Raw genomic sequence first — 71,161 nt, 5'->3', positions numbered from 1 at the left:
GTTTTGGCTCTTCCCCTTGTTGGTCCTCGTTCCTGGCCATCTCGCCTCCCTGCACCTGCTCTGTTGGTTTCCTATTGCAGCTGGGTCAGCGCTGGCATCGATGTGGGCGAGCGTGAATGTGGGTCGATAGGGTGGTGAGGTATTGCAGCACGTGAGCTGTGAATGCCGGTAACCCAGGTCTCTCTCCCTCCTGTGTAGTCTAGGCTTTGCACAGGTAAAAGGTGTGTAACTAACCTGTGGTATTAATCCTGCTGTCGGTGAATAGGAACAGATATTGGTGAACTTGGATATCCGTTCCCTGTGCACCTCTTAGGCACGCATTCTTGAGCGGAAATGCCGGCCAACTCCAAGAGGTAAAAGTCCAGTTGTCTAATGATTTTCCTGTGGATGCTAAATTTTATAGGAAGTTCCTTATTGTTTCTGAACTAACTGCTTCTCAGTTTTCCCATTGTGCATTATTGGATGTGATATTAAACCCTCCCATTAAATTCCCTCCATTTCCCTCCTTATCAGTGTGCAAACTTCCCAGCGAGAGGTCAGGGCTAGTCTTGATATGCCATAAGCTTCTGTAGAGTCTTTGTAACTTCCAGTAAAATGAAAGAAAGCATTTGTTTTGGGCTGGTTTGGTTCCTCTTCTGAGTCTGTTTCTGGTGCTTTTGTAGAAAAGTCCAATGCTTCAACTTCATAGATGTTTAGCTCCTTAACAGTTCAACTAGAAAACTTAAAATAATGTAATGTTTCATGTTCTGCAAGAAGGGACATGAGAAAGGGCTTGGATGCTCAAAAGGCACCCTGTTTCTCTAACTCTACTAGTCAGGCTATTCCCAAGCCAAATTGGTCTAACAAAGTTTCTATATTCATTCCTTGTCTGGTAAACAGTCAGGCAACATTCAAAGAACCACCATTACCAGCTATTTGCACTGTAGACATATATCTATAGACGTGTGTCAGCATACCTCTTATCTCACAGCTTCATACACAGTAGGCACAAAATACTAGCACTGTGTAGCTGACGCTACAGCTCCCATAGCGGTGTGCCTGTGCGCTGTGGGACCTAGGAAGGGCTCTGTTTTGAAAGGATGTGAACTTTTAGTGGGGAGATTGAAATTACTGAGGTGTGATGGTGGATCAGTACCCCTTTTCTGTAATTCATTCTGACTATAAATTCACTCAGTCATCTTTGCTGTGTAGCAGGAGCTTTCCTTAACCAAACTTTAGCTGAATACTTATGATCGCCTCTCTTGGCACTTCTGTCTTCCTTGTTCCTGGCACACTCAGCAGTGTGATTTCATGATTATCTGCTGCCCCTGCTAGATTCTGACTTTTAATGATTACAGTTAGCATAAAATTTATCAGGATCGCATAGCTGTGTGCTTCGTAATGCAGGACCAAAAAATGAGGCTAAAAATCTGATTTTCTGATAGCCCTGACTACTTTCTACTGGTACTGTTGGCTCCAGAAGAGTGGTTTGTGCCAAAATGACAGTTGCTAAAGTGTCCACAATCCTTTGCTAAAATGGAAAATTTGGATTATTTTTCACGGAAATCCTCGCCTTCTTGAAATTGGTTAGAACTTTTTCATTGACTTCAGTAGGACTAGGGTTTCAGTTTTGATATCTGGAAGTCTTCTGTCCAAATAGTCATAGTATCCTTTAATGTCTAATGAAGTTTATGACACTCTAGGAATTAGTTCAAGGAAAAGATACTGTAACTCAAGTACTAGCTGTCCTAGATCCACTTAAGCTGTTGAAATAGAAACTGTAACAGGCAGATTGTGTCCTATAAGGCATTGTTCTTGATATGTTTTTTCCCCAAATGTAGAAATTTTAGTATGCTGTTACAAGACTACCAAATTTCATAATTGTATGTCTTGAGGAAAAAAATTATTGAATAGAAAACTTTTGAAAATACTTACTTACTCAGTATTCTGTTTTGCTTCTGAAATAATGCAGTATTATGGTAGGACACCGTAGTTAAATTATGTTATCTGACAAGCCCCAAATCCATGAACTGCCCAAAATAAAAAGCTGAAGTGATGAGAAGGTAATGATAACTTAAAATTATCCTAACAATAATGATCTAAATATTGTTACTGCAGGGAAGTAAATTTACTTCCTTTTTATGTATTTTAAGCTTGAATGTACAGTTCAGCCTCCATTGATATTGATGACAAGATAAGAGCAAGCTATTTTAGATACTAACAACTTTCCTCAAATAATTTTGGGAGGCTCGGTAAAGCATAAGCAGCATGTAAGAAGAGGAAAAGAATCCTGCTTCTAATCTTTTTCTTCTTTACTGTTTCCAGTGTAGGTAATAGTATTACCTGGAAAGTAAATGCAGTTGATGGAAGGATCTACTCTCTCTGAATGTATGGGGTAACAGGCATGCACACTGTTCAGGACTCTTAATTATTATTGCATTCAAGGTGGTGTAAAATGTCAGATTACTGTAATATGTAATACTTAATGTCTGTAGTTAGATTTCTGAAAAACTTCCCATTGATTTGAAGGAGTTTGAGAGAACGTTCGGCAGACCTTGTTTGGTTCCTCTTTCAGGGTGTATTTTTCTAGTCTTGAGAAGCTCACCTGACACATAACACCAATTAACTGTACTGGCTGAGAGATGATGTGAAAGGTAGAGGTGAAGGCAGCAGTGTACTTGGTTAATTGTTGTAATGTTTCAACTGCTGCTTATACTTTTCCTGAACAAGGTCAGTTGGTTGAATCTGAGGCAGGTATTTCATTGCTGCTCACACAATTCTCATTGACAGCTGTGACACTGACTGGTGTTTGGACAAATTTACTTGGCTGTTTGACATAGCTCTGAATGGTGACAAGGACACCGAAACTGTCTGTGTGCACGATACACTTATCTTTCACCCATGCTGAATTTTCCAAGCCCTGTGTATTATGCTGAGATACCTGACACTGATCATTCTTTGGCTTACTCGTTGCCAAGTTTAAGGTGAGCACCATGAAGAAATGTGATCTCTGTATGGATGATGTTTAGGATTTAAAGTATTGTTTGGGCTTAATCCTGTAAATAACTTTCTGAAATAATTTGATGAGATAAAACAGATCTGCTGTAAATTTTAGCATTATCTAAATGTACTTTAAGTGGTATTTCCAGCAAGTCACTATTTCCATTCAACTGACCCTTGTGATTCCTACAGCTAAGACTTAAAGTTGAAACAAAATGCTTCTGGAAACAAAATCAGGTGGGCAAAACTTTGCATTGTAAATGGTTTATTGTATAGCCTGAGGAACCATGGCAAGCTAGAGTAACAATTGCATCATAACAGTGACTGATTACCTGTGTGGAAGTCTGTGTTTGTCTGTGGTTTTATTGGTAGTGCAGGTACTTTGTCCTTTTTAGATAAAAAAAAATCGCCTTAAGCTGTCATCTCATCTTTGTACAGTTGAAAACAGCAGTCAACAAGCAAAATGTCTGGAGTTATAAACTAGATAAACCTTCATTTCTACTGCTGCTGTCAAATTTTTGATTGCTTTCCTGAATTACGGTAGTTAACTACTGTTAACTACAGATATACTAAGCCTGTTTATATCGCCTGGATTTTCTTCACCAGTTTTAAAGATCTTATCTTACTACTTGTTTGTTGGTGTTATATGATGAAGTGTGATGATTTCCAGTCTCTAGTCCCAAGCACTGTGCCTCTGTATGATTTTTTGGATCTGTTCAATCTGTTTATAAAACATGCCAAAAACTTTGAATACAGGAATACCGTATATTTTCAAAAGAACAGTCTGCCAGTCTGGCAGAAGTATCTCAGAGTAGTACCTTTTAAACATATGCTATTGACAAGTTCTTTATGTGACTTGACAAATGTTTTCTTCTCTGGGGCAGAGAGGTAATTTTTATGGCCAGAGAAATTTCTTTGTTCAGGGTAGGATGTCTTGTTGGGTGTTGTGTTCCCCCCCGTAGTCATCTGTTCTGTAGCTTTTCTCCATGCACCTGTGTGTGGATCTTGGCAGTAGTCATCATTCCCCAGCAGAACCCAGAACTTTCTTCATTTTCAGTTCTTCATTTATTAGAATTTAAAACTGTTTCCCACCTCACTTTCATGTGTTTAACCGTATCTGTTTCTCAGAAACTTATGAAGGCAAATCTTTTGGTATGAGCTTAACAGTTAGGCTTTATCAGGTAGGGGTATGTTTAATTTCCTTTTCCAGTTTCCAGGAAGCTAGGAGATGGCAGGATGCAAATTTGGGTCTTGCCGGGAAAATCCTTTGTATGCACTTTCACAGATCGGAGTAAAATTAAAGCTTGTGGTAACACTAATGCAGGATCTGACCTATACCCTCCTATTTAACATTTTTACACTTACACAAATGATTTTTTTTTTTTACAATAACTATTTGGTAATCTAATCTTATAAGTTTCAGCTAGGGCAGTTGGTATGTGACCAAAAGCTTGATTTGATCATATAAGCTTTACGCCTCATAGTAGGTTTATATCTTCTGACTGACTCAAGATTTGGAGCCATTTTAAAGTAATATGATATAATACCATTACTATATCACAAGATTTTTTCCCCCTAAAGTTGACATTTCAAGACCAGTATCTATTGTGGCAAAAACAGTTTATTCATGTGCATGTTTCCAATTCATTAAATAAGTACAAGAAATCATAACTGTAGAGTCTCATTTCCTGTTTTAAATCTGGAACATTTACTTCCCCGTAGTATTTGTATACTAGTTATAAGTAACTGTGTATGAAATAGGTTTCATCTTGTGTACAGGCTCTTCTGCACGGGACTGCTTGAGTATGCATGTAAGTACTTAGGCATCTAATATTAATGGGTGGCCCAAATAGTGCTGTGTGCAGTATAGCCTGTGCTGACGTATTATCTAATGTCACTATTCAGCATGTGGGAACCAGTGGTAGTGATTTAATTTCTGCAGGTGAAAGGGGAAGGAGGAAAGACCATCACTGTTATGTAGTGATGGTGTCGTACAATATTGTATTGATAGGATTCCAAATCAAGACACCTGAGCATGTCACATGCCTCTCTTCTTGTGAAACCCAGTAGTAGCCTTTTCGGTGTTCTTTATTGCCTGTAATCACCTGGAATTACTTCTCACTTTGATCCCTTTTCAGAGGCAGGATATGGAGAGATTTGGAAAAGGCAGCTTGACTCTATGGATTTCCCAGATCTGTAGAGAAGAGGTCAAGTCCTCCTGTTCTGATGCTATTTGGATGGAGGACTTCTGCATCTCTGTGCTGCTGTTTCCTCCAACCTCTATCACTGTAAAGCAAAGCAGGATTTAAGCCCATCTTTTCTGTTCACTGTCTTAAAAATGGTCATTTACCCTGAAGTGTCAGGTAACTTTTTTTTTTCTTGGAGTATTAGTGCAGCCAGACCTGTCTGCTGCTTCTAGGGTATGACCACACACATTCACCTTTACACAAACCCAAAAGGGAGAAGTTCCTCAGCTTCTTTTCTCTTTTCTGGAGGCCCAGGAGATGTATACTGTCCAAACACCAGTGTGAAGTCGTTTGCACGTGGCTAGCGCTACCAGTGTCATACCTCATTCCACTGAAATAGAGACTGCATGGGGTAAGTGGAAAGGATCTCTGAGCCTAAAATTGGAAGCAAGAGAAAAATTGACCCTTTTTTACTTTTGTTTGTGCTCTTGACAGCAATTCATAGGTCTTGTCCAATCTTTCCTTATAGGGAGACTGTTGCTGTTTGAGACATGCTTTGTGCAACAGACTCAGCCTGATTCTTCATTTTCCAAGAATACTGAGATCAGGAGTGCAGCAGTAGCAGTTCCTTTAGAACTTCTGGTGTAGTCTTGCTGTAGGGTGTAATTCTCTCTCTAATGACATAACTGAACCTGCAAAGGGCCACGTACTAAGGTACTTCCACCAACAAAAAATGGCATTGTTAGGATAGCTTATTTCATCTGGGGGGCCAGTGTGAGTAATACCAATGGAAGGGTTTTTTTGTTTTGTTTTGTTTTTTTCCTCACTGTAAGCTTTGTCTCGTGCCTGTACCAGCAAAGACTTGCCTCTCTGTAGTCTACAAGAATAAAGAGTGGAATGACATTTGCTTTTCTTGACAGATCTATTTACTTTTTGACTGAATAAGGAGGGTTGAAATGCTGATGTGGAATCCCTGGTTGATTTGGCATGGAAGGGCTCTCAACCTACTTGAAGGCCACTCTGGTTTGCAATATAAATACTAAAATATGCGACTGTAGCATTTTAAAGGTTTTTTTTTTTTTTTTTTTTTTTTTTTTTTTAACATCGGCTTTGGAAAAGGGTTTCAAGAAACTTTTTTATAAAAACCGTAGAGTCTCACCAGCTCACTCTGTATAAATGAAGGTGTCTTTTTCTGTTCATTATGAATTGTAGTCATTATGTATTTGCATCCTTATGACCTTGTTTTACTAATGAGTGCTTTTTAGCATAACAAGTATCTAGTATATAAAACATCTAACTGTTAGCAATTTCAGGTTCAGGAGAAACAGGTTCATAAGTAAAAATCAAAGGATTAAGATATAATTAGAGGAGCTGCTGTATACAAATTTATCCACTTAAATTAATACAGATGAAGCTCATCGATACGTGTTTACAGGACAGTCCATTCTGGCCAACTGAGCTGTGGAATAAGTGAATAGTTGTTGAGTGAGCAAGGTCGTGTTATGAAGGAGCATGCTGTGTTCACTCATGCTGTTTGTTTTGATGCTTGGCTATTTTGAAATAAGAATAAAGTTGTCTAGGAATGTGCTTTGGGTGGGTTAAGGGCTCTCAGCTCAAAATCTTCTGCTCTCTTTTTCATTTTCCAACTTTTTTCTTTCCTAAACCTTGAATTGGAGTTGCAACGTTGTCCTCAGTCTGCATGCAGATAGCTTGAAGCAAAAAATGTTGTTTGTATCCTGATAATTACTTTCTTTAATACCGCTGTATGTCAAGAATTATTCTAATGAATTCCGTAAACTTTAGTGTCAGACATTGGGAATACCCAAGAGGTATCTGATACATATTATAACTCCTCATGATTCACATACTCTGAAGGCTAATGGTTGCAAAATAGGCATTTTACTATCAATAAGTGTTACACTGGTTCTTTGAGGAAACAATGTATGGCTGTTCTAGAATTATAGTAGCACCTTTAGTAAAGCATCTTCACTTGTTTGTTTTGCTAACCACTAATATTAATTTGTTGGAAAGAGATATCCCTAATCTTTATTCTAGGGGAATTTATCTACAGCATAATCTGAATGACTCAAGATGAGACCTAAGAAGTTTTGAGATGCTCAGGTGCCGTAGTCATGTATATTATGTGAGAGCATTCATAGTTAAAAGAGAAAAAAATAGTCTGGGCTCTCAGAGAAAGTTTAAGCAGGTTCTAATAAAACAGGATTGATGGCTTATCTATTCATGGAAGAGAAATAATGATACCTTCTAGTCTACCAAAGAGAATTTTAAGATTAAATAATCTATATGAGATTTAGACCCTTTAAAGTGCTTCTAGTTGCTGCTGGTATTAATTGTCCTAGGATAGTTTTAGAGCAAAGAAATAATCTTCACCTTTACACAGTTTAGTGTTTTACTGAAGGTTGTGGACTCTTGATTTGTTTTTGAAGTATCCTTAGAATGTCGTCATACATAAAACACTTGAAAAGCTTTGTATAAAAACTCCATGATAGCAAAATCCTAGTACTCCCCCCCCCCCAAAAAAAAAATCTACCAACTTTCCAGTCACCCTTCATAACTTCTAAGTCTTCTAAGTCAGCAGAAAATGTGTAGTCATTTTTTTTTCAGTTGCCAGGCCTGACAAAGAACTGTTTCACAGTTAGATTAGGTTTAAAAAGTCCGTACCCTGAAATCCAGTTGATGGGATCTGTATGTATGCATCACCTAGAGTTTGCCATCTAGGAAGAAAATAAAACATCAAAACATTAAAATAAAACATCAGATCCTTGATATGTACTAGCTGTGTTCAGGGAAAAAGTAATAGCTTCTTAATAATAGTAAGAGGATGGGCACACTGAAAAGATGCTGAGGAAAGCTGCAGTGTGATTTCAGCATGAAGGAGCTGATGATTCTGTGTTTTTGTTCCATGATAAATGTGCCGTGGGTTGTCCTGTGCAGTGAAAGAGGGAAGGGCTATCTTGAACATACAGTTTAATTCCCGTTAACGTATAGGTGAGCAGCTACTGTGGATTACTGGGGTGTTGTGTAAGTTCGTATCCTGACTTGTTTTGTGGTAACTTGTTCTTGTGTCCATGCCTTAAGGGCTTATGACTTTAGAGTTGTTGGTTGGTGGAGCAGGTGGGGAGAGCCGTCAAGGGTGGGACAAATCAGAAATTCCACATTTACATTCTTAGTCATTTCTACAGTATTGAATAGCAAGTTTAAGTTTGCTTTAAACAAAGGCAAACAAACGCTAACAGTTTTCAAGTATGAAGAAGCTGTATCTGTGGATACAACTTTCACTCCTTTTCTTGCATCTTGAGGCTGACTTCTAGAAATCACTTTGCTTTCCTTAAAGGGAACACAGAAATAGCTTAGAAGCAGAACAATGGGCAAGGGGCATCGCTATTACATTCTTGTGCGGGGAATATGTGTTGTTTCACTTTGTGTGCCCTTCTTGGAACAACTACGTTCACCTGGTTTTTTTCCTGTTCATCTACCTGTTGGTTTCTTCTGCCTCTTCTTTCCCTCTCTTGCAACCATATTTGATAATGGATAAGGGACAATGAAGATATTAAGTTCCTCTAAATTTTGTGAAAATTGTCTGGGGAAAGGAGGACTCCACAAATTATTGTCTCCAGTAAGGAAAAGACAACAGGTGCAGTCTCACCTGTTACTTGCTTTTTTTGGCTTTCCAGATACCTGGTCAACATACTTGTAACTCTTGATCTGTGGCACATACTGCCTGTTATACAGTCTCCAACTGGCGAATATGGGAGGGATCTGCAAGATGGGTAGGGGTTTCATCGGTAGGTAAAGGGACCTGAGAACAAGGTGAAGAGAGGTGCATGGCAGGCTTTGGCTTTGCTGGTGCGGTCACTGGTCATCCCACTGCTTAGCCCCTTTTACCTGAATGAACAGGAAAGAGGTTTTTTTCATCTGTTTAAATTGGCAGGGCTTCCTGTGAGTTTGCATATGGCTTGTGGGTTTTGTCTTCTGTGGTTTTATTTCACTTTTTTTCTCCTTTGTGGCTTTCACCACTTAGAACAAAACTAGTAATTTATTGCAGAAATTTGAGGTTTGTTTGCTTATTTAAACAGCTATTAAAATTCTGATTGCAATATATTAGCTGCTGATAACAGCAGAGTTGAGATTTCAGCTAAGTGATTTCTAGGCTCTAGCATTCCTCAGTTTTCTTTTCTAGGTAATACGGTCAGTAGGATGTTGCCAATTCCCCAATGCTAGTCTGGACACATTAGGGGCAGAGTCCTGTGTTTAGGGGTTCTAGTCTAGGAACTAAAACTGCTGGCTGTATCCCAGACTTCTACATAATTTTAAGCAAGTCAATTAACCTCTTAGTGCCTCAGTTCTGCATCTCTAACAAGGGACCAGCTTTGGAAAAGAAAAATTACGATAATTTGAGAAGTTTTGTGTGTGTGTTTTAACCTCTGAGGTATTTCTGTGCTGATGGTGGGAGTACTAATACATGCTTAAGGTAGGCAGAGCAATGATGTTGTGGAGCCTGCTTTCAAGAATGAGTTGAATTAGTGTTATTTCAGTAGTTTTTGAGACACTGTGGGAGAGGATAAGAGGGATGTTTGTTGCAGGATGTCTCAATAGTGAAAAGTGTAACTTTATTTGTAAGAGCTGTTTGAAACTGCTCTGATACTTCTTGCTAGATATACTGGAGCATTAAATAATAGGTTTTCAGGTGGCTGATTTACCTGATTGTGCATGTTCACGCTTGCAGATACAGGGTAAGACATGTTAGGTTAAGATGAAACCTCAACAGGAGAGATTCTGTCAGCTGAAAACTATGATAATATCTCTGTGATCTTCATTTGTGGCAAATGCAAAATAGAACATGTTATGGTAACTCAGCTATGTCTGAATCTTGAAGCTGGTGATCCCAGTTTTATCTGGTTTAAACAAAAGAATATACTCAAACCCTTTGCCCAGTTTTAATTAAATTTGCTTAAAATAACAACTGTATTCTAATGTAGCTTTCTTCTATATACAAACAATAAATAATGAAGAGATAAAGAGAGGTTGGAATAAGATGTAGAATAATGTCTACAGACATCTGGTTTTATTCTTGCAGTATGCATCTTAAGGACTGCACAGTGTTCCTTTCTGGCAGTCTGCTTGTTTCTCTAGTGCTTGGAGATGTATTCAGTTTCTTTAGAATAACAATGAAATTTATATGGCCTTGAAGGCCAAGCGGTCCATGTGGGACACACAGAAAGAAGAATAGAGCTGGGGAAGGCATGGCAATGAAGGCATGTCCCTAAGAGTGTTTTTAAAAAAAATAATAAAAAAAAATTTAAGGGCACACGAAAATATGCAGTAAAGTGGAAGCTTAACTGGTAGCAACTGTTTTTACTTACTCATTCACCAATGTGAAACAATGGACCTCCAGAGTCCTCAGTTTGATCCCTTGCTCCACAGCTGAATTCTTGCATGATCTTGGGCAAATCATACAGTCTTTTCATATCTCTGTTGTGGAGTATAAAGAAAAAAACCTCTCGTATGACTGTTGTTTGAAGAAAATATTAAAAAGCCACTTAAGGTGCTCAGCTAGTCCGGAGATACGAATGCGTAACAGTATTGTATTAACTGTGCTTTCTGGCATTGATCTGTAACCTGAGCCAGTGTCGGTTTAAAATGGTGACTGTAAGCCAGTAAATTCACCTTGTAATTTTTGAACTGAATCAATAAGATTGTTTAACTCTCTATTGATGAAAAATTGATTGTTTTGGGAGCCAGTCTTTTTCAGACACTTTTCAATTACTTCAATTTTAAAAGGATATCCAGTTCATCCATAAGCTATTAATGAAGTTTATGACCCATGTTATTTCAGAAGTCTGTCTACATAGCCAGAAGAACTATAAAATGAATGAAACTGAGAGCTAATTTGGGTAATGGGTACGCTGCAATATTAATGCTTTTTTGTTTTTTTTTCTTAATAGCTATTGGTGAATATGAAGAGCTTAGAGCTGAAAATAAGAAGACGAAAGAGGAGGTTTGTGTTTAATGATTATTTCTTTAAAACCTAAAATGCTAAATATCCAAATACCTTATTGCTTACAAGAGTTTGTTTGTTTTTAAAAGCTCAGAGTTGTTCACATATGAGACCATCACTCATAATACATATAGATGCAAATGGTACTCAAGGAGCAATAAATGTAACTCCCAGCAGCTATTCTAGCTATCCTACTCTAAAAAGTTAGTGTAAATACGCATATATTTTTAAGTGATTGTAGCTGTAGCCAGTTTGCAGATGGTTACAATGTCAGCATAGACTAACTCAAGTGTTTAGATCTTCTTAGGAAGACTTGCTTCCCTTGGGTCTAAACCTTGTTTTATTGTAACTTGTTTTGCACTGTTAAACTTATTATTGTAAAAAAACAGACACCCCTCCCCCCACCCCTCTGAAAATTCTGAATGTAGGAATACAATTTCTAAAGGTATTTGAAGCCTCTCCCTCTCCCTCTCCCTCTCCCTCTCCCTCTCCCTCTCCCTCTCCCTCTCCCTCCTCTTTTAATAGGCACCTGGTCTTGTGAAGTAAGTGTAAAGCTTATGATCAGAGTGTCCAAGTTTCAATCCCACTGCTGCTAAACTGCTTAGCTGTAGTACTATCTCTTAATTATGAAGGGGTATTTGTTTACTTCATGAACTTAAATGTATGGAACAGAAGCCCTAAGTATGATTCCAGTTGCAGGTTTGTTGCTATGTTAATACATATGCATTGTAGTTGGGCAAAGCTGTACTGGGGAGCAGAGATGCATGGGAATCTGTACCTCAGGTAATGGACCCTTTTCAAGAAATGAGATAAAAGTATAGAGCTGCTTCTTGCTAGTAGGCAAAGGCAAATGACTGTTGCAGACATTTTGATGCAAGGACAATCTCGCGGCTGATCAGTGAGAGTAACTACTGAGAAATCTGGATGTAAGGCCAAAGCATTTGGCTATAGTAGAAGGACTAGAGAGATTAAAAGAGTTGGGGAATGTACTGTGCAAAGTTATGTGATCCCCTTTATTCTGTGCAACTTAGTTAAACTTCAGAAAGAAAAAGAAAAAAAGCAAAAGCTGAAGCTCCTTAAATAGCTGTCTAGTTCAAAGACAAAAATCCCCACTCATTTAGATTTATCAAATAAGCTAATTGAAAGTGTTTGAGAGGCTAAAGCCATCAGTGTTTATCCCAAACATTGCTCAGAAGAAAAAAGTGTGTGCGCTTGGAAAGATGTCTTATCTCAACTTGCAGAATGGTACTGTAGCATAAAACATGTTCTCAGTGTATCACAAATCCTTTTTTTGAAAACGCAAAAGGATTCTGTCCCACTTGAAAAGAAGCTTTGAATGTATGGGCATAAATTCATACATTACTGTAGGCTTAATTTCCGGATGTCCAGAGATACTGGGGTAAGAAATACTGACCGTTTTCTAGATTGTCCGGTATAATTATGATAAGCAGTCTTTGTAGTGGTGAAATTATGCGTGTTCAGTAATGCACCTCTTTTTCCCCCTGCAAGCCCCCCGGGGACTCTTGTTTGTTCAGCATACCTGCCTTCTGAGATGAAGCCTAAAAGAACAGAGCTCTGTGTTAAGGGAGATTTTATGGCAACATTGCGTTGCGTAAATCCCCATCAATGTGCAAAACGTTTTTAGCAGATATCTGCCAAAAGAAACTCTGGGCAGTAAAAGCCTCTTATCAGTTCTAGATACTGAGGAAGGTAGTGGGGGCAGTGCTATTCTGTACTGTAAACAAAGAAAATTCCCCTTTCTCCAGTATCAGTGGGCTAAAGATGCAGGGTATGTGTTAGTTTCCCAATCCCTATTAGCTGCCAAGGAATGTGGGTTTAGTTTTGCTTTTTGTGAAGTCATTTGTGAAGGACCACCTTTAGTCTTGCTGTTCTAAATGTTGCAATTCAAGACTCTAATGGAAAGACCTTGTCCTTGACTACTTTTTCATTATTAAAGAAAACTTGAAGCTTATCTTCATATTAAATTTTAGCAATGGTTATGCATGTTTCAGCTGAGCCGAGCATATTCTGCTTCACTCCCTTCTGTCCACTGACCTTGTCTTTTCTACAGTGCTTGTTTCTGCATTCTTGTCCTATGCTCTTGTTTTGCTGTCCTGCACCAGAGCCTCAGATATCCTAGGAAATCTGCCCTACTTTTACAGGAAGAAGGCTGTGGCAGTTCATTTCCTAGTGCTCAGAAAAAAAGGAGGTTCAAACTGGGTTAAATCAAGGGTCCATCTAGCCCAGTATCCTGCAGCCAGCAGCAGAGATGAGAGTGTAAGACCATATGTATTACATCCCTGGAATACTCTTCCAGTCTCCAACCTGTTTGTAGCCCAGGAACTTCCTGAACTGTATGTTGTTTCTGTATGTTTTACTTTCAATAAATTTCTTTTCCTTGAATTTGTCCAGTCTCCCCTTGAGTCTATGTTGATTGTTAGTTCACATCACATGTAAGGAGTTCAGCAGCTGGCCTGCCCTTGCATGGAAAATGAGTTCTCCCTCTTTGCCCTGAACCCAAGTCTTGCGAGCTTTGGTGTTTCTTCAGCAAAGCTTTATTTATGTTGGGGGGAATTGAGGAGGGTTGTCTTGAACTGAATTTTATTTAGAGCATAACATTCTTCAAAAGCTATTTGAATGAGAAATTTTGTTTCCAAAAATCAAGATGAAATGAGATATTCTGAGCTTATTTCTTACATTCTTGCTTTTTTCTTTTTTTGCTCCTCTCTTTCACAAGACTTGTTTTCTGTAATTCTGCATATCTGTAGTCACTTTTCTGCATGTTTCTTCTGAAGATCAATATGGTGTTTTTTAAAATAGTTGAATAACAATTGAGACTCCTCCAACAGTGGGCATGTGCTTAACTAATTTGCCCTACTGGGGGTGTAAGAACCTCCATCCTGCAAATTAGTGTGCTTATATAAGCATTTCTGTTTAATTGTTTAAGTGCTTGGACTCAAGTGGTTAAGTATGAGGTCCTAAGTGCATTTCTTCTACAAAAATAACCTACTGATATACAGTTCATAGTTATGTTTACTTATAGTGCTAATATTGAAGAACTCTTTCCTCGTATTACTGTAGGGCTTTGTAATCCTGAAAGCTCCTTAGCATCTGTGTACCTTTATACCTTAGTTAATGCTTTGCAGGATCAAACCTGGGTAGTGTTGGAGGAGGTGTGACACAGGGTACCTTTGCCTGTAGATCTTGAAGTTGCAAGTTAACTTCTGTTCCCATTTCCGCCACTGTCTGTCAGTATAAGCGTAAGCAAATTGTTTCCTCCGTATTAATTATGACAATATAATTGCATTGATAGGAGCAAGGTAAGAGATAACTAATTCTTTTTAAATGATTTGCAGACCATGTGTGGAAAGTACCACATTGGAGTTAAATGGAGTTCTGTATGTACATGCTTTTGATAAATTTACTGGAATTTTATTCTAAATCACTAGTACACTTATATGGTGCTGGAAGATGGGCTATGTCAAACAGGTTTTTTGTGGAAAAAAATGATCCTAGTTTATATTAGAAATATGGAACTAAGTATACAACAGATAGCTAACTTACAATCAGACCTAATTTAAATTTTTTCTTTAGATCTGTAGCTTTCATTTCCTACTTTTTTAAGATTAGAAGGTAAGTTGACTTTTATGTAGGTTACTTTGTTCAAAACTCTACTGCTTAAAAAATGCTAGTAACTTTGGAAATGCAAAGCAAAAAATAGTCTTTGATCAGCAATGTCTCTTCCTCATTCCCTCACTAAGCTGTCAATTTGGAGACCTCTGGTGCAGTCTCTGACAAAATCGACGCAGCATTTTTTTATTAGCATTTTTAAATACTTTCAAAAACTGGAGCAAAAATGACAGTGGCAGATTACTTCTCTTAGGTCATCCTTTTAATTGAAGTAGCCAACTAAACATGCATACTAGTCCCAAAATTAGATATCTCATGTTCAGCTGAACACAAATGTAGGTAACTTAATATGCAGTTCTGATGTATTCAGAGTCAGATCATGAATAATATTTGACTACTTGCTAATCAGACAGAAATGACTCTGAACACTGGTTTTGACAGTGTTTTGTCACTCTGCCAGTAGGGGAAAAAAAAAGGCAAGACAGCTTTCCAAAACACTAGATGTAATACTGTCTCTCTGATACAGCATTCATGGTGTTTGCTCTGTTAACATATAATCCATTCTGTTCATATGCTTTTGTCACCAAATGAGAACAGAGAAGGGGTTCTGTCTTGATGACATGTTCATTCTCTCTGTAAGTAGAGAATAGCAAATGTCATAGCATGCCTTTGAGCACTGTACCATACTCATAATTTTAGAACAAGCATAAAATCAGCATAAATTTTATAATTTGTGTAAATTCAAAAGAATGTATCTTGTGTTGTTTAGAAATGGCTTAATTCACTATATGTCCACTGTGTGAACTTCTTGCATCTTAATATTCTGTACTGAACAATCTCCTCCTTGTTTTTGCCCTTTGAAGGCCCTTTACTTAAGTCAGTAGGAGCTTATGGCAGGGAGTACACAATAGCTGGGGGAAAAAAAGAAGCCTGTTACAAGAGAATAGGCAAGAAATCTAGGCCCCCTTGAAATTAGTGGCAAAGAATCATTAGACTGGTGGGAGAGGATATGCAGAGATCTGTGTATCCACAGGGCTCCAGGTGGTTGCATGCATCAACTTCCCAACGTCACATTGTAGTATCAGGTTCTAATGCTGACTGGTATTGTGCTAGCTCCAAAAAGTTCATGCACTGCTGTTCACCTCACAGCACATGCAATATTTGGTTTGAACACCAGTATTTGACATTTATGTGACTTACTTGTTATAATTAGTCAGCCTAATAGTCGGTTATACTACATTAGAAATGATCTTTTCTCCAAGGGAAAAAATAGGCACCAGAGTCTCTGAATGCCAACTTTCACTAAAGGAATTTCAAAAAAAAGGAAGTCTAGATATCTGAAAGTCTTTGATTTCGTGGTAGTCATCTTGTGAGTTGCTAGAAGATTTGGCTTTTGCTGCTAAAGTATTGTCTAGTATCTTGTGTATATAGAATGCAAAAATCTGAAATTAAGAGCTATGTCTGGCCAGGGTCTTGAGCTTGAACCTTTAAAGATGAAGAACTGTTAGGAATTATTGTCACAAAATGAATTTGGGAGAATGAACTGTGATTTGCTTCTTAAAAATACAAATGCAGTGATTTTATATTGCCAAGAAATTCACATTGACTCTTATAGTCAGTTCGGGACTGGAATGGCGATATTGTCTGTTAGTTTTGTTTTTGTTGGGTTAATGGCACTATAAATATTATGTTTACAGCATAATACATACAAGGATATAAATGCATGTTTTTCTCTTCAGAGGCCTGAACTCTTAACAAAAAATCAAGCCAAAAACAGAAGAACAGGGGAACAGGGGTCTATTTGAACAGGTCTGATTGCAAGACAAAAGGCAAAGTGCTTTCCATTGGCAATTTCAGCAAGAGCAACAATCTCCCACTCTCCTTTTCTTCCTGCTCTTTTATTCTGAAACACAGTAGCAGCAAAAGAGAAATATTCAGAAAGCTGCAACTGGAAGCAGGAATTGTTCTGCGGAGACCCGAACCTACAGACCCTGATTGTGCAAAGAAACATGTGTAACTAGTAGGAGAATAGTCAGCTTGCTGTGGTCCAAATGGAGCTCTGTCGCAAATGGCACTCAAGGTGAAGTGGACTGGGTCATTTAACTTCCCCTCAGCTGCACATGGAAAGCTGTTACGCCTTACAGTGTGTTACTGAAGTATTTTGAAAGGAGTTTTATCTGCCACTGGATAGGGAGTGTACCAAATCCTCTACCTCAGGGTTTTTTTTCCATCAGTAGTAAGTGTCTTGTTGACTTCTACAGGCAACAGATCAGGTCTTTAAAATGCTGGTCTTCCTGGTTTTTGAACTGAGCCTTCAAAGCACTTGCTCACTTCCAGTGTGCAGTGGGCTGAATGCTTGCAGAGTGCAGAAAAGTCCGTGGGTGAAGTATGCCGGCATGGTACAGCATCTCTGTTGTAAAATATGAAGAGGCAGCAGCTCACACTGAGCCCCTTGCAGCACACTCTGCTCTGCAGGAACAGTCAGAAATACTTCTTTTCTGTGTCTTTTACTGCCTTCTGGTCTCAGACTGCACTTCTACCAGAGAGGTAAGACAGAAATTTCTGCTGAGGAAACTGAGAGGGTGGGCACCAAACAGCAAGATTCATGCACAGATTTCCCTTCCCCACCCTAAACAGCTGCTCTGTTAACTCCCCGCAGCGGCAGGTGAGACAGTTAGCACTTGTCTGGCACCACTTCATCAGTCTGGCTTGCTCCTTTCACAGTTCTTCCTTGTTTCAGAAACCTTTCCAGCAGCAGCAGGTGACTGACCTGTCCTCCCATCTCATCACCCCAGTGCCAAGCGAGTGGAGACTGCTTGTTGAGTGCAGCTCCTCCTGCTCTCACAGATAGCCATCAGCAATGGCTTCCAAAGCCTGCGTGGAGGCTACCACTGAGGCAACACTGATGGCATCTTCTGTTTGTCCAAGAGCAGATCGTTCTTTGGGACCCGTCAAAAGTCCTCTGGGGCTGATAGATGGACTTTCCTTGTATTTGGTTGTGTTTGGATCAGACTCCCCCGCTTCTTAATATTTAACAGCGGGCTCCTTTTGCAGCTGACTGTAAGTGGGTCCTCATGGAAAAACTGAAAATACATCAAAATCATTGTAGTTTTCTAATTTTTTTTTTCAATTCTGTTTCAATGTTTGAAATCCTTGTAATTGCTGGAACAGTTACATTTTAAGGAACTTAGTCACATATATCTCTTCCAGAATTAATAAGTTAATGTAAGATGATAAATTACTGTGACTATGTACAGCTGCATGTGAGGAAGAATGTACACAGTGCGTAAGATAGGTTATGTGCCAGTCATACTTCCGCTGGGGTCATGTGTTTTTCACAGCGTGGTTAATCACTGACAGTGTCTTGTGAAGTTTACTCACTTCTTCAAGTTCTTTCATTTGCTTATAGAAGGGCTTTTTCAAAAGCGGTGTAATGTCCGTTTTATTCTTTCTCTTTGAAGAAACCTTTCCATCTTAAGAACAATGATCGCAGCTCTATATAGTATTAGCATTAACCCCTAAATTGATGAAGCAGATGGTGAAAAATCCTCTAGGTATAAAAATGAGTATCCTCCCCTTTTCAAGGTCAAAGTTTTGCTCACAGTATTATGAAACTGAATGAGATGTCCCTGTTAATTGGCTTGGTTTTTTTTTTCTTTCATACATATTAGGTATAGAAGCGCAGGCCTCTGTTCCTAATCTATATGTGTTAGAAAAATTAGGCTTAAAGTATATTCATGATGTGCAAGTATTACTTTTACTGTTACAGAACATGTATGATTTTGCTTACATCAGTTTTGGGTAATGTGGGTCTTCTAAAATATTTTCAGAGTATCTCTGAATTGGAGCCTAGAATCAAGTACAACTTGTGAGTGTTGTTAGGAAATATTCTGAGTAATGAATTTTTTTAATGCATATTTTCCATTGATCTTACAGGACTGAAAGCAAAAAGAAATGATGCTTTGATAGGCTTCTGTACATTATTGTTCCTGCAATTGGTTTTTGTTAATTTTGCGTGTTGTGACTGACGGCTAATTAAATAACTGGGATCAGTGCTTCTTTTCAATTTTCTCTTCTACAGTGTGACAAAATCAAACAAGAACGAGATGAGGCTGTCAAAAAACTGGAGGAGTTTCAGAAAAGTAAGTTAATATGTCAGTGGGAATGTTTTGGCATAAAGAGCTATGAACATAGCTCCGAGTAGTATGAAGCAGGGTTAAGAATGTAGAGATTTACGTTCAGTTAAGTTCAGTTGCTGTTTCTCTTTCAAAGCCCTGTACTAAGGAGTTAACCTCAGAAGACTTTGGCTCTTATCAGACTAACGGCTGTCACAACATTCATAAACCCTGAAACAGGTAACCATCCTTAAGGTGCAAGTGGTGAAAATATAGTGGCACAAATGCTGCTCTATCTCACCAGAATACTGCAAGTGACTTTCGGATTAGTATCTGCTTGAACTGAGTAGCATTTGACCCTATTGCTGAAATTACTGCTGCTGCTATTAATAATTATTTTTTTCCATGAAGAAGGAGTAAAATTACTGTAAGCATAGAAACAGCATTAAAGGTTTTTAGTATGAACTGATGACTCTCAATACTTTTTACAGCAAGTTCTATTTTGTCTAGGCTGTGAGAATGTCAATATTCAGTTTTGCACTTTTATGGTAATGGTTCTATTGAAACTGTATGGTGTCTGGAAGCAACAAAGCACATCTAATGGGAGTGGAAGTATCCTAGTGGAATAGCTCCTTAGAAGAGACAATTACAATAGGATTGTGGTCTGTTATGTCTGGTTTGTGCCAGCACAGTGAACTGCACGCTGAAGCATTAGAAATGTGGATGAAGTTAATGCAGGATAAGGAAATCACATGGTCTATACTTTTGTGTGATTGTGTTAATAGAGGAATTCTCTCACTTCTATTTTATAGTTGTTCGTATTATATAATTATGGTAAATAATTAAAAATCAACAGGGATCTTTTACTGTCTTAAATGATCTTGGATAACTATTCTATGAGGCAGGAATGTTCTCTAAGAAGTCTAATTCCTGCAGAAAAAATTGCAGCCTGTTTTGTTTTTGTTATGATACAAGGAATACCAGAGTGTGGCAGAAAATGTCAAGTAGTTAAGACTTAAAATTTGAAGTAATATTTGATGTTGTAAAATTTTATAGGTTTCTTTTATCTTCCTTTCACATTTTTAAAGGACATACCTTGTAAACATAGTGATAAAATGCCAGGAATATTAGGATTTTAAGGCAATAATAGAGCCCATTATTTAAACGACAATATAAAAGGCAATTATATTGATGAAGAGCTACATCGGCTTTGTGTCTGTGAATAAACTTGGCCTGTACTCAGCTTCTATTTGTTCTCCTGGCATAAACACATATTGTGTGTGATTCCAGTTTAATGGGGCCCCGTTTGTATGCCAAGCAGCTGCATTTTAGGCCCTATTGCGTGATTTCATAGCTCTCTGAAAATTGGTTCTATTGAGCACAAGAGATAGAAGGTAGTGGTGGGGGGGAAAGCTTCAACACACAATCATTTCTTTTCAATTGGAGCCAGCAAGGTTGATGACAACATGACCATTGTGTTATAATGATAAGACCACTAAGGATCTGTACCTCTCATCAAGGCTTTCACACAACAGCAGATACAATTTAATTCACTGCTCTGTCAGCAGTGCTGATACCATTATGCCGTCTGTCTCCACAGTTATAATCACTGTCCTCCGAGAAATGCAGTTGAAATGATCTTGAGCAGTCAAAGAAACTCTCAATTAAGGCTGCCACTTCCAATGTGTCAGATTGTGTCTTATGCACTTGGTACAATTTTCACTTCCAATCCTGTTTATTTACAATGTCTACCAGTAATTATGCTTAACATGTCATTTAGTGAGGGTGCCCCTGCCAAGGAGATTGTTGGGTGCTGCAGTACCATTGAGTGGGAGTTTCTCGCAGTCAATGCCATCAGCGGCTTTTAGTCCCTGATGGGATGCAGTAGTAATGTTGATAATGCAAGTATCGTGCTCATCAAGTCATAATTAGATGCCACTCAAATGTGCCACTTGTAATAACAGTGTTGATTCATGTTTTCTCGGTGACTGCAACTACTAATTAGTTAAGTGGTTTTTGGTTGGCCTGCATTTGCTGCGGATTATTATTACCCCTGAAAAAAACTGTCAAGGTTAGAGATTTTTCAGGCCACTTAGTGCTGCTTTATGAATTTTAATATTGACATAATAAGAACTTTGGGCAGACTTAGGAAATAATATATTTTTGTATTTAATTTGGAAAGATTTTTTTCCCCTGAGTTAATCATAATTGCAGGTTAATTAAGTTTAAATGAACCAAGAGTAATTTCTAGTTGTGCCATGTGAGCCCAATCCTTGTTTCCTAACTTTAGCTAGCTTTGGTTGAGGATATTAGATTCCTGTCTGTAAAATGGGAGCAGCCCTGTATCTCCACTGCTCCCTCATCCTGACGAATGCATTTCATTACTGCAAATTTCTGGGGCTAGGTAGAGCAAAAACAGAGAGGCATCTTCTGTAACAGGTTTTACCTGAAGCTCTTCCGCTCTTAAAGTATATGTAGCAGCTGGTATGACATGCTTGGAGCAGAAGACTTTCCCAAAGCCAGAAGAAGTGGCAATAGAGCAACCACTCCTCTTTGGTTGTCTTTCTGCTATTGGAAGACTTCATGTGCAGACAGTATGTGGACCAAGATTTCACAATCCTCTGCCCTGCTCTATTTTTCTTCTTTGGGCTTTGGAGGGGAGTTAGCAGACAGTACTTCAGAGAAGCTCTGGTTTTTGAACCAGAAGGCCTCACATCAGGCAATCTGAAAATTGCTCTTGTTTTGCAGATCTTGTTGCTCACATGCAGCTACTGATTTGACAGCAAACTCCAAAGTATTGATGATTTCCTATGCTACTAACTACAATAGCATCAGTAAAATTTCAGTCGTAAATTAATAGTAAAACTTCTTAGCTGCCTGCATGTTCCTATCCTAAAATCATGTTTTGCAGTCGTTAAGATGATCTCTGGATATCAACAGGGTTTAAGTATCTTTTTGAAAATTGCAGGCAATGTTAAGATGCATCATTCTTTTTTCACAGTGGGGAAAAAAAATTCTTGGTGGAGGGCAGGAGGAACTTTCTATCACTGGTATGATGTCATTAGTTTTTAAAGTTTATCTTCATGAAAATTAAAGGAGATAATTAGAAAAAGTTCTCCTTATTTAGGCTATATTCTGCCAGCCTTGTTCCTGTTGCAAAGTGTTGGTAAGCTGTGAATAGTCTCTTCTGCACATTAAAATCCTGATACTGTATTGAAAAGGAATCTGTGCCATGGAATGATTTGCAGAATTTGAGTCCAAGCTACTGCTTGGGATGGATAAGGATGCCGGAAGACAAGGAAGAATTTGCATCAGTGATCAAGGTGCTAGCCTGAGAAATGAGAAATATCCTTCAGTTTCCTGCTCTGCCTCAGATCCCCTGTGTGACATGGAGCTTGTCACTTAAAAGAAGACTTTCAGCAGTCTGTACGTAGGTGCTTAACTAGTGTTGAAAGTTGAGGGGAATTACAAGCTAAAATGTTATCTGTGCTTTTAAAACCTCTCTAACTCCCGTTACCTCCTATAACAAAATAAGATTTCTTCCATAAGTTTTTGGTCACTCTAAGGCTACATCCCTCTTAGACATAGTGAAGTATTCACTGTGGTAATAGGGGACCCTGTAGGCACCAAGGATAAATGCATCTCTTGCTCTTCCAACTGTGATGTCAAATGTAGTAGCACAGATGTGTATCCCAGATGCAGTCAGACAGCTGGCACTTGGCCCTGGTCTTGCAGAAGATTTTATGTGTGAGCATGTGCATGCATGTGCATGCTGGTATCTGCATCTGTGTGTAGGACTGTAAAGGCACGGTGTGAGACCATGGTGTTTATTTTAGTATACACGCAGGTGCAAAAGACCTCAAATAAGAAATAATTAAAACACTAAAGCTATATAATAATATAGAACTTAGGTTGTTCGGATGAAGCTGTCAAAAGTCAGGAAGTACCAGCAGTGCTGAATTCCATCAACACTGAATCCATCAGGCTGTATCCCAGCTGGCTTCAGCTAGCTGCAAAGCTGATGGGGTGGAAGGAAAAGAAGGGACAGTGCAGTGTAGTGATTTGTCCTCTTTGGAGCATGTGCTGTACCAGACACTGCAAATGTGGAGGCTTCAGTCCTTTAACTCTTTTCTCCATTTCCTAGTAAACTTGCCCCAGGCCTATGCTATATGTCCATCCTGTAGCTTTTCTGGTACAGTACATTTAGCAAGTGTGATGGTATTTAAACTGCCATTTAAACCTGAAGACTGGAAGGTGAAAATAATTCCTTGATAACACATCTGAGTTAAACTTGCTGTTCAAAAATATTAAGGTTCCAGTCCTCTGAAAACTGCATACACACCAAATTTCCAAGAGGATTATAATGGCTTCTGGTAATCTTGAGGGACAGTCCTAATGATGCCACTCTGACTCCTCAAGTGTTGCTGAAATAAAGATGGTAAATGATGATGGTGAGGGAGGCTCCTGCTCGCCTTCTGCTTTCTTAAATTTATGCCAAATTCTTCTCACCAGTTCACCTTCTCTAATGCTGCAGGCATGGCTTAAGCAAAAGTTGCTTAAAGCGATGCAAATATTCAGTGTTCAAAACAGTTCCCATCCATAAAGGTTATATAAGTATGTACTTCTCTGAGTTTGGAATGCTTACATTAAAAATTTAGCAGAAAAAGATGTAGCATTTCTGATCATGGGATATATATATATCAAGTGCAGGAAAATGCTGACTAATTTTTAAACTCTTCCCCTAGTTTCTCACATGGTTATTGAGGAAGTAAACTGTATTCAGAATCATCTTGAAATTGAGAAGACATGCCGTGAAAGTGCTGAGGCTTTGGCTTCTAAGGTGAGGAGAATTATGGTTATTCTGTTTCATCTGGTTTCTTTTCTTTCAGCTTGAGATTGCAAAGTTGACATGCATGTCCCTTACATTGTTTTTGCATGCTTTTGCAGACCTGTGAAATTGTTTTGAGGTGGCAAAAACTGTAAGCTCTATGCAAGATTTAAAATGCAATTCCTGCTTTTTATGAAAGAAATACCCATTTTAATTTAGCTTGGTTTTTTTGGAACAGTAAGTCATGGACCAGCTTCTTGATATCTAGTTTTTATGTGTATTTAGGTTAAATGGAAGACAAGTTTTAGAACTATCCCATGTGAGATATAAAACAATAATGAGCATTTCAGTGTCTAAATCAAATGGAAAAAGTCAAACACTGCATTACATTTCAGGTGATTGTTTATGAAAGCAAAGCGAGGGCAGGGGAAAGGTGACCTCCGCTGCTGTGTTGATTGCGTCTAGTCTGATGAATTTAGCAAGTGTGTAATTTTCTATATTCCATCTCATCAGAAGTGCATTATTAAAGAATGTTTTTATCTCTCTGTTATATATTTTTGGTTGTGTAAAATGCATCTGAGCCACTTCATCAGAAAATGGATTACAGCAATTTTGAACCAAATTTCATTAGCAATACTGACTGCCTTTTTTCCCTCCCCACCCCCTGCCCAAAGTACATCTTTAGATATGGTAAAAATCACACCAGCAAGAAATCACTTTAATTTAGATGCATTAGCAATGTACTTTCTGGAGGTATTTACTTAATTGTTTGCATAATGACACTATATTAGAATTCATAAGATAGACAATCAGCATATAAGTAAGAAAATGAATGTATTTAACTTTTCTTTCTCTGCTCTTTTCCTGTAACGCACATACAGAGGTAGTTGGAAGACGAGCCCTGTCCCTTGGGGCTGCTTTACCAAAGCTGACTTGTTTGTTGGTGTGGGCTGACTAAACCATGTAAGGTTCCCCACACCACCCTTCCCACTTGCTCAGTCTCGTTCTTTGGGAATGAGATGTTGAAGAAACTTTTTACTTGAGTTAATCTTCCATAGTTAAGGGACTGAGGAAAGGGGGATCGAAGATGATCTGCTTGGGTAAAGAAATCGGGATCTAACTGTACAGTATATGTTTTATTTCAAGGCAGAAATTGGACTTCTGCACCCTGAACTGGATGTGCTGTATGTCATCAGTGGAAAATCAAGCCTCATTCTTAGAGATGAACGGAGGGAATGCATGGCTTGTGGGTGGACAGTCACCCCTGTATGCGCCTGAGCACCCCTGAGATTGTGTTGAGCTTGCTGAGAGCTGCTAGCATAGGGTGTGTAGATGCAGAATGGTGAAAGAAATGGTGAGAGTGAAATGTTTGCAACAATCCCTGTTGTTCAATTTCTCCTGCCACCAGTAACCTTGGTCAAGATGGAGGTATATTACAAAACCTCTTTTGTGTCCTCCACCAACCAGGCATGCACTTAAGCATCCAGCACAACTGCCCAGAGTGATTTCTGGCTTGTGGTTTGACCCATAAAGGGTTGAGTTGAACCTGCACAGAGTATTTATTAGTCAGAAGTACCAGAGAGGACTATGTCTTCCCTGATGGAGAAAAGGCCATGGATGAAGCAGCATGTTGAATTCAAGCCTCCTCAGAGGAGAAAGAGGACAAGCTTCCCATTTTCAGACCATTTTAGTATAAAATGGAGTGTTTAAACTATTGTCACCTTTTTCTCTTGCTGCTTTGTTTGATAGATCTTTTAACGACAAGGGGAAAAAATCCAGCTGGTTTTTTTTTTTCTTGTACAGCTCCTTAAAGACAGACTAACTAGCTTATTACTGTTTGCACTTCTGCACTTTCAGCTGAACAAAGAAAATAAGACCTTGAAAAGAATTAGTATGCTTTATATGGCAAAACTGGGCCCAGAAATTATCACTGAAGAGATTAACATTGATGAGGAAGATTCATCCACAGATACAGAAGCTAGCTCTGGGTCATGCAACTCAGTGCATTGTCAACGTCAAATAAAAGGTGAGAATCGTTACTGAGCCTACAGTGCCAAACAGGTTTAGGCAAAGGTTGCCTAAAGAATGACCATATTCATTTGGACCAGAGATCTGTCTTGTTCAGTATTATACCTCTGACAGTGGTCAGCAGAGGATTTCCAGGAAAGATTGTAAGGACATGGCAGGCCTATCGTGATACTGTATAATATATACGTGCAAGGAAGTTGCATTGCAACAAGAAAATGGGATCTACACAGCCAAGAGTTCAGTGTTACTGAGCTGGTTAAAAGAAACATTTCTTTAGATCCTTAACACAGTAAAAGTTCATTTGTAGTTAAGCAGAAGGACAAGGTCACCTTGGTATTGCTTCAGCTGCTGTTTATATGACATTTTTTCAAAGCCTTATAAGACAGGACTCTCCATTTATATTTCTATTGTGTACTTTTGTATACACAAGCTTCATTCATATTCTAGAGTTATTATCGAACAAGCAAATTAAGAACAGACTATTTTACCAGGGAAAACAGCAAAGCTTGGGAGCATGGAATTACACTGATATCAGAAATATGTACTTTATTAAGAAATTTCTGATACCTTTTTGAAAGGCAATTTATATTTCAGTAATACAAAAACTGCCTTCCTTTCTAGTCTAACTCTGTGATGAAATCATCATGATCCTATGTATATGTGTTACTATATTGTAGCATCCAGCAAAGGGGAATGTCTGTGTTCATCATTTTAAGATATGGAGAGAGCACATAGTGGTTCAATTTTTTAAAAGAATTTTCAGTGGTTTTCAGATAATAGCTGCAATTGCAAATGATATATGCATACAATTGTCTTAAACTGTAAACCTGACCTTGTTAACTGTTGTCTGCTTGAATGTTGTGATCTCAATGAAGTGGTACAAAATATCACTGAGAAAAAAGCATGAGTGTTTTAAAAACTAGAAAAAAAAACTTAGAGAATGCTACAACACCCTTCTATAATAAGCAGCTTTCCACCCTATAGAGATAGGAAAAGTGATGCAAGAGAATGGTGTGATCCACACTATGCAACCCATCTGAATCAGAAATAAAATCCTGGAGTTCCTCCTGTCTTCTGTTGGAGAAAAATGGCAAGGCTGCTATTAGAGAGGGCAAAGATTCTGGCTGAAGATCAGAGGAGAATGTATTTAGGAGGACAGGAGGGACAAAGGAAAGTTTTCAAGAAAGGCCCTAATGTGTATGTTTTCTGTCCTGCTGAGGAATTCATTGGAGAACAAAAAATATATTGTAAAGGAGTTAGAGCTCCTTGGTTCTACTCCTCTCTCTGGCTTTATTGTTAAATGTTAATAACCTTACATTTACCAATGCTGACTATTTGAAAAGCATTGGCATCCCATTTGCTGTAGAAGGAGAAGTTCTGCTGCCCAAGTACCTGAAGGAAGTGTGTGCATGGATGGTAGCAGAAAGATCTGACAGTTTGTTCCAAAAGTCATTATGGAGGCTCTGTCCCAAGCCCCAGCTAAGCTGCATGCCATTTGTCTTCAGGGAAGAATCTGAGAGTACATCAGGGATTGCCTGCTAAATGAAAGATCATATGTAACAAAAGAGGGTTTGTGGCATTGCCCAGCATGAAATCCGCTCTTCTATGCAGGCCTATGCTTCCAAGAGTTGTGTTTTGTGGTGGGTATCGCAAACCTCTTTTAGCCTTCTCACCGTTCAGCAACATATTGGATGTTTCTTGCAAAAATTTCTTCCCTTTCCACCACTTCTATGGAAGGATATATAAATAAAGTACACAGTCTGAGGCTGTTTGATTAACACCATTTCATTTATTAAAGTAATAAAGCTTTGTCCAGAGAGCAAAAAGGGAGTAGGGCATCTTGTGCAGTAGGGAAAGGTGATAGGAGAATTCTAGTTCCTAATGGAAGCATAGAGTAGTCTCAGAGCCATAACTGAAATTCATATATTCATTTTGAGGTTGTTCCCCCCCCCCCCAATCCTTTTGGACGTAACAGCTGAAAACTCAGCTGGGCTGGTTCAGCACGTGAGTGCATAACCTATATCTGAAAAGAAACAATTCTTGTAGACACTTATGAAGATTTAGGTACATGGCTATGCTTTATTCTCTGCATGTTGAGGTCCATAGGTGTGCTGTAAGACCTGACTTAATCCAGGTCCCATAAATTTCAGTGAGATATTTTTCCATCAACTCCACCAGAAAACACACATCCATAGAACAGAAGACTTTTTAGTCATCTGGGAAAGCAAGTCTTTCTCTTTACTTTACAATGTATGTGCCATTAATTGGGGGGAAAATAAATCTGATGCCCCTGAATGGTGGGGAGGAGAGAGGAAGGCGGAGGAAAAAGTCAACGTTGTTGAAGATTTGAAGTGAAACAAAATGGCATCCTGTATGTCGTTATCATCTGCAACTGATTAGGAACAATTTTCTTAACTCATAGTTGGTATTTAAAGAACAGCAGTAATATGAAATTCTGGAAGCAGGCGTGGAATGAAAGCACTTAACTGAAAGCTAATATATATCAGTAAATTTATATTTTTGTGGTGTTTTTATGTTAACCTAAACCTTGATATATTATATGTGCAAACTGATCTCCTGTTAAGAAGTGATTATCATCAAATGTTTTATTCCATTATGAATTTAATTTATTTCATATTTTGATAATTAAGGAACAAAAATTTTGAGGGGAAAATTACAAGCATTAGCTCTTCCATCAGTAAAAGTTATATTCTGACTCTGTTCACATAATGTTACAAAGACTATAAATTGGCAGCTGTTCAGGACAATTTCTTCAGTGAAAACCTCCCAAGTATTAACTGCCTGTTGTTTTGTTTATTTCCCTTGTGACAAGAACTCATGATCCAAAAAGAATTGAAGTGCGTTAATTTGTGTTAAAGGATGCCTATTAAAAACTGCTTTCTGCTGTCTCAGTACTAGAGTCTGTGATGTGACTATCTCCTGACTAAGACTGAGGATGCTCTGCGGTGGCAGGGTTGACCCCGTTATAGCAGGAAATGAATCATTCAGAATGCAAATAAAGACAGCAGTCCTGGACAAGAAAGCTTACCTCAATAAAGTAAATCTGAAACTGTAGCCCAATTATAGATCTGTTACCTGATACCGATGTTCCTAAATTATTGAGGATGTACCTTGATACTTTATCTGCAGTGTTTTGTACTCGATTGTACTTGCATGATTATATTTCTTTTGTTTCTCTGAGAATAAAATAAAAATATGTCATTTTCTTCCTCAAAATGTAGAGCTGCGAGATCAAATTGTATCTGTTCATGAGGAAAAGAAGACCTTAGCCATTGAACTGGAAAACCTGAGGTGCAAACTTGTAGAAGTAATTGAAGAAGTATGTATTGTACCATGGAAGGCGAGACCACGTTAGTGTGTAGTCGGTACTTTTTGTATCTAATTTTGCTAAAAACACTCAGTTGTGAAGTTAATTGAATACTATCTAATCCGAAGTCTTGCCAGCTTGTCCACGTGATGGACCACTTAGGACATACACCTAGAAGGGGCCTTCTAAGTCAGAGTCCAGTCTGCTGCTGTCCCTGGCACATGCCTCTTCCTGATCTGTTCTAGTGATCATATTTTTATGCTTATCTCCCCTTTCTGACATCCCCTCAGCCACATCCTGATTTTGTTTGTTGTTTGTTTGTTTGGTTGTTGTTGTTGTTTTTTTTCCTTAAGCCTGTGGGTGTGCAAGAAATACTTTGGAGAATGCCTGGTTTAATTACTGGTGCTACTTCGTTGAGCATATCCTTGATTTTAGCCATTGGCAATGCCCAGTCACGGTAATTAGACCAGCAAATTGGCTTTTTGAGCCAGCAGTTTCATTCCTGCTTGAAAACTGGATAAGCCAAGTACTGATGCAAATCAGGACTTAGAGAGGCTCTTCCTGTCTATGCAACACTTACATTCAGAAAGACACAGCTGACAGCTCTTGGACAATAAACAGAGTTCAGGAAAAAAAAAAAAAAAAAGCCCAGCAGCCTGACTATATTAAGATACAAACAGTCAAGGACAAGCCAGTAACTTTTTAACCAGGTGCTATGGTGCCTCATCTTGAAAGATTCCAAAGACTTTATATTTGCAGCTGCAACTAGTACGTGCCATGAGAATGGGCCATGGGAGCCCCATGTGAAGCATTAATTCATAACCTTTTAATACTGTCTGAAGTGGGAGCCCATAATTTGGGGTAAAACTTCCTTACATCCCATTGTAAACCCTAATGTCAAGCCAATCCTAAGACACTGAATTTCTGAAAGCAAATATTGCATGCGTTATGTAATGTGCCATATGTCTTATGCCACTAATGAAAAATATTCTTTTTGATCTGTTCTTTGCACTTTTCTAGGTGAATAAAGTGAAAGAAGAAAAGGCAGTTTTGACAACGGAAGTTAATAAGCAACAAAAACTGTTGGAAAAATGTAACAGAGGTGTGTTTTCTCAACAGGTTTCTTCTCCCCCCCCAAGTTTGCTGCATCCTTTACAGACAATCTTTAGAGCTTTTATGATGCAGTACAAAGAATACATTACAAAACAGTGACCTCAGGCCTGATCTGGCACTCAGGCCTCATTGCTGTGGGCACTGCACAAATACACAAGCTATTCTAGACTATCACTACTCTAGGAAAATGTGATGGTGAAAACAGAAGGATAAATGGGAGAATTTTTTGCTGTGGCAGAGATGGCAGACTAAAGCAGGAGGGGAGTCCCTGACAGAGATGGAGTTTCAGCCCTAATCTGCTGTTACTTTTTTAAATTGTTATATTAGCCTTCCTTTTAGTTGGGACACAGTTAATAGTTTTGAATATCTGATGTCTTGGGAGCATGTGGTCGTATGTTCAGGAAACAGGATAAGGGTGCTGAGAATGAGGTCAGTGGGATTTCCAAGCTATGGAATGAAAGTAGGGACCCAGCCAAGTGGGAAGAGAAAAGAGGTAAAACAGGGACAGGGACTGGAGACAGTCTGCAGAGAAACAGGGCTCAGGAAAGGAAAGCTTTTTCTTAATGAAGGAGAGTGCTTCCAGAGGAGAAATAGTTGACTCAAAAGTAGTTGGGGGGGGGGGGTCATGGAGGGGAAGATTTTAGTGGCTTGGATTACCTTCCCCTTTTCTGTTGTTTGTTTAGCCCTGTAAAATTAAAGCTTGATGATTAAATGTCTCCATGGCTGTTTCACATTTTCCTGAAGTGGAAGAGAATTGGGCTGGCCTGCGATGCCTGTTTTTTTTCTTGATGCTTTATTTTTTCTGCCTTCCAAAGTCATTCAGTTAGTTGTTCAGCAGCACCTTAACAATATACCCTGTAAGACTTCAGCCACATTCACAGTACCTAATGCTATTCTCATTTATCTTCAAGTTGTTCCTCTGCAGTTGTCTTCCACCTGCTCACCTAGGGAGAAAAACAAAACTCCTAGGAGTTCTGAAACAGTGATCAGGTAGTGAAGGGAACTGCCAAGGCTGCCACTTCCTCACAGGAAGACCGACATCCAGCTACAGGCAGGGAATAGCCACACAGGGAAACCCCAGAAAGCAACCTTTGAAGTAACAAAGACTCCAAACATGCTGTAGTTGCCTGCCAATAATGCTCCCTTTTTCTTTGGGAAAAGTATACTAGGTCAGCATAGTCTGTGTTCTTGAGAAAACAGCTGAGTTTTGGATTACAAAGAAATATATGGCCTTTTAGTGGGAAATGATTCTCTCTCATTCCCCCTGCAGTCCACTTTCTCATCTCCTGTCAATCCTGCAGCTGCCCCTCAGAGGGAGAGGGGATTTGCAGAGTAGTAGGGCATACTCTGTAACCTTTCACCAAGTGTTCCTTCCTCACCTCTTGCATGTTACTGTATTGCTTTAGCCTATGACAGCTTTCAATACTTGAAAACTCTTAAAACATCAAACTTATGATAGATTGATTAGATAGACCAGTTTGAAGAAGCTTTTGATGGGATGGTGTGGCAGCTGAAAGGTTTCTGAATTTTTTTTTTTCCTCAGCATGATCAAAAGAGCAACCCTTTGATTCACATTTGATACCTGTTTTTCAGGGAGGAGGGGTTATACCAGGATAGGTCCTAATGCACTGGCAATGTAAGCCAGGGGGGTTGTGTGTTTCAAAGGAGCTACCAAAGTGTATTGCTGCATATTGAATAGACACCTGCTGTATTCTGTGTCTCTGTGATGCTCTCTTGGAGCTGTGTAATCAGTACATTCCCATCAGCGTAAGGGAATTTATCTTTTAAATCTTTCTAAGTGTGTTTTTTAAAAAGAAAGTTAACATCATTTGAGAGTCAGATGGATGGGATGTGTTTTCCTCTGTCTGAAGTACCACTTACTGCACTTAGCTGTAAAAACTGTTATGCTTGTATCCAAAGAAGCGAGGGACTTATATAGGACAGTTTTAGAAATCCAGTGTCATCACTCTGGAAACTAATCTTCAGCCAGTAAGAGCTGAAGCTTATCAAGAGAGTGCAAGTGGTCACTGAGACATGTTAAGAATTTATACATGGTATTTGATGTCCTGGACTGAGGTCTGTTGAGAATAGTTTGGGGAAGCATGCCCCAAGGTTAGCTTTAGCCACCTGTGTTCCGCTTTGCTAGTGTGAGCACAGTTTAAACATGGGCAACTCAAAACTGTACTACTTTCTTCCTGAAGCTTCTTTAAATCTCTGATGTAAAGGGATGCTTTATACTCCACTTAGGCCAGATGCCTCCAAAATATATGTAATCTTTGGGCTGAGCAAGGCTCTCTTGCGTCTTTATTGCTCATACCCAAGGAGGCAAAACATCATCTTGGCTACCTGGTGTTTGTTACCATAGTCTTGAGTCTGGGCTCCGCCAAAAGATGCTCTCTCTACCTTTAGTTACTCCTTTTCTAGAACAAGTTAGAAAGAAGTAGATCCTTGGCTCAGTGTGACTTTCTGGTCAGTATGGAGGGATGATCATTTATATGCTAGTCTAACAGAATAGAAACTCAGATTTCTCAGTTAAGTGGAATTAATACCCTGCCAAATTGGGGGAGGAGAGGCTCTTCCAAGGAGAACCGAGGAACTTCTTAATGAATAGAAGTTAATTTTTATTTTCCTTCCCTTACCTACCTTAAGAGAAAGACAAAGCTTTTTCAGGATTAGGGGTCATGGCTTCTATGTTTTTTGTAGCACTTGGTGCTATGGGGACTCCAGTTCAGATAACTAATAATGTTTTGTTAGTTCCGTAGCATTTCTGCATTAAAATCTCCTAACTGGTAATGATGCAGTACTGTTAGGTGAGAGGCATGTGGGGAAAAAGAGCAAGAAAGGGTGGGGACAGAGATGGTAATCTCTGGAAAAATCAGTTTACACTTCCTTTGTACTTATAAGAGTAAAATGGCATGTCTGTGGAGTTGGTCTAACTTTGCGTTATTGTGCTGAATGCCAAAATAAAGCGAAGATGAGTGGATAGAAACACTTGCTGAGCTAAAAAACGTCAGGCGTTTCCAATCCATTGTATACAGACACAAAGTAAAAATGCGGAGAGCAAGCAAGTTGCCTAATACTTCAGAAAAGAGTAAAAGAACAGTAAAAATCATATGTTATTGTAAGAAAACAAATATACTAAAATATTTTTCCTAGTGTTACAGTGCCTGTTTGTGTAGGTATGCATGGGGTGGCTACCTGTGTACACACAGGTATAAAGTAGATATGTGTGATGATCTGGTCAAAGCACCCATTTCTGAGGTACAGCCATTTCTGATGTGGAATTCACCAGTCAACACTCTGCAGTAACATTGCCAGCTGTGCAGTGCAGGAGGAGTATTACTGTACTTAGAAGACCAGTAATTGTATGTATAAATAATGAGGAGGTTTAGAGCAAAACATGACAAATATTGCAATGTGGACTGTATATGGAAAAGTAAAATTAAGTTACACCTTCATTGCAAGGATTAACAGTACTGGGGAATAGCAACCTATCGGGAAATCTAGTAGTACTTTATTCTTGTTTTGATGGTTTGTTATCCATTCCTCTCTTTACTTCTGGTTTTGTTTCATTCTTATAAACAGTGTCTGTGCTGGCAGTAGAGGAATATGAAGAACTTCATGTAAATTTTGAACTGGAAAAGAATCTGCGAAAGAAAGCAGAGTCATTTGCACAAGAGGTGAGTAGTTCAAGAAGACATCTCATAAAATGAAGATGTTGCAATTGGGGGAAAAACCTACCAGCCTAGATGATTTGGTTTCAATTCCCAATTCTCATACAAAATATGTCTCTGAATTTCTGTGCACTGTTTAACATCTGTACTTCATCTGTAAAATGGGTTTACTATTTCAACAGCATTTATAAAGCAGTGTTACCTTTTTTCTTTTTTTCAAGTGAGGCTTTAAATTTAGAAAGGGCTTAGACATCCATAACATTTGGATGAAGTATATGTAGCAGTTGGATTTGGGAAGGATTGTCTGCCTTTCTAGTGATATAATTTAGAGCTGTATTTTTTCCTGAAAAATGTGTGAACTAGCAAAAAAAGTTTTGCAAAATATGGTATTCAGCTTTATACAGGTTTAGCTGCTATTTAACATGTGCCTTTGGAGTAACATCTGTAGGGAGAATTCAAGCTGAAAAAAATTGCTTCCATGTGCTAGAAAAGATATCAACTCCCAATAAATAAGTAAATAAGGGAAACATCTGAAGTCTGCTATGAAGTGGATTTTAAATTTGGAAAGCATGGCTGCCAGCAAGGAGATATTTAGCCTTCAGGAAATCAGTTTTGTTTGAGTAGAGGGTTCATCTACTTTTTGTCTTTGCTGCTGCTTCTCTTAAAAAAAAGATGTTTGATAACTCCTGTACATCTAACTGCACTCAGTCAGTGATTGTAAACGAGAGCCTATATTCATTTTGAAACTGTATAGAAAAAAGTGAATATGCTTACTGTGTGCTGTTACTCTTCTGTTTTGGGCTGGGTGTTTTGATGCTTTGGATATGAACAGAATCATGTAGCAGCATTTTAAACACAACAAATTTTTGTGGATTTGAGATAAACTGTAAACAACCTCAAAGATGTGGAAGTTAGAGGTGAAGAAGTCAACCCCGATTTTGCCCTCTCTCTCTCTCTCTCTCTGTGAATGTGCCTGTACAAACATTGATACAACAGCTGTCAAGGGTACTAGCCAGACGCAGCTGAGCACAGAGGTTCTGTTTCTTCTCTTCCACCTTTTGCTACTCTTTCCTATTCTCTCCTTTGCGATGTTATCCAGTTGAGCCTTTGGGAAACCCATTGAAGAAGTTAAATTGGCAGGAAACAAATCACCTCTAGGTACAGATCAATTTCTCTTTCTATTATAGGAAACTTTGCATTTGAATAACAGGGCCAGTTACTCATCCTAATATTAAAGGAGAAAGGTAATTGCAAATTCAAGTGTATTAAGTTTGGGCAGATTCTCATTCATTCATTTAGGTATATGGTATACTTTAGCTTTAGATTAAAAAAAAAAAAAAGTTTTACCTATTCCACTACTGAAGCTTTAATCATTTGATAAGTCAACTTGTAACTGAAGTAAATTTAAATTTATATAGCTTGTGCATATACACATACCTGCGGTCTCCTGCCTGTGGCTGTCAGTATCTCTGCCGTGTGTTTAGAATATTACTGTACTTGAGGCAAAGTTAAACCAGCTGACACTTCCCTTCCAGAGAATAAGAAATGATAAAAATGAAAATTGTGTACTGGTTATTAAAATGTCTTTCCAACTCTCAAATTTTCGGGATAGAGATGGGCTTTGGATGATGCTGTTAGAATCAAGAGATGCAGAAGAGGAATCATTGAAGAGGAACGGTTTATGAAATCTAGGAATCTCACATGCAGCCTCTTTGAACCCCACTTTTACAGAGCTGTGCGAGTTGCAGCCCAAATTCCTCTGCTGAGCAAACCTGGCCACCTCTTATTGCCATGGCTTCAGTGTTATTGGGCCATTTAAATTTTGATTAAAGGCTCACTGTAGTTTTTCAGAAATAAAAATAAGATCTGCAAATTCCATTCAAATGTATTCAAGATAGAAACATTTATTAGGTACCAAAAGTGGTTAAATATTGCCTATGTTTACTGAGTATTAATTTGATTTTTTTTCAAGACTGCTACCAGTCTGTGCTATAAAATGTTCTTGTAACTATTTTTAAATTTTAGGAAACCTGGGTTTGTACATTACCCATACTTTCATGATAACTATATTTACAATGCACTTTTTTCTTTAAACCTCCTGAGACTGTGCAGACATTGCTGTTTTATTTGCAATTTTCCCTGAATGTTTGTCGATTGTAATGTCTGCAGAACTGATATCTTCAGAAAACAAATTTCTGAGAATGTTAAGCATACCCATTTAGCATGCATTGTTGCAATATCTATTTTACATCTCATACTGTTGCTTTGCTTTATCTTCTGAAGTATAGAACAATTATGTGCTTCTATTCATTAATTGACACAGAAGATTGTATGTAAAGGCTTTATATCTCTCAGAAATAAACAATTTATAATTGCTTAGTTAAGCTGGTTTTCAGATCATAAAAGAACATTATCTGATACTTTGGGCACAGAATGTTTTTTCTGTTTAGATTCAGAACTATAATATTCATAGGGCTATATATTTTGAAAGAGGCTATTTAAAGTATTTTTTGTATTTGAGTAATAAACTGAAAGGCAAACTGTTAAGTACAATGCCAAGGAAAGGCTGAGTATTTGCAAACAAGTACTGCTTGCTTGTTTTTTGTCATTAGTTTTTGTCTGTTCTGAAAATACAGGTTTCTATTGTTGCAGATTCACAAGCTAGCTCTTTAGGTTAGGCTTTCCAGTGCTGTAAGTTCTTCACTTCTAGGTGTGCTGGCCAAAATGGAGGCAATCACAGCAGTGAGCTTCAGACCTACATTAGTCTTTCCTATGTATTCACTTTTCTTCCCTTTGTGCCTTGCTCTTTAGAAATATTTTTGGAAATATTTTTAAAACGCAGGAGCATGTGACTGCAAAGCCACTTCTCAGATGTATTTGAGGAACTAGAAGCACTTCAGATTACTTTAAAAACCTGTTATTGTTGGCCTGGTTTCACACTGATGGTGTCCCTTTAGTGTTCTGAGGCATAAGACACACAGGCCCAAGCCCACAGCTGTATCTGTGCTAGCAAAGCTTTATGCTCAGATGAGGTTCTGTGTGGGCAGGGGAGTCCCCCTGCATGGATCCTATTGCAAGGCTGAGGCCATAATATGAGACCTGGGGATTCTAGGATGTTCTTGTAGGAGCTATTTGGATTGTGACAAAGATGCGCTACGATTTTCTGCTGCTTTTAATTGTCACAGTACTGGTAGTCTTTCTTTCATCAGCCGTATGTTTCTCTGTCCCTATAAAATGTTTCTTTAAAAAACAAAATCCTGCTGGATTTTTACTTTAAGTTTTTCAGAAGCCCCACCGGTTCACTGTGATGAGCTATGCAATGTGGAGAGAAGGAACAGCTTTGAGTAAAGGGCAACACTGTGTGTTTCATGCTTTGTGATTAGCTTGTTTGGAGCACTCTGAGAAAGGAAATAGGCTTTAAGTAATGTGCATGTCATTGCAGTGCCAGGTCATAGGCTTTAGAATAGCATATTTTAGTTTTTTGTATTATGTTTCTGTATTATGTTTGTATATGTTTGTGACATCTCAAATAGCCTAGATAAGTGTCTTAGCTCACTGAAATATGGACTCATTGCCTATGGAGGGGTCTGTTTGGTGGTGGACACACTGTGTTTTTTAAGGGATCCAGGTATATGAAGCTTCCCTTAACTTGAGGAGTTAGCATATATATTCAGATTAACCCCTTTCTCCGTAGTGTGGCTTCATCTTTTAGGTTTTCCTCTTGGAGCTGCACTGCAGCTTCAATGGGAGATCACAGGAGTGGCTGGCACAGCCTGCATTTCAGAGTGATGCTCTTTGCATCCTCTGCTTCTGATACGAGATGAGAATTTGCTGCAGAATGTGAGCAAGTGGGAGTGCAGGTGTGAGAGATAATGGAAGGGTGAGCACATGTGTATAAGTGAACTCAGATGGGGGAGACAAGAGACAAGGAGTGAGGGAGAGGAAGGGAGCAAGTACACGTAAGAGTGAGAGAACACTTGAAAATCAGTGCTTTTGATTTAAAAAAAATCCAGCACAGCTTTAATTATAATCATGCTGCTGGCACCACCATAATATATATTTAATTAATCAAAAATTATCTAACTTGAAACATTGGAATTCGTGCTCCTTAGAGATTCTAAAGAAATTGAGTAAATATTGTCAGCTGTGGTGTGGATAGGGGGAAGGAGAAAGAAAAAGGATTTGAAGTGAGTCACAATCCATTGTGAAAAGTACAGGAATCTGCATAAAAGAACTAAATAAATAGAGTGTGTAAGGGGCGGGGGCATGGAAAAATCTGTACCTACCTGAATAAAACAGGGTTGTTAACACAGGAATCTTGGCAAGCTTAACTAGAATTCTAGTGTCATGTTTTAAGAGACACTTTAAGATCTCTCAGTTCTTTGTGGAGCAGTTTATAAGCAAACAAAGGAAGGCAGAGAGTATCTTGAAGGCCATTGCAATAATATAGAGGCTAGCCCTGAAAAGCACTCTTCCACAAAGATGAGTAAAATACAATAGATACTGCCAAAGCAAGCCAAAAGGGGTGGAACACAGGGAGAGATGCAAATTGAAAGTTTTAGCAATGTAAAAATCCCAGGAGTTTAATAAAATAATCTAGCATAAATGGTTTATTAAGCATATATCCTGCCTTGCAACAATATTTTGTAAAGTGAACTGTTTATTACTGTCATGTGTGCTGGCATGGAGACAACCCCTGCACCTAAAGTTACTTTGGAAACCTCACTGAGAAGAGGCAGTGTGCTCTCAAAGTTAGTGCAGGGCTGCTGTTTTCTTTTCCCTGTACCTCAGGTAAATAGAAATGCAGTGTCAAACTACTGGGCAGATTTATTAGGGTTCCTCTCACTTTCGAGTATAGCATAGGCTTTTTTCAAAACACAACTTGGAAAAAGTGGGAGACATCTCAAGTGTGTATGTATCTGTAAAATAGCTTGCAGTTTGAAAGATTGAATGGCTACATTCAAGGGAACCCTGATCCAAATGGATTAAAAAAACAAAGTGAGTCAGTAATGTGCATTGTCCATCTTTTTGTTTGTCTTTCCCTCTGATTTCCAATATTTATGGATGCATTCAAAAGCATATTGTATTGATGTGTATGGTTTTTAAATAGCTATTGCACAGTGACATGTTTACATTTAACTCATTTACTTCAAAATGCCTCTATTTCTTATGAGACCCTGTGCCAGTGCTTAGTTGACATATTACTTAATTCAGGACTGAATCTTCCAGTGCTGAAAGATAGAAGGTGGCCATCATTTTGTAACACCTAGGGAGAATTACATTCTCATTCTTATGGATGTCTGCAGTACACATGAGATTTTGGGCAGTGGATTTGGTTGTCTCAATGACTTATGTTAGATACGAGCTCCCAAAGAACTCTTCATTAGATGTATCTGTGATCTTTGGGGTTAGTTCGTGAGGACTTTTGCATTAACATGCTACATCTGTGAACAAATACTGCAAATCCAGCAAGCAGTCATGATCAGCTCTTACGTACAAGTACTATACTCTGTGCATTGCCAAGGATAGTTTGACAGAAACTGGTATCTGAAGATAATTAATTTGCAGTCCAGCTGCCTGAACTGCAAATAATAATTAAAGAGATATGATGAGTGGTTAGTACTTGAATTCTCCTAAGCTTGAATGTTACCACTTTTGAAGCATGACACAAGACTAATCTGTCTCATCAAGCTTTCTCAGAAGAGCAGACTTGTGAAATGGTAACATCTGTGTACTCTAGGAAACTACCTATTAGTTTTTTGTTTTTTGTTTTCCCCCAGGCGCTTAATCTATTGGGGAAAAAAGTGAAGAGGTTTCCTTCTTTCATGTGGGATATGATCTATTTCTGAATATATTAGATGGCATCTAAATACTGTAAGACCATAGGCTTTATAGAATATATTATTCTATGTATTTCTACTATGGCAAAACCAGAAAGGCTTAATTGCAGGAGATGAACAAATAATTAACAATAGAGATTCCTTTTTTTTCCTGGGCCTTGGGCAGTTATGCCTCACAGGTGAAGAATGAGTGTTATAGTTTGGCAAACTCTCTTGTACAGAGCAGGCTGTTCAATAATACAGTGTTTTTTAAGGAAGCCACAATATTGATGGGGTTTCAGTCTTCTCACACCTAAAATATCTGCTCCAAACACCTCTTTCATGAGAAGCAAGTAATGGACAAGAAATAGGGTAGCTCACCTAATCCAGCTCCCCCATTTTGAATAAATTCTTTTGATGCATAAAATTTATTAATGTTGCACTTTGTAGCTCTTTAAAAATACACTCTTTATAAAGTTGCCTGGCAATTAGCCAAATAATTAAAGAAACTGCATTCTGTCTATCTTTATTAGTTTAAAATTGAGATAGGCCTTAACAAAAGGCAGGGAAGAATATAAGCACCAGAGACAACATTTTCAGATCAGAGGAATGCCACATGCACCTAAAATTAAGTGTATGCTAAAGTAAGTTTGCTGGATTGTGTGGCTACAGAACCCATTTATTTGTTGTGGCTTTTTTCCTGAATAGCTCTTCAGACACGTATGAATCCACTTGAACACAAAGGTTTTGTAACTCATGCTGGACTAATGTCATTGCTTGATGTGCAGCATTGAGCCTGAGTGTAGAGAGAGTATTTATAGGTAGTGTCCAAACTACGGATGAGTTTCTTGTGCTTTAATGAGATATGTTCTTTTCTGTCTCTGCACTTCCATTAGAGAAACAGTAGCCACTGTTTCTGCTGTAATATTTGTATGCATTGGAGCTCACAAGCCCAGATGTTCTTAAAAATATAGTACAGCTAAACAGTTAAAATGTTAAAGTATATATTTATTTTTTCATAATGAGGAATCATTGAACTAAAATCTACACCTGGATTTATACCATATAAATCCAGAGCGCCTCCTGTATTTAATGCCACTTAGTGCCCTGTCAAATGCTAATCTGACAAGATCATCCCATCTCCCACATCACAGCAGAGCCTTCAAACAGCCTGTTCTTTTGGGGAGATGCAAGTACCTTGATCCCCCTCTCTTGGGACTTATTTCAGGCCTGAACACAGGACTGTAAGGCTTCAGGGTACTCATATAACAAAAGACATCTTCTCCTCTGTATTATGACCGATGTAAATGCATGTGTTACCACTCCAAAAAGATGACTTATTGATTCCTCACTAGGATGTGGAGTGAATGGAGCAGTGGTGCCATGGATTTGAAATCAGAGTCAAAAGACAGCTTGACTGAAGTCCTGTTCTCTTTTATATTTGAGACTTCTGAAGTGGGACTCTACTGTGATATGTGCCTGATGTTATTTCATTTATAGTGGAGTTCTGTTTGCCAGTGATTTTTATTTTGCTTTATAGGACCAATAATTACCTTATTATAACAGTTCTTCTGTATTGAAACATTATTCACCCTTCAAACTTCAACTAAGAAAAAGAATTTAGTCCACACAGGAAGTACCCAAACAATGTATAGATGAAAATATAGCAAGGTATGGATATTAAAGCATTTCCTCTGACCTCGTTTTGAGAAGAGTTAGTTGGAAAGCATCCAGTTATACCCTGAATGTTACTTGAATGAGGATCAGAGTTCCCAGGGGTTTGACACTAACAGAGTTGCTTTCTAACTTTTTTAATGAGGAAGAATTCCTTTTTCAGCTCTGGTGTAAACAAAAAACAGCTGCAGTGAATGCTCTGTAGGGTAATGGTTAGAGCAGGGGTCTGAGAATGAGGTGTGGCCCCATTGAGGTCAAGGGAAAAACTTTTATTTTCAGTATTTCACCCCCTTCCCTCCCCCCTTTCCTCAGTTCTTGTGCAAACTCCATGATGGAACGTGTCCAAGTCCCAGATTTTCTGCGCTTCAGAGCTTCCATTTGTAAACTCAAGAGGGAGAGACGTTTAGCTGCTCTGCACAGCACTTGGAGATTTTTTTAAATTAAGATTATAGGTATAAGCAAACTATTTTCCTTTGTGATCTGCCTTTAGTTGCAGTCATGGTTTCAATAGATTCCTCAAGCATTGGCTTATGTTTCTGGCATTGATTGGGATATTCCGCAGATAATTGTCTAGCAGGTGGTGAAGTCAGAACTAATCTATCAATTGGTTAAATTCCACCTAGTCCAAATAATCCTGTTAGCAGCTATTTTGCCCTTTCAGCAGTCTTTTTAATTAATATTCAGGGTTGTGCAGACAGCCAGGTTTCTACCCTGCTGAAGAATTAAGTGATTGTTAGAATAGATTAGAAATTAGAATTAATTTCTAAGTGCCTTTTTCCTCCCATGTCAAACACATAGAGCAACCTCTCAAAAACTTGCAATCAGTTCATCACTATCTCTGTCTAATTTATCTGCCATGACTGTCTTGTCTAGTGTTGTCCCGTCACTATAGGGTATGATGGTGCTTCAGCTATGTGTTTAAGAAATTTCTGAACTGAATGGGACTCCTTATGAGAAACTGATTCCCATATGTCAGATTGCAGACTTATGTTATAGACAATAAATTTTTTTGTGGTGGTGGACACTTTCACACGTATTGTAAGCAGAAACGTATTTGCCATGTCCTGAAAGCAATTTATAAAGCTAATAGAAAGCACAGAACATCTTGAGGAAACTTTTGAATGAAAAGGTTTTCATCTAGTTCTTCAAGAGAAAAATTTTCATTTTCTCCTAAGAAAGCATGAAACAAAGTGAATGCGGATTTGCTGCATTCGGTGATGTACTGAAGTCATGATACTTGATTTGTTTTGGTACTATGTCATTTTTCAGAAAGGACCAGCTACAGATGGAGAGGAAGAAAAGGAAGCAGTGGGTTTCTACTCCCTCAGGCTGGACGAACACGCAGGGAACAAAAAATCTGAAATTATGACTTCAGACTATTTTTCAGAATCCAAAAAAACCAAAAGCCAAGTTTTCACTTTGCTTTGAAAGTTCATAGTAGATAAACTGCTATGTTTACACAAAGATGGCTTCTAAAGAGATGTCGTTTCTGTAACAGGACAGGAGGGTAGCAGACTTTTATTCAGTGTTGAGGAGTTCTTTACCAGTGATTTAGAGGTCTTTCTAAAGTATGATTACTCAAAGATGCTGTTTCTTTTATTTTAAGAAGATAAAATGTTACACAAATGAATGAGTTACAATACAAAGGCAAAGCTTCACAGCTTGGGATGGGTGGCTGGGTTTGGTTCTGAACTTCTATTGTCTTTGAATTGTTTTTGCTCTACTAGTATAAGATTATGCAAACGTAATCGATTTAAGTGGCTGGAGTTTGGGATGGGGAGCTGATGCAAAGTGCACATTCCAGCTGAAAACAGCCTACAAAGTTTTCTGGAGTACCCATCTAGAATTGCAGCGTTGTACAGAATGATTTGTTCCATGTGGCAAATCTGCGTTAGATAACGCCTGTGCACCTCGCAGCAGGAGGCCATGCAGGGAGCGCAGGGAGCAGGGAGCAGATGGGAGGCCTCCTCGCGCCCACATGCAGCCTCCCTGTGGCGCTCTCTGCTCCGTGTCTGCTTCCCGTGAGCTCTTTGCCGTTCAAAACAGGAGGCTGCGGGCTTGCAGCGCGGGCAGCGCTCTGTGGTACCTGCCTGTGCACTCGCTCTTTTCCTACAGTAAACAGGAGGCAGATCACCCCATTTTCACTGCGCAGGACAGATAGCAAGAAGGCAAACTCTTTCTCTGCTTAACAGAAGAAGTTGCTGCAGCTGTTCCCTGCAGTCGCAGTGGTTATCGTTTTTGTGCTACTGTGCAACTGTACCACACAGTGGCCTGTGTGTTACAGTAGATTTGTTTTTTTGTTTGTTTTATAACAAATGTAGTACTAGAGCCTGTATTCATTGTTTCCTCTTCATCAAATACTTCCAGTTCTTTATTACCTGCCTCATGGCACAGCTTTGCCCAATGAAGTGTTCATTATTGGTTTTGTTAGTATTAAGGCCGCATCAATTGACTCTTCTTTGCACGCAGAGTCACGCAGGCTGCACTGTGAATAAAAAAGTTCAGCGCGGTCAGCAAGCTTCTCTTTCTGTTTGTGCAGATAGAGAGTCGCTTTCTAAGAAAACTCACTTGAAGTGTCCGTGCAAAATGGTGGGTAGAATGCTTACTACAAACCTGAATTAGCTGATGTTTCTTTAAAATCCAATTGTATTTAAAAAAAATCACACAGCAGTGTGGTGGCGCTGGACAGAAAGAAACCATTTGTCAGCATGTAGTATCTGTAATATTGGCTCATGAATGAATAGTATGGGAAGCTGACAAGATCTCATGGAGCTTTTATATTTTTGAAATTTTGTTCTTAAAACACCTTGCTCTTGCTGTGCCTATGGAAGAGTGTTTTAACAGTCTGAGGGAGTATATCTCTGTTCTCAGGCTGTTACTTCCTGCCAGCATGCTTTGCTGACCTCTGCATGCTCATCTGAAATGTTAACCTGACCCAGTCCCTGTTTCTCTTGTAAAAATGGGGACAGCTGAGTTCAAGAGTGGAAGCCCCTGTTGCCTGGGGGGCACCCCTCTGCCTGAAAGCACATCAGGATGGAGAGTAAATTCCTTGAGGAATTTTCTTGGCAGGAAGCAATTCTTTTTTTCTCAAAATTCCTAAATGGACTCAAAGAAGCAGATCCTGTCACCTAAGGAACTGCACATACTGACAGCCTCTGCACCTCTTAGGTGAAGCCTAGAGATATGTGTGACATTTGTATCAATGTCATGTCTCTAGACCATTTGATTTTTTTTTTAATTTAGCCACTTTCCACATCAAAAATATAACTGGGAAAAAGGAAAGAATACAAACATCAGAAATAAAAGACTGAAATTGCACCGATATGCCTTTCCCCGGGGTAGGTACATACACTAACTGCACAAACCCAAGCTGAAATTCATTTTCCAAGGACACTCCATCATTCAGATATCCACGTAACCCTCAGATAAATGCACTTTATGCCAGAGTGTGCAGGTGTGTTTGAGGAGATTGTGACTTAATAGAGATTTTTTTCTCAACCCTGTGCTCTTTTAATCTCTCCAGAGCTCCCAGAATAGGAATTGGATTGTTCACATTTCTAGGAAACAAAATTCAGAGATTCATTCAAATTTGGAATGCTGCTAACATGCAGGTAATTTAGGTGCAGCAGGCGGGTTGTTCCTTCAGCAAACACCTGGTTCCTTTCAGTGTGCACTTAGCTCTTGTAAGTTTTACTCTTAAACTTCCTTTCCCCTTCCTTCTCACCTTCCCCCCCATCTTCACACCATGTTAATTTCTTCATTTTGTTTCCAATTGCCCTTTTTTCTAGGAAAGCGTTAGTCTTTCTTTAACTACTGTTTTTTGTTGGGGGTGTTTTTTGTTTTGACAGATGTTTATTGAACAGAACAAGATGAAAAGGCAAAGTCAGCTGCTTCTGCAAAATTCTGCTCCTGATCAACAGCTTTTGAAAGCTTTAGATGAAAATGCTAAGCTGACTCATACATTAGAAGAAGAGAGGCTTCAACATCAACAAAAGGTAAAACAAGATTACTTTTTTGCCTCATGCAGAAGTTTTTGAAAGCTTCCTGAACTTAATGAGTGATATGAATTGTCATGTATTTGCTACGTTCAGAATTATTTAAGATTTTGTCCCCCCAGAAGTGTTTATAGTCTAAAAACTAAGCTTCAGAGAAGATTATGATCCCCTTCTTCTGGGTCACTGGTAAGACATCAGTGCAGAACCTTCAGGCTGAAGTTTCTGGTTTAAGTAAGTATTTTATTTTGGATGCCTGTAAAGCCCAAGTTTAGTCATAAGCATTAAATGAAGTTCCATTACATGAAGAAGATGTGACAGGAGAATGTTTTGGACCTTGAGGAGTATAAAGGCTGTTCTTCTAGGGTAAGCTAAAAAGACCAGAGGCAAAAGGTAGGCAGTTCATATTTGTAGTCTGGTCTCTTGCTAAAGAAATACGTGGAAGAGCCAGACATACTGGAGCAGGGAAAAGCTAAGTAAGTGCTGCAAAATGGTATGAGACGATCAAAAGTGATAGGATCTAAACGATTATAATTTTTGAAATAGGATGATTAGATCAATCTTTAACTGTGAGAAATCTCCATTGCTTCACTGAGAGCATGAAAATGAGTTTCCTCTTAGATGTGAGGTCTATTCTTACAACTCTTGTTAGTATATTAATGTTAGAAAGAAGTACATAGTTTCTCTGCTTTCATGAATACAGCGACACTAAGATTATATTTAATCTCTCATGCTTTTGAATGAATGTTTTAGGAGAATGATTGCCAGTTTATAGAAGACTTCTAATTTTTGGCTTCTTCAAGACTAGACCAAATTGTATGTATTTTAAGGGGTTTGGAAGTGATTGCTACTGTACACCTGAATGCTGCCTCTCAACCTGATGTTCCATAATTCACCCACTGACATCTGTGTGAGCTTTGGCAAGAGAGTTTAAATAACAAACTATCAGTGGAGCAGTCATTAAGAGATCAAGAATGTTAATATTCTTCTGCTTCAAATGAAGAAACATTCTGAAATAGAGCTTCTTCAAATGAAGCAACAAAAACTCCGTGAAAAGAAAAAGGGAAAATGTTATAGCGTAGGTACTTTAGGGCTACAGGTGTTTTCCAAGGGAAAAAAAAATTAGGATTAGAATAGAAGATTCTGACATCTCAAAAAGATCTATCTAGCTCTCATTGAAAATATCTGTCTTCTCTGTGGGAATTATAGATCACTGTGTACTAACATATTTTCAGGAATTACCATGCCTGATAGCTTATTCATCAAAGGGAAGGACAGAAAATACCCTTTATTGTAATGAATGCTATTGTTTGACAACTGCAGGTCAAAGAATTGGAAGAGCAGCTAGAAAATCAAGCACTACACAAGGAGATTAGCCGTCTTAAACAGCAGCTAGAACTTTTGGAAGAAGATAAAAAGGAACTAGAGCTTAAGTGTCAGAACTCTGAAGAAAAAGCTAGAGACCTAAAGCATTCAGGTAAAATTATGTAATGAATTTCAGTTAAGAAGTACACTTGGGTGTCTGAGTGGTGCACATGTAGAATTATACATGTTATATATGAGACCCAAAAAGCAACAGCTGTTGCATAGCTGACATCCAAACTTGTTATTAACAAGACTAGGTTCAGTAGATGTCTTCAGCCATAGAACAGGTATGTCCAGAATGTATTTGAAAGAATAAACTTTTGAAATTTCTGTAAGGTATAAAATGTTGTTAGATTGCACTGAGTCTTACATGTAGATATATATATCTGAATGTGTTTCTATGTGAAAGAAAAGAGTGCTTCATATTCAGTGCAAATGTACTAGTTTAAATGTATCCCCTTTCCTAGTTTTAAAAACAAATTAAATTGGATAACTCTGGTCATTCTTTTGCAAAGATGAAGGATGATTTATCTGATTATGGAGTCTGCGTTGCATGAACTGTACAAAAACATCCCAAAATTTTCAAGCTACCAAGCATTCAATAGTCTTGTGATAGAAGGCGCCAGTGAGATTGAAGGAATGATTTAGCCCTTCATGCTGAAATGTGAGAAAACTCATGTTTCTCAATGTTTCTACTGATGTGAGGGGATTTGAGGTTTGGGGTTTTTTTTTCTTTTCTTACAGATATTTAAAAGGTAAATACTGCATTCAGAGCCCTGCAAAGGGAATTAGCTAAACAAATTCAGGGGTCTTTTATGGCTTGTATCTGTGAGGGTTATTCATTTAAATCCTTGTACTTGTAGTCAAACATTTTATTCCATATTAAGTGACTGAGAGGAAGGAAGTGGTCTTTCTAGCTAACTGTTTGTGCATTTCTTCAAGATTTAAACTAAAGCCCCAGAAATATGGACAGAAATGATTCATGGAATATTTTAAAAAGAGAGACTATTACAATTCAGATATTCATGCAGTTGTTCCTAACAGTGTAGTGCCTGGCCTGTTTGCAGCATCATACCTATTGAATGAGGAAATTTGTGACCTAATGCTCTTTATTTAAAATTGCTTTTATAAAGGGCCCCTGTTGTGTGTGGCCTTGCTATAAGGAGTGTGGGATTGTGGTTGGTTAAGTATTTGCATGTGCCTTTACTTTCAGTCCTTGTTCAGTTCAAGGCTTAAGCGGGTGCTTAATTTTAAGTATGTTACCTGGTCAGGAAAGAATTTGAGCCCTGATCAAAGGAGACCAAAGTCCCTATCCTTATTTAAGACTCAGTGAGTATCCATGCCTTTCTGAAACAAATCCTTAACAGCAGGATTACCTTTAAGCTTGTTAGCAGTCTTGCTTGGAAGAATTGTTTGGTGTTTGAGTTTTACATTGTCCAGCCTTAAAGATAGGCCTAGACAGGCCATATGAGTTCTTCTCAGCTGCCTTAGAAACGATCTAAATTTCACAGCAGATCCTTTCCTTCTAGATGTTCGCTCTTTAAAATTAATTTATCAATGTAAAAATTATATTTGGAGTTTAAAGCAACTAATTTTATTTTTTTCTTTTACTTTAAATGTAAGTGTTAAAGGTTTAAATTTAATAAATTTAAATTTGTAATTTTAATTTGAAATAGAATTTAATATATGAATCCATCATCACAAGAACTGAAGAACCGTGTCCACTTTGGAAATCTTATTTTGTGCTTCTGTCTGAATTCCTGCTGTATTCACAAGCAATTGCTAAGAATTTTTGTAAAAAGAAGAAATTTAAGACATTTTTCCTCTGTTTTTGCCCTTCCCCAGTTAATTGCATTTGACATTTCAAGTGCAGAAAAGTAAGTAGCTTCCACATTTGTTTAGACAGGGATCTGATATAGCAACAGGAGTAAAAGTATTTCTTTCCCTAGTTTTGGCTTTTTTTGGGGGGAGGGGCAAAAAAGTACTAAAGTCCATCAACAAGATGCAGGTATAAGACTAGAAACTGAAATGGTTTATTTCCTCATCTTTCTTTAGTTCATTCTAAAATGCAAACTCAAATAGACTTCAAGGTGAATGTGATGCATTTTTCCCTGCCCTGTCATTTTATATGAAGAATTCAATATGAGAGAGAGCATCATTTTAATTCCAAAAGTAACCCAGGTTGTAGATAACTAGTCTAATAGGAATCCTGTGCATCTAGAACACTGTTCTTGGTGAAAAATGTTGCCAAAAAATAGGAGTTCTTAGCAATTGAGTGAATTAGTCTTGTTTGTTTTCCAGTTAATTAGTAGCTTTTTTGCTTAAACCAGCAGAATATTTTTTAGAGCTCCAGCAGCAGGTGTGGGAGACAGAGAACTCACTCTGGTTTATTTTATTTTCTTTCACAGTTGATGAACTTCAAAAACGAGTACAGCAGTCGGAAAATCCTGCACCACCTCCTCCACCACCACCACCTCCTCCACTTCCTCCTCCCCCTCCTCCTAACCCGATAAGGTAAGTGCTTAAATCAAGAGTCACAGCATTAATGTTCTTGCTGAAGCAGAATGCATTGCATGAGCTTGCATTCAAGCAGGAAAAATGTCTTTAAAGAAAAAAGGTTTTCTCTACCCGTCTTCGGCTTCATTCCTTCCTTTTTACCAACAGGACACTGTCTGCCCTAGCGGGTAACAGACCAACACCCTGACCAATTTTGAACAGTGTCTCCCTTTCCAAGCCTAATGAATTGTCTAGACTGTGACTTTGGTGGAGGAGGGATACCTGTCTCCTCTAAATTTATGAGATTATTTTTTTCGATTCACCTGATAGCTATAATTATAAACTTGAGAAGTGCCTATCTGAATCTGCTGCTAAGAATACCCCTTTGAAGCAAAGGATATGTTGGATTACTGTGCGTCCCTTCCTGTCAGATACCGGTGATGAAAATGCTGACTCCATTGAGTTCCCACAATTGCTTTCATAATTTAAAAAGAAAAACACCCTGTCATTGAGCAGTTTTGGTGAAATTACCAAAATCAAGGCTGAGTTTTTCAAAGCACCTTAAAAGAGGGTGACCAATATGATATATCGGTTATTAGAGCCAAATTAGTGGAGCCCTAAATTGTGCTTAGGTAATTTTAGGAACTCGGCTAATCTTCATGTTGGGGCTACTTAGATGCTTGAAATAAAATACCTACTCCAATGCACTGCTGGACTAGGGAGATAGAAGTTCACATCCCCTTTCCTGCCGTAACAGTCCCAATTTGTTTTGGAAACTTAATTTTCCAGAGGTGTTGAAAATCCAGGAACTCTCCCAGTCATGTATAAGCACTTGTTTTTGAACATCTTCCTTTCTTAAAAAAACAACAACCCCCCCCCGCAAAACAACAAAAAAGTAAAAGATGGGCTTCGATGACACTTTCTGACCTGCTGCATTAGAAATTACATTCAGGAGTCTTGTTAACTACTGAATTAAATATAGAAATACTGATGATTATTAGGCAGAATTCATGCCTTTGTGCATCTTGTTCTGTTTTTAAAAATTCAAAACAAAATGTTTTCTGAACAACAGTGTTTGGTCATTTGCTCCTTTTACCTCCATTAACTCTTTTGGCTTGCCTGCTCCTTTTTCACTGATGTGTAGTATGAATTAAATTGTGGTTTTGTATTTTTAAGTTCTAGTCCTTTAATAATCAGGATAGATGACACACTTTAAGCCCTGTAGTAGCTAAACCAGAGTTCTTTTTCAAGCACCGTGAGGTCATGTATATAAAGGTTGTTTTAAAAGCTAGACACTGAATGCTGCTTTTTTCTGGTACTGGGTTTTGACCCCTTATCTCAGTGAGGTCACTCTCCTTGTCCATAATGACCAATACTTAATAAAGAATGATAGGCCCCACTGACACGTTAGATATGTGTTAGTGCTTATATATGGGCTTTAAGATGAATCATTTCCTTGCCTGAACTTTTATGTTTTGACTATACTTAATGATAACTATTTGACACTAAGAAGATTACAAACAGAAATCTTGGAGTTGGTGAGGAGATACTGATCACCATATTTAAGTGTCCTCCGAAGAATAATATTTTACTTTAATATCAGCAGCTCTTCCTTCCTTTTTTTATGCCAGAGCAGCTTTGATCTGTCATGCGTCACAATGAGGTACTATCTTCTAATATTCAAAGTTGAAGTGTTTTGGTTTGTGCTTTATCTCTGTTAAAAGAAATTTAAAAAAATCTGGTGTATTTCGAGGGGAGGCACTGTGGGGGGTAATTCACTACATAGGTCTGCATTTGCAAATTGTTAAATGAGCCTTTTGTAAGTAGCTGTTTAATCAGGTAGTAAGCAAGCTGTTGGTGTGTCGTATTCAGAGTTCATTCTAACAGTGTGTAATAGAGGACAGAATGACAGTCTGCAGTTTCATTTTCCTGAAAGGTCTCTCATGTCAATGATTCGTAAGAGATCTCACTCCAGCACCAATGTGAGCAAGAAGGAGAAACCTCCTCAGCAGGAGTCAGGTATGGCTCATATTCTTTTAAAGTTATGTGGATTATTCTCTAGGTACTGCAATACTCCTAGTGAAAATGAACTGCAGGTGCAGTATTCATGCGTGCAGTGGAACCACCATCCATGTCCTCAGTGTATTCATCTACCCTGCAGCCCAGAAATATGACTGCAGCCCAGGTATACGTGCTCTGAGATAGCAAGCAATATCTTTGGCATTGTAGCTTTGGTATTGCAAACTTCCTCAAGATCCCAAGAAAATCTGCATAGTTCTTTTTGCCATTGGTGCCCCCACAACTAAGCTGGTGATCAGCAGCCAATTTAGTGTGTCCAAATGTGTATTTTAGTAGGAACAGTCTTTGAGGCTGCAGATCCAAAAACATTAGAGCAGACCTAGCACTTGCTGTAACTGAAAAGAAGTTCTGATCTTCCTTCCTCTTGCTCTGATGCTTATCAGATACGTTGCTGAGCTGATTTCACTCACAAATCTGGCAGAAAAATGTGTCATCTTCTTTCCCCCACTTTGGGGAGAGGAGGTTCATGTTTATTTAGGCTCACAGAAGTACCTGACAAGTTGAGCACTCAGCTGACAACAGAGATGTGCTGAGTGAGATGGATGGGGGGGAACAGGATGGATGGCACCATACTGTTACGGTGAATCGATGGAGCTTGTTGAGTTGTACCCTAGGAGTTTGGTACTGTCTGAAGCTGTTATACTATAGCAGTGTGAGAAGCTCACTCTATGCCTATCCACTGGATGTGCTACAGCATGTCCAGTACTCTACACATCCACTGGTTACCTGGAAGAAGGAAAAAACTGAAGACAAACCCAACAATCATTAAGCAGAGTGCAAGTTATATACAAGATAATACAGGGAAATTTCTGACTACCAAATAGCTTCTTTTTTGTGATTTCTTCTGTCCAGAACCTCTCTCCAAAACTAGTTTGTTGAATGCTTCAGTTTCATATCTCAATTTTTATCTTATGGAATTACCACTCGAAGTTGACTGGCTCACTATGCAAAGTAACAGCTAAAATTGTGTTTTATTGTTGTTAATGGAAGCTGGAAACTAAGTAGGGTGAGAAGAGGAGAGAAGTAGATTTACAAATGATTATGAGTGCCTGAAGAGTCAGAGCTAGTCAGACCAGTGCTGCCAGTCAAATAACCAAGGTTTCCCTCCTTGTGTCCCTCTCTATTCTGACACAGCAGTTTGTTTGCAGTGAATTGCTTAACTTGTTTGCTGCCCCTTAAACAAAGCAAGGGGCTGCAGAAGGCAACTTCACTCAAATCATGTGTTTGTTTCTTTTCAAGACGGCACAAGTTATCCATGGTTATGGCTATAACTGTGAAAGAAAAGTCACTATTAGCAGACTGTAACTGTATGCAGACATGGTTGGATTGTTAGGTGGGACCAGCAGGCAGAAAGTAGGGGAAAGGAAGTACTGCCTGTTTCATTTTTTAGGTGTGGAACAGAGGAATAGAGTGATTTGGGCAGGTCCCTTGGGGGGTCTTTGGCAACTGGCTACCAGTCTGAGAGAAATAAGGTTGTTGGTCTGGGTAAAATAATAACAGAAGTGACCTTGTACCTAGATCTGTGATGAAGAGTCAATCTTATTTTCAAGTTCAATTATGTTGCCTTCATTTATGAAGTTTCTTTATCTTCAGACATCTTAGATGTTTTGATTACATCTTTTTGTTCAGATTGTTAGAGTGATTGCAGGAAATACTGTGAAATTTACTGAGTTCTCTGCACCCCATTCTTTCATTATTTATTAGCAAACTTTAACAGTTCTGACCTTTCTTCAATCACATATAAATTGCTTCTTTTCTTAATAGTGGACCTATTCTTAAAATTTAAAAAAAAAAATTAAAAAAAAAAAAGGAAAAAGTTCTTGCTTGATCTAGTTATTATATCCAACTTGAGGCTTGTTTTGACCCTTGTTAAGGACTTAGAATGAGTGATTTCTATTGCATACCACCAATTAGTCTTTTATATTTGAAACAGCCTGTTTGTAAAATTAAAGCCTGACATTAAATTGGCTTACGATACAGAAACTGCATTTCTATGAATCATCAATAGTACCCTGACAAGGGAGAGAGCAAAAGTCTATTTAAAATTCCTGTTATATAAGGCACTACATAACAGCTTTGAATAGCATCCACCGTATTTCTCCATGTTTTTCCTTTAAGTAGTCTTTTTTCCCCTTTTTTGTGTGGCACATTATGTCTTTTGTTACATTTCCCAAAACACTCATAAGTTAACAGGTATTGTTTAGCTTCATCACACAGCTTCCAGTTTCATCTGAGTATTTTGTGGTCATGGTTCTGCATCTCTTGGAAATCAGCCGGTTTCTTTCATGGTGTTTAAGTTTTGCGCTTTAACTCAATGCCATGTTCTTTAAATGTGTGTTTTTTGTTTGGGCTGAGATGCCAGTGTATCATTTCAGGAAGGTTCTTAAAGCTGTCTGAAATATGAGACATATTTTTGGAGTCCCTTAACAGGCTAGAAAGGGGTCTTACCGTGGAGTGCTGTCAACTTGTCCCGTGTTAATGAAGCTGTGGAAATTTCTGTTGAGCCTTAGTAAACAGATACAGTGGAACTCGAGCTGTATTTTTCACTCCTTGGTGCTTCAGCCTATAGCATTTAGCTTTTGCAGCTCCAAACAGTTATAGGAGTTTTGCATTTTTCAGGATCTTTGCTTTTCCAGACTTATGCAGGCACTGCTATTTGACATCTGAGAAGTCCACAGCTGGAACATCAACATGTGTAAATTGCCATTGTATCCCTGAACAGATTGTGACAGTTTAGCTGAGAGCAGGTATCCCTAAAAGCCCTGAATCCAGAAACCAGAATTCCAGATAAATAGAAAATTGTTGATTTGAGAAAATCAACAAATCAATCAACAATCAACAAAAGAAATGGGAATACCTTCTAGATGTACTTACTGTGAGGTAAAGTGCCTCTTTGCAGTGGGCAAAAGTAAGGATAAGATAGTGGTCCTGTAAGAAAGACCCTGTGAACAGCCTGCTTGTGGGGAGAAGAATGTACATTTATGCATGTCATTTATGTTTTTAATAAAGCTGAGCAAAAAGCATGGATTTGGATTGTATATGAGCAATATGCATTGCTCATACAGGCATGAAGAATGACTGCAGGTAGTATAACTAAGTACGTTGTATCTGTAAATGCCATTTCATGATTACAGCTAAATTTATAACTATGGTAACAGGCTGTGTATGACAAGCAAGCTATTCAGGAGGTTATGTGTTTAACATATATGTTTTTCTTTTGGGCTATTTTTCTGTAGTTCGTGTCTGTAATGTGATAAGCTCTCTGATTTTGGATAGGTGAAGAAGTTACAGATCTGAAGAGACAAGCTGTTGAAGAAATGATGGACAGAATTAAAAAGGGAGTTCATCTGAGGCCAGTCAACCAGTCAAGCAGACCTAAAACAAAGGTTGGAATAAATAGAAGAGTAATTATATTAGCCACGTACAGTAATTTATACTGAAAATAAATCAGATTTTCCATAACACATTCAAAAGAATATATTTGTTTTGCTTTTCTCTTTGTTTGGTTTTAAATCAAATAAAATAGAGCAGCAGACCATGTAGCTGAAGAAGGGGAAAAAAAGTGAAACAAACAGTACACAAATGCCCGGGTTCTTTGAAAATGAAAGCAAACCTCTGGTAAACAAACAGCCATGGAGAAACAAAAAGCCCCAAGAGTATAACTGGGTAGTGTAAATTGAATGATCAAGAAGTCTGCTGTACTTAGCACTATTTCCTCCTTTTATGTAACACTCAGCACTAATACATGAATATGCCTACTGTAATATAATGCTTACTGTCTTCATAAAAGCTTGAAATAGTACCCTATTAATCTTTCTTAATGTATAGGCTGTGGTTTATAGTGTTATTTTTTGAGCTAAGACTCTTTTCTCCATCCATATAAGAAAATAGATTGACTGTTAGCCATGTGCCCATGGGAGAAGAGACCAGAGGAACATAATACAGCTGTACACCTGTGTCCTCAAGCACAAAATCTGTCATGGTCTGTTTGAGCTGGGTCAGATTAGTAAGCATGTGGGGTTATTCTAACATGCATGTGTTATGATTGCTTACAGCCAGAAACACCAAAACCCTCTGAAAGTGCAATGAAAGAACTGAAAGGGATTCTGGTAAGAAAACTTGTCATTTATGTATCGTTTTTATTTCTTCACACAGCTGACAGGACCTACTGTGCAAAACAGCTGAGTATTTGAAAGTTCTGCATTAGCACTTTGGTTTGAAGCTGTAGAGCAGCTTCAGACTGAATCCCCTGATCATCTCCACTTGCTGCATTGGTCCTATTCATTGAATGGTTTTGGTCTTGCCAACAAAATTTGTTTTGGAGAAAACTAGCCCATTAATTCTGCTCCAAGATTGTATATTCCTGCCCCTACAGGGGATGTGATGGTCTGCACATGCAATAGGTCCTTTGGAAACCTCCAAAGTGCTCACAAATTGGGACACTCAGGAAGAGGGACCTGAATAAATCTGGTCCAAAGTAAAGCCCCTGAACTGCACGTATAATAGATAGGGTTCTCAACATAACTGATTTGAGCTCCTGCTCTCTTCTGCAACACCAATTTTAGAAGGAGCAGAAAGAAACATATAGTCACTGTATTGCTCTATCTAGCTTGTTGCTTTCGAGCCCTTCAGGATATTTGCAGTATAAGACATGCTATATAAAATCCAATTCCAGTCTATTCTTGAGACCAGTCATTATGCACAGTCAGACAACAAACATGGGGGTGGGAGGTGATGGAGTAAACATTTGTGTTTGTTGTTAGTATGCTAATTATGCATTTCTTGTAGACCTCCATATAATTGTTAGAAACAAAGCACATTTATATTCTGTAAATTGCAGAGTCAGAGCGACTCAGTTGCTCATGTTGCTCTCATATACATACATCATTTATACAGATCTGAAGAATATTACTCACTAATAACATACCTGCTCAGTTAAATTTCAAATACTTGCCAAAGAAAATATTTTAATTTATTGAGGGAATGAGAAAGTTTGAGTTATTTTCCTGGAATCCTGAAAGTAACACTGCTTTTGCGACTTGAGATGCAACTTCCTTTTGTCATTTGCTATTCCTGCTCAGGAGTTATGTGCTTGTCAACAAAAGATATTAAGAATATGTTATTCACACTGTAGAAAAATGCTATGCGAGTCTGACACAGTTGGGAAGGCTGAATAAACAGGCTTCCTGGGGATTCCCAATGATGGCAAGACTCAGAGGGAGACTGAAATAGAATGTGGAACCCAAATTTTCAGCTACATTATAAACATTTTGGGAAATTTTACAATCAATTGGATACTGAACCAGGAGGCAGTAAACTCCCATCAGTTGGTGCAAGGCAGCAATAGCGTGGATTTGTATTTTGTGTGCATAGAACACCATTTTAACCAGCGGTCTAATCCTGTGAGCAAGAGAAACCATGAAGTACATGGAAATAGACTCAAGTATATGCCAGATCAGCTAGATTATAGAATACAGTAACCTACTGCAGTTGCAGCTAGTACATACTGACTTCCTCACATCTGTGTCTGCACACCTGGGTGCAATGCAATAGCACACTACAATGTAAAACATGCTGGAACAGTGAAATCTGCCCTTTTGCTAGTACAGTTAATTATGACTGGTATCGCTCTAGCAGTGTTTTAAGATCCTTTAAATTTTAAGAGAAGGAAGTTGGAGGATCCTCGCAAACATCAGAGTTTGTTCATTAGTGATCCAGAGCATCTGTGTTAAGCTTGATAGCTACTCTCTGAGGAAGGTAAATACGGTTAGTCCATACATAGAGAAATCCAGGTAAGGGAAGGAGCGACAAATCAGGCCCCAGGGGCTCTCTGTGAAACAAGAGGGAAAGCTTTGCGCACTGATCTAGGACTGCAATTGTTTTTCTGCAGTTTAAAAGGTTCTTATATACTGCTGCTGATCTGCATTGTGCATATGGGATGTTTGGAAAGGCATAATATACACAGAGTGCTTCATGCCTGTTTCTTGCTATAGGAAACACTTAACAAATCCACTAGTTCTCGAAGCTTAAAATCCCTTGAAACAGACAGCGGCGAAACAGAGCTAGAACGAGTTCTGCGACGCCGAAAAGTGACAACTGACCAGGATAGTGGCAGTAAGTGGCTAGATTCCTTTATAGTCTGTGTCCTGTCCCTGCATTAGGGCCTCTTAAAGCTTTGCTGTGTCTTTCAGACCTTTGCCATTTCAGCCAGTAGGTAGAACTCTGCTTACTTCTACTTTGACCCTCTTCCCCTTCACACCTGTCCCTTTTTCATCCCTGTTTTCTCCAAGAGATGCCTCTGTCAGGACTTTTTTGCAAATGCATCCATGCACACACATACCTGCGTCCTGACTGGAGTTACGACATTGTTATTGGAGTCATTAGTCTCAGTCTCCCATGAAAGTACTCTTGAAAGTAACAACAGGTAGAGAAATGAGGGCATACGAATGCTATTTTGAATTAGCCTCCTCTGCAGAGCAAGGATCTGCAGTTTTTAAGCTATGCTTCACTGTCATCATCTTTAAGAAACTGTTGATGTTCTCCCTGGTTAGAAACACAGGCTGTGCAAGCGTTAAGTCTGTGCCAGAATCCATGCAGACATGGCTGGTTTTAACCTCACTGTAAGGGTTATCTTGGACTTTGTAGATAGACAGTTCACTAATTACTCATTAGTGTTAGAACAGACTTTTTTTGTAGGTGGGTTGGCCCTCACTCTAGCTGCACATCAAGCTGGGAGAGCACTGAAAAGCTGTGACTCAGTTGTGCTGTGATGGCAGCAGGATTTACCATTTCCCTTTGCAAGGGAATTGAGTGCATGACTGTGTAAGCAAAGCAAGCCCTGCTTCCAGTACAAGAAAGGATTAACTTTGGAGCAGAGAACAAAAGTTGCAAGTATGGTATTTTGATACTTTCCCTGCACTGCACTGGATGCTGTTCTTTAAAGTCCCATTTTGTTTCTTGCAGTTAATTTGAATTCTGTTGTGCTTATGTGTCATTTCCAGACCAGTCAACTTGGATAACAGAAGTGCTAAACTTTCTTTCGGTTTTAGGTCCCACTGGAATTTTGGCCACATCAGAATCAAAGTCTCTGCCTGTGTTGGGCTCAGAAGCCAGTGCTGCTCAAGCAGCACTGAACAAGAAAGAACTGGAGACGGAGTTCAGTTGCAAAGTACCTGATTCAGATTCTGTTTCTAACCAACTAAAGGGTAGCACAAGTTCCAAGGCTACATTAAAGTAAGTAAAATATAGATCTCTAGCCATATTTTCATATCAGATCTGTTTAGCTGGTGCATTTTGAAAGTGTTTTCACATCAATTTTGGTTAACAGGATTAATGTACAGTTGTTTATCAGTGATTCCTGAAATAATTCTCAGTCTCATTTGGGGGTGGAAGTTGGACTCTGTAATAAAGCTCTTCTTCCCTTAGAACCTGTGAACATTCTGCAGAAAAGAACTCCGTGGTGTCTGCTACAAAAAAATACTCAAGAGTTTTTGAGGAATAGCAAATTTGAGTTTTTTTCCATATCTTGCAGAGAAGAGGAGACAAAATTATGTAGTTCTTGATTTTTAAAAAGGCAATTCTAATCAAAAGTTTAAAAAAATAGTAATATAATTCATACTGGTCTGTATGCAGGTGTGTGGAGTGGTTTCCATTGGACCAAAAGGAATGTACATTGTCCGTCTTAAAAATGAGGGTCAAAATGCTGAATTACATTTACATCTCATGATTAAGATTAAAAAAAAAAAAAGTCAGAGGTGTGTTTGCACAGACAGGCTGAGGAGTCTTTTATCACAACAGACTGAAGCCTCAAGGTGCCATTTAAGCATCAAAGAGTTAATTCTGCTTCAGAAATATTTATTTCAGGCAGATCCGGTGGAGGATAGGTTTGTTTTATAACAATACCACACTGCTTTTGAAATTAGGCTGTAGACTTGCTTCAGTTCCCTTGCCAGGACGTTTGTCAATTTGTCACTTAAAGAAAAGGAAATAGATGAGACAAATCAGTAGAATAATGTAATCATGGCTAATTAAACCTCTGATTTCCTGTTCTATCAGTTAAAAAAATACCATCACTACCAATTCTAGCAAGTCTCCATTGCTTAGTTCAAAGGAGTAAACCATGACAAATGAGCTGGAAATTCAGTTCACATCTATTTTTATGAACTGATATTTACTTTACTCTCTTGCAGCTACTTTTATCATTTATTTTTGAATGGACAAAGATCCCAGTTTCCTTTTTGTGTCCTACAGTTTTATTTAATTCCCACTGAGTTTTAAAAGCAGACTGCCTTTTCCAATCATGTATTTTCCCCTTTTATTTCATTTAAGTATCCTTAAAATAAAGATGATCTTCATTTTAATTTAATCAGAAAAATGAAGATACGTCAACAGTTAATTTGACATGAATAATGCTATTGCATTTTCTTGAACTAGTGCCCTGTCAGAAAGGTGAGGTTGTTCCTGAAAATACTGCATTTGTAGTGTGTGTATTTCAACTATTTCAAACAGATAACCTTAATCAGAAAATACAGTAACTCCTACCACCTTTTGTCTACCTTTTATTCCACCAAACTAAGTGGAAATTGCATTTACAAGAAAGGAAATGAAATAATTGCAGGCCCCAAGGTCTTGCAGAATGTGTGGTGAATTGACAGTGAAAAGGATCTTGTGTTGACAGTCACAGTTGTTACATGCTATAAAAGCATATGTTAAGCTCCATTTATTTTGCAGGTTGCCTATACGGTGACATCCTAAAAGACACACTTTGTTTTAATTTATCTGTTTAAAGCATTAAAAGAAATGTGGTGGGCCAAATTCCTTGGTGCTGCAGGGCTGCTTTGCACCAAGCCACTGGTGTAAACCTGCTTAATTGGAGAGACTCATCACTGAGAATTGTTTTCCAGTGAGGGAGAGAAGGTGCTGAGACTCTGGTCTCTGCTGCTGCTGGGCTGCCAAGGAGGATTGGAAATAACCAGGATGCTCCATACTATGTTGAAATGCAATTACTTTTCTTTTTCTCTTGGGTACTGTTTGCAGCAAAGGTTAGCAGGAGCAGTCTCCAGACTCCAGGGCATATAGTGTTGTTTTAGAAAAGAGCTCATTTGAAGCAGACATCAGAAGGAAGTTCATTTGTCTAACATGTCTGACAACTTAGCTCAGTAATTAAGTGGTTTTCTGGACTTCCCTGGGTGCATCTATATTAATAGTTTGGTTTGGATCAGGAGTGTATTTTTGAAGCAAATCCTCCTATTGTCCCCACTTGCTATGCTTTGATGTGGTCTCAGTTCACAAACTGGATTCCTTATGGGTGAAACTAAATCAGAAGATGTGCTCCAGCCTTTAATGGCTGCTCAGCCCAGGGGCCACACAAGAACTAGTTCAGTGTAAAACCCCTGAAACATGTTATGAGGACATCAGTCCTCAGCACAAATTGTTTCTCCCTCCAACTCTGTTCCTATCGCACCACACTACGTGCTGAAGTAGACCTAGCCCATTTTAACTAAACAAACAATATGTTGTTTGGACCAGTTACCCTAAATGACAAAGGCATGCAGGAGAGTTATTGCGGCTCTTCTCCTTATTCACACCTCAGGTAAAACCGCGTAGCTCTCTCATCACTTGCAATTCCTTGAAAACTGGCAAAGGCGTGACCTACTTCAACTGTTTTCAGCAGCTAAGCAAACCTTTTACAGCGCAGCAGAGGATTGCATGTCTCGTAATTACCAGGTGTCTCTTCCAGTGCAGTATTTACTCTTTTTTCTTCAGCTAGATTTTAATGCATAGCTTCCTATAGAAAATCTTACAGATATTCATGCATGAGGTATTTCTCTTTGCTACACCGTCCATTTACAAAGGCTTGTAATCTGAAGGAGGAGTAATACTTACAGACATTTAAATGCTAAAAGCCCTATTCAGCATTCTTTATTCTTGTTGAGTAACAGTTAAGCACACCTGTTCTCATGGAGCAAGAAGGTCATGTGTTTGAAAAAGACTCAGTCTTGAAAATGTATCTATGAACAATACTTATACAAAAGTCAGGTCATTGAGCAAAATCCAGGATTCCTCCTCCCCCCACCAGGAAGTGACAATCTAACCTTAATGCTAATGGGATCAGAATTTCAGTGTTTGGTTTAAATAGGACTCCACACATGAATCTAGTTACTCATGTTCTTAAGTGTTACAGAAGCATTAGCCTAACTGAATCAGTTGGGACACTTGTGTTAGTTGCTTAAGGAGGGATTATGGAAATGGACTGTAACATGAACAAATACAGGTTAATTCTGAAATGTCCCTAGACTCAAACTAATTGATGATATATCAGTCAGAGAAATTAATTCAGAAGAAAAATTTGAGTTTTGAACCCAAATTATACCAGTAATTTAGGTATCATTCAGTACCGGAAATTATTAAAACAAAGGTTTGAGGCCATCAGGCAGCTGATTTGGAATGTGTGAAGTTTAGCTGGAATGGTGGTGAGGGAAAAGGTGCAAGTAGTATGTCATGTAGAGAAACAGAGGCCTTCAGTATTCAGGTAACTTCCTCTACAAATCTCTCCCCAAATGTTTGACCCAGCATGAATGTAATTCTGTGACAATTTCTCGGAAGAGAATAGGTGACGATTTGTTTTCTTGAGAGCAGAGAGTTCCTGTGGCTCCCTGTGGTGTGCAGACCCAGAAGGGAAAGGTGTGTCTGGCTCTGCCCCTAGTTTTTTTTTCCCCTAGTACTTTGTAAACATTTTGTTTCTGGGCAGCAGAGTTCTCTGTTAACAGGGGGAACCACAGAGGAGGTTAGTCTTAATCTGATGATTTTATACAATTAAAGGATTTGTCCTCCTTCTCCCGGCTGTAATCTTAGTACCCCTGAATCATCTACCAGCTCTGCGGGAAGCAGCTCAGCCTCAGCTAGGCAGAACTACAAAGGTTTTCCAGTGCAGCTTGAACATGGGCAATTTAGTCTGAACAACAAATGAAGAAAACAATGGGATGTTCTGGAAGTTTGAGAGTCTTCTCATTTTTAACCATTTTAAAAGCAACTGCCAGATATATTTTTCTTAGACTGTGTGTCTATGTGCTCTAACTCTCAGTGGGGGTAGCAGCTCGTCAAGATTCCTCATTTAAATTAATTTGCCCATCTTTTTGAGCATTTTCTAAGAAAAGGGCCTAAAAATGGGAACAATTTCCTATGACTTACTCCAGCATGCTAAAGCTTGTCTATAATTCAGTTCTGCTATTATGTTGACAAAATTCTACTCAGCTAGATTTAGTAGAGGGATTCCTGAAATGGAGAAGGTTCCTTGTACTTTCTTCACAAACATCTGGTATGAGAAAGTATCAGAAAGAGGAGGAAAGTCCTGAGGAACCAACAGACTTAATTCACTAGCATCACTGTTTGTATGCCCTTTAATTTCCATTTGAAAAATGCTATACTATGACAGAATTTTTTTGTTTAATAAAGACTGATAAGACTTACAATAATAGTTTGTGCATTTCTTACTATTTTGGGGGTGTTAGTCTTTGGTCCAGCCTGTTGTATTCCATTGTCTTGCTACAAATTCTGAAATATTTAATAAATACATCTGTAGCTTTTATTCTCAGTAAAAGGGCTGAGGATAAATTTGACCCACCTCTTGTGGTCTGGCATGCAACAGATGGACCACAGTGGCCTTCTGCAGAGTTGAGACCCACTATTCTGTATAGACTGACACGATGGTCTGTTTAATGTGGGTCAGAGGCAGGACAGCTGAGCTGTTGTGATTTGGCAAACTATCCTAGTGTGGTAGTATGGAAAGAACATAGCGATTAGAGTAGCTGTAGTCTGTAGAACTGCCCTGTGGTACTGTACCAGATTATAGGTTGAGAAGATGTGTTTTTCATGCAGGCTTCCATTCTGTGTAGCCCTGTAAGTAGAGCTTGTTTGTATGAGGCGTGTTGCACACAAGTGAAGTCCGTCTCCAGCTCTGGGGATCTTGTAGGAAATAGGGATGAGGGGAAGGGTAGTTAGGCAGAAAAATACCAAGCTATTCTTGAGATGCAGCCATGGTTTTTAAGCAGTACAAAGAAGTAACTGGTAGTGAGTAACTGTAAAATTAGCATAATGCTTCAAATATGATCTTTTGGGGGTAAGAAATAGCACCAGTTGAGTTTACTTTGGTTTTAAAAGCAATTTTGCTTTGCAAAGTGATTACAGTGTCCTAGATGAGGGAGCTTGCTGAAAGACAAAGTATGCTAATTTGATGCCATCCAAATGTTGGCTTTTGAATCAGAAATGACTTCAGTCATGCCAGCTCAGGTCCCAGGCAGAGCAAGATTGTATCTACCTGGAATATATCATGCACAATGTACTTGGGAACCAGTCTTTGCTGGAATAGATTTTTGCCAGAATTTTCTAAATATGGTGTAAGAAACATGGGTTTTCGTACGGTGTTTTCCTTGGGTGGTTTCCTTTAGGCTTCTGCACTTACATATGGGCAAGACTTTGTCCAAAAAATTTTGTGTGATATTTACATAAAATTCTGGTTTCTAATGGAAATATATTAAAAGAATTTCATGAATAGAACACCAAGCAAGGTTAAATAATGCTAAGTTTATAATATTAATCGATGGAAACAAAGAAAATCCAAGTATCAGTTAACAATCCAATCCTTAGTCTGCATTTTCATACTGCTACTGAAAATTATTTACAGAAGGCACAGCAATACTAGTTCACAGGTTCATCAGTGGTAACCCTTTATTTTTACATCTTCTGTAGCTTCTATAACTATAGAAATGGATTATATTGCTCGTGATATTCCTATATCGCAAACAATCCTTCACAAAACTACATGGGAGTTTGCGTATCCCATACAATTAATCTAAAATATATTTATCATCTAAACCTGGATTTTACAATATGAATTTTGTGTATTTAGTCATAAAAATACAATATATGCAAACTTACAACAATTATGTGTGGATAAGTACAATAACACTAGGTTCTCAATTTCTGGCTTAAATATATAGCTGAACAAATAAGAATGCTCTTAACAACATCAACAATCTTAATGAGGAGAAAACTCTTTATAGAGCTAGATGCGAATATCTTGGCTGGACAAATTTGTAACTGTTCAAAACTGTAGCTAACTGCATCTGCACTAATTGCTTTTCTAAGCTTTATTTATAGTAGCAAAATTTGTTTCTTGAGAGAGACCATCAAAATTATGTTCATTCTTGCACTGAAACTTTACTGTGCTTGCATTCTGCTCTTGACAAACTGTTGAAAATGAGTTATGAATACCTGATAAATAGGGTTAATAATTTTTAACAATACCTCAGCTGTAACAGCAGCACTCTGAGGCCGGTGCAGCAACAGTGTGAAGGATTTGAAGAGAGGAATGCTAGTAAAATGAAGTCTGAATAGTAATTCTTATTTTTATGCCTGAAACGTTATTTAATCACTGGTTTTCTCCATTAAACTACTTTATATCGACATCTTTCTTTTTTCTGTCCTTTGAAGGTGGTAAATATGATTGCCGTTTTATCCATTTTTGTTATAAATGAAACAGACTTCAGAGCGTTTGGCTGTGCATCAGTTGTTGGAATGCTGCCATACACTAATGCAGACTCCCCACTGTGAGCCCAGTGAAGAATTATACTTTGATTCACCAGATTGTATTAAATAGTCCAGCTGTTGGGATTTGAAAGATAGTTACCTCCAAAGTGAAATAAAAATGAACTTGGCATTTATGGCTTTGACCATTTTTATAGTGTTGGGCAATCAGCTTTTCAGAGGTAGCATTTTTTAAAATAACCCTCTTCTGGTTATACTGCTTTAAAAAGTTTAATTTGCTATAACATTCAAAATACACCACCTTGTATTTTCCAGAATGATTGGCACCTTTTCCATAAAATAAGCATTATTTTCCTTATAAAATCACTAGCTTCTGATGATAGTCAAATGAGTCTGAGAGTGTATCTGTTAGCACCAATTTCTGAATTAATTAACTTATACTGAAGTTCTAATGTTAGAGACAATTCTTGTAATTAAAGCTTGAACATGGAATTTCATTTGATACATCCATTGCATCAGTAACAAGCTGAGTAAATTCTTTCTGAAATAGAAAATGCAACAACTGTTGTTTCTGTGATTTTTTTTTTTTTTTAACCTGTATATTTGCTCCCTTCCAGACAGGTGGGAGCCAGTGCTCTCAGCCCCATGCTCTAATTGTTGAGTGGGCAACCTCTTTTTTCTGTGTCTTTTTCTCTGAGACAAAGACCGGCGCAATAGAGGGCAGTTCCATACCAGATGGATCCACTGCATGAATTTCTTCTTCTGCCTTCCAGTTGATTCTACTTTTTCCTTTCAACCATTCCTTATGTGTAAGCAGAAAAATAAAATATGGCTGTCGACTAGTAAATGCAGTTGCATTCAGTGGCTCTGTAGTGAGGCTTCCCATGAGAGCTGAACTGTGCACTCACTGGTCCCTGTAGGACCTTGCTGCACTAAGCATTTTTGTACCTGTCCAGTTCGGTGGTTGTAGCTGTATCAATGTAGACATCTGTATTGTGTTCATACCATTGTGCAAGGCCCTGTCTGGAGCAGATGTGCCTAGCATGTATGTGTAACAGCCTTGAGAACAGTCTCTTTAAACACATCTGGTTACACACCAACCTGTAGGAACTCCTCAGGCATATGGAGTCCCATGTGCTCTGGAAAGCATGATGAAGGGAGTGTAAGCCCATGCTGTAAGCTGTCTGTCTGCCTATGTATGTAACAAGCTAGGTCTTGAGGGCAGCCTTAAGATGGCACAGACATATCCCTACCTGTGACTTGCTGAGGTCGTGCTGTCCCAGTGTTTGCCTTGTTTTGTGCTGGTACATTTTATGTAATCTAAAAATGTTCCTGCATGTTTCCTACACAAGTACAAAGCTTCTGAATATGTACAAATGCTTTTAATGTTTATACCATGATGCCAGCTTAGACAAATCACCCTGGTGTCTCTGACCTTTTTCTCCTCTCTCTCTGTGCTCAGAGGGCTTTTTATCTACAAAAATATCTGCATTGCAACGAGCAATGAAGACATAATCTCATTTCTGAAGTACAGAATGTAGGTCTAATGTCCTCTGCACTTCAGCAAATCCAGTAGCTGAATTTTCAGAAATCATTCACATTCACTCGCCGTGAGACCACTAGCAGCCTGTTGGTGCTGAGCCACCATGAAAATCTGGTTACTTACCTTTATCTCCCTAGCATGCAGTAAAGTTTAGTATAGCAGAAGCCCTGTTCAAGCTGTTCTGGGATGCAGATGTGGAGGAGAAGCATGTTCTCCCTTCAGGATACAGCACTGATAGTATGTAGCCTACAGAAGCTACACCTTTTCTTTGGGTGCAACTTCTCCAATGAACATGGGGGAACCTAAATCCAGGTCTGAGAGGTACTGAGGAAAAACAGATCCTTAAGATTATTTTTAAACTGATTCCTTCATAGTCTTAGGATTTTTTCAGTGCTTTTTAAGTTCATTTTTTCCTGTTAAATATCTGGTGTGGCTAGTTTAATAAATAATTCCGAAAGGGTAATTTGATTTACATTTAGTATACTACTATGTGTATGTAACAGCTATAATCTGTAAATCTGTATTGTACTTTAGTATACCTAGCCTGGTCATACATGCTACTAATAATAGAAATGCTTTTATGTATATTTATGTTCTTTGTCCTAAATATATGAGCTGTTACCTGTATTCATGTATTTTTTCTTTTTTCTTTAGATCACCTAGTCATACGGTATTTACAAGAAAAGCTTCTACCAGTGAAAAAGAGGCAGAATCTGTCGTAGTTTTAGATCCTGTTTCCACCAGTGGGGAGTCTGAAAACATGCTAAATCAACACAAAATGAATGAAAAAAAAAGTAAAGCACTGCATAAAGAAACTAGTGTCGAGAAAATAAAAGAGACCGACAGTTCTAATTGTTAATTGTTATGCCAAAAGGCTGTAACTTTGGGGAATCTTTATCTGGACATGTAAATTGCTTAGGTGTGTTACTAGGGGCTACAGTCTGTACTCCAAACAGTTTTCAATAATACCAATTGAAATGGTCTTTTTTAATGCAGTTTTGTTATATGCATTAATGGGTTAAATAACTATGCATTACTCAGTCTCTTTCACGTTTTAATGTCACTGGTATAGTTAAGATTTTCTTAGATACTGTCAGTTACCTCTTCTTTAAAACTGTGTTTGAAAAGGGTTTCTTTAATTATTCTTTTCATGAAAAGATACTTTTTAAAGGTCTGTTCTAAAGCTTGCTGGAAGCCCCTTGCATCCCTCTTGATTTGAATGGGCTTTGGGTTTGATCCTAAGAAGGTGATCACACACAAAAATCATCCTTAGTATGGGGGGTAATATCAATAATGAGAAAATCAGTTTTAGACACATTGCCTTAAAAATATTTTATGTCTATTTAAAACAAGGTCTTGTAGGTCTCCTTATTGCTGTCTCCACACAGGCTATTTTGACTATTTTGAAATTTAAAAGCACAAGCATAACACTTTTTCTTCAGTTTGTTTGCCCAGTAGAGAGCTAGTATGAAGAATAAAAAGCACAGGCATTGCAGCACATCATTTTGATAACAAGACTTTTGGTAATGATAGCCAAAGTCAGAAGTTTGTGGGTTGAGATTGGTGTTCTCATTTGGATTAAAAACTCTTCAAAGGAAGGCTTTTCTCCTAGGTTTTGTTTTAATGTTACATAGCAAAGTTTGGATCTGATGCAACTGGAGTCTTTAGGTGCTGCCAAAAAAAAAAAAAGTTATCGTAGGCTCCCATGAGTATGGGCTACATCTGGGATTCAGTCATTACAGAATTCCAAGTTATTTGGAATCAATATTTTGAGAACTCCCAGATCAAGCCCAGTGGCACTAACCAATAAACCTTCGCTCTGAGCATTGTATAAAGTGGTGACATTAATTTCCTTATTTGATAAAACAAAAACCAATTTGCCTCAGACCTTCTTTCCAGTGAAGACAATATGATATATATGATATAAATATGATCATTTGCTCCACTGCCAATTCACATTCCATTGTAGTTTTTTAAATTCAAGACAGTATTTCATTATTCTATAATGAACAAACAAATGTAATCAGGGATTTACCTAAAGAAGATTGGTGTAACTGAAACTGGGTGGTCATGTATTTGAATGCATTTGGATTATTTTTTATTTAATGATCTGAAACAGTGATAGTACTAAAGGATGAATGTTCCGAGTTTGTTGGTTTGACTCTGCATGCAACTGTCTGGTGCTTTTCATAAAAATAAAATGATAGTACTGAGTGTGGTAGTTTCACATCTTTTTTGGTGTTTCTGCATGTTTGCTAAGAAAATCTTGGATTTGATCTAATTACTGAACTACGTATAATTCCTAAATTTGGGGAAATTTGTCTCTCATTTTGTTGTATATCTTCATTTCTGTGTTTTGTTTTTTTCTGGTGGTTTTCCTTTGCACTTAAATATCTGTTACACTGAATTTAAAATCTGACATTTTATGTATGTATTTTCCTCAGATTATTACTACTGTATTATATGTTCAAATTATACAAAACCAGAAGTTTTTTAGAAAGTATTTCTTTTACTTAAACTATTTGTTACCTATGATACAAATTATTTATCTTTTCACTGTTGCTTATTAAAAAGACCACTGACAAGTTTCCCAGACTTTGTGAAACTGACTTGTTATTCGCTGCGTCAGGCAGAACCGGCTTCCTATGGATACAAATTACAGCTTTGTGCCCTACATTTGGGGTTTGCACGGATGCCCTTGTGGAGATAGCCAGATCCGAGAGCAGCACTGAGGCTGTGGGGGGGATGGAGCAACATAACAGTCAAGGCCTTTGTTTTTTGTAAAATGTTTTTTTACTGTTTGCCAATAGCTTGTTCTTTGTATGGAGAGAGATTTTTACTTTCTCAAAACAAACATTTAGTTTTGGAATTAACACAGAGGTATTTGTTTTTTTCAATTTGTAAATACAGCATAGAATTTTGTGGTATTTTCAAACGATAACCACTACTCGATTAACTTGGTTTCAGCTGAAAATAATACTCTCCTGGGAAAAGAGAAGCTAATATGTGAATGCTTTTTAAAATTTCTAACGAAAGTGCTTGTAAATAAATAGACTAAGTAATAGTCAATATATAAACTCCTTACTAAAAACTATTTGTTATCAATTTACCCAAAAGTTAATTGAACAACCTAAGTCAATGGGCTGTCCTGTGCAAGCTGGGCAGTCAGGTTCTGAACCTGCAGGACTGGCTGAGAGGGCTGTGGAGGCAATGAATCCTGCTCTGGGGGAGGGGGTTCATCAGAAAGTTGTTCTGGCTGTGGTTCTTCAGCAAAATCGATAAATTCAAAGCTTGCTTCAAATCCTGAAATAGAAGAGAAAAAAGAAGCATGTTCTTATGCTTGTTGAAATTGTTTTGCTTTTTTTTGAATTTTCTCTGATGCACTCAGATTAAAAAAAAAAATTCCAATGATACTTAACGAGAGTCTCCAAAAGTCTGGACCTTAGAGACAAAAGGGCAGTTTCGGCACTTTGATTGCAGGATTAGAACGTGGTGCACAGCAGCCTGAGCTGGCATATTTATGGCATTCCCTTTTTTCATAATCATGTCACCTTGCTGCTCACTCCCCTTGGCTCTGGCCATCCTCCCTTTTTTAAACATCTATCTCCTGCACTGGTGCTCTTGCAACAGTTCCCATCAGCTGCCTGGGCCTTGTTCCTTTTCTGTCCCAGCCTCTAACAACCTTATATAAGCCCAAGTTCAGATGTTGCTCCCACAGCTAACACTGCCTCTCTTCTCGCTGCTATTTGTCCCAGATCTGTGATCCTCTGCTCTTCCCTAACCTCACCAATTCCTTCTGGAATGCGCCTGTGCCACATACACAGTGCCGGCCCCACTTACTTCTTGGTAAAGGGATGGCCAGTCTGTGATTTAGTTTGCAAGTGGTTCATGTCTGCCTTCCGGCTGTACCTGGGGGCTGAAATGCAGCATCAGCAACGGGGCTACTCTTACACAAAGACTCTGTGCAATCTGAATTCCTAACTGCGACAGCGGGCAGGGCAGCAGGGAGAGCTGAGGTCAACATAGTTACAGTGGGCCCAGCTGCATGCCCAGTTCAGTCGATCCTGGTGGGACTCCTGACAGGTCAATGTCACCTCCTGTCTATGAACCATTTACAGAGTCCACCACCTTTCAGCTCTCCAGCGTATTTCATATCTTGCAGCCCAGCCAAATGAAGAGTTTGGTATGCAGCTCAGACACCCTATCTCTGTATTTGCCTGCTGTTGATTTAGTTTTTGGAGTTTATTCCTGCCAAAGTAGTAACAGCTTCAGGAATTGTGCAATTTCATTTTGTGAGCTATAGTGTTAAACATTTGTTGAACTTGAGCTCTTTTATTTAGACTGTATCCATTTGAATAGGTTATATATTAATATTGCTGAGGCAGTTAAAGCTTATAACTATTTATAATTATCTGTCTTATTTTTGGAAAGCATAGTCTGTGACATTATGTTCTTAGTACAAAGGATTTCTGTTTATGTTTCTACTGGTTACAATGATAATATACATGCAAGAGGGAGACTTCCATAATTTAGAAAATTATTTAATAAAAAATATTTTTGAATAAAAATTTTGTCTTATAGTGCCTGCATGCCAAGTGTTGCTATCCTATGTATCAAACATGGAAAATGACTATAAACAAGGGGGTAAATGACTTGATTCACCTTAATTTTTCCTTTTCTTAGTTGTAATAAACTTGTGCAAACTCTTTCCTTCCTTTCTTTCTGCCCCCCCCCCCGCCCCCCCATCC

At 38.4% G+C, this 71,161-nt stretch overlaps 2 protein-coding genes across 3 annotated transcripts in view; one reads left to right on the top strand and one right to left on the bottom strand.

Annotated features, from left to right (window-relative positions):
• The first annotated feature begins 11,136 nt into the window (after positions 1–11,136).
• On the top strand, positions 11,137–67,272 carry SHTN1 (shootin 1). 2 transcript variants are annotated; one of them, XM_026067066.1, is made up of 16 exons: positions 11,137–11,184; positions 18,896–18,956; positions 23,675–23,769; positions 25,615–25,783; positions 29,028–29,125; positions 30,134–30,215; positions 33,812–33,906; positions 45,242–45,388; positions 46,709–46,862; positions 49,159–49,264; positions 51,183–51,265; positions 54,602–54,711; positions 55,381–55,434; positions 57,319–57,439; positions 58,375–58,558; positions 67,068–67,272. In XM_026067066.1, exons 3-16 carry the CDS (start codon positions 23,683–23,685, stop codon positions 67,270–67,272), a joined length of 1,695 nt encoding a protein of 564 aa, XP_025922851.1. In that variant the 5' UTR covers positions 11,137–11,184; positions 18,896–18,956; positions 23,675–23,682. The 2 variants fall into 2 exon arrangements, with proteins under 2 accessions (XP_025922851.1, XP_025922850.1); XM_026067065.1 differs by lacking the exon at positions 11,137–11,184 and adding an exon at positions 17,203–17,361.
• A 2,271-nt stretch (positions 67,273–69,543) lies between these two features.
• The window catches only part of ENO4 (enolase 4), a 21,665-nt gene continuing 20,047 nt past the window's right edge, over positions 69,544–71,161 (bottom strand). The window contains exon 14 of the mRNA XM_026067075.1: positions 69,544–69,716. Within this exon, the coding sequence (XP_025922860.1) occupies positions 69,544–69,716 (173 nt within the window). The remainder of the gene's footprint in view (positions 69,717–71,161) is intronic.

Source organism: Apteryx rowi, unplaced genomic scaffold (genome assembly GCF_003343035.1).
Source record: "Apteryx rowi isolate R43461 unplaced genomic scaffold, aptRow1 scaffold_253, whole genome shotgun sequence".
NCBI lineage: Eukaryota > Metazoa > Chordata > Aves > Apterygiformes > Apterygidae > Apteryx > Apteryx rowi.
The sequence above is the reverse complement of the archived record's forward strand: the minus strand, read 5'-3'. Positions and strand labels throughout refer to the sequence as shown.

Excerpts from the sequence above, each read along its gene's own strand:
- SHTN1 (XM_026067065.1), top strand. The coding sequence starts at position 17,203 with ATGCCGGCATGGTACAGCATCTCTGTTGTAAAATATGAAGAGGCAGCA. Across the intron at positions 45,389-46,708 it reads GGCTTCAACATCAACAAAAG|GTCAAAGAATTGGAAGAGCA; the intron begins GTAAAACAAGAT and ends TGACAACTGCAG. Across the intron at positions 46,863-49,158 it reads TAGAGACCTAAAGCATTCAG|TTGATGAACTTCAAAAACGA; the intron begins GTAAAATTATGT and ends TTTCTTTCACAG.